The sequence below is a fragment of the Phoenix dactylifera genome, chromosome 16, assembly GCF_051530095.1.
Source record: "Phoenix dactylifera cultivar Ajwa chromosome 16, Ajwa_hap1_PhDact_Kaust_v1.1, whole genome shotgun sequence".
NCBI lineage: Eukaryota > Viridiplantae > Streptophyta > Magnoliopsida > Arecales > Arecaceae > Phoenix > Phoenix dactylifera.
The window spans coordinates 3,052,437-3,124,525 of NC_143205.1; the positions used below are offsets into that span (position 1 = coordinate 3,052,437).

Sequence of the window (72,089 nt, forward strand, 5' to 3'; positions counted from 1 at the left end):
ACTGAGTTTATGTGAACGGGTTAACCCGATTCATTTTGTCCAGGCTGGCTCACTAACCTTGACCCAATTCTCCTCAAATTAGCCCTCAGTTCCACATTTTCCATCCCAATTAATGATTTGTTAATCTAATTATACTTATCTGTGCTCAATTTGATCAAATTTCTATACATACAGGTCGATTGGATCCAATCTGATTTAATTTTGATAAAACCAACATAGATTAAGCTTAAGTTTGAATTGGGGTCTGTCCATATAGCACAGATACCCTAAATTTCATGTGGTAATTTCTAGACAACAGTACCCCTCCAAATGAAAATCACCGTAAAATAGCCAAAACTCCACCCAAAAACTCTCAAAAATAAAAAAGAGAGAGAATATCAAGTACACCTAATATTTTTGACCTCTAGCTAACCTTTCTCTGCAAAAGTAAATGAGAGGGAAGAGCTATTAACTATTAGATCTAAGAATAAGCATCGCATATTCATGCATGCAGTCGCACATAAGCATGCATGACCAGCAAAATAACCCATCATTTGTAATTTAACATCCACATTCTTCAATCATTAAATTAGGAACATAGAATCACGGATAGTTCAATAAATAAGAAAAGAAGCAATGAATCAAATATGCACTTTGTAGGTTAGTTGTTTGCACCATTTAAAATTGATATGCATTTTCCGCACTTTTAGTAAAAGGAGTATGCACTAGATATTGAAACATTAATATTATCATATCTAAAGATGGCAATTTATGATCCAACCTATTAACCTAACCCACAAACCATCCGCTTTAGGTATATTTAGGTTTGACATAAATAGATTTAGGCCATAAATGAGTCAACCTATCTCAACTTGTTTATTGAATGGGTCAAGTTTATGTCTACACTTGTAACCCATTTAACCAGTTTTGACATATTTAATAATTAAGTTGGATCATGATTTGATCCGTTTAACCCATTTAAGATCTATTTAACTGATTTAAAATTTGCTTAACCTGCTTCTATCCAATTTAACTCAACCCGCTTAACTTGTTTAACCCGTTTAAATCCATTTAATTTGTTAAAACTTACTTAATCTATTTAATTAACCCGTTTAACTTGACTTGACCTGTTTAATATACAAGTTACGCAGATCGGGTCAAGTTAACTATTTAATAAACAGATCGAATTTAAGTCATTGAATTTTTGATCAGACCTGTATCCAACCCAATCCCCATCTGGCTCAACCCAACCCGACTTAATTTCCACCCCTGATCCTATTGAATTATTTGACCAGTCATACACATATATCCATGCATAACCAACCACCCCATTTAGTCATAATTTAACATCCAGACTATTCAATCATTAAATTAAAACTACAGCTTCATGGAAAGTTCAAAAAATAAAAAATAAAAAACGTGAATGATATATGCACTTTGTAGATTTGTTCCAAAAAGCAGTGCTACCTAAAATTTTATGATAATCAAACTAAGAACAAAACATGATGCAATATACCCAACTAATTATCTACTGACTATGTAGCAAAATCTAATAAGAAAGTTGATGAAGTCAATATAAATCAGTGATACAGGAGGATTCTCAAACTCAATGTCGACTATTTTGCCTACTACGAGTGGGGCCGGACAGGATTCAAGAGCAAGATTTAATATATTAGGAAGTTGAATTGCAGCCAAATTTATAGAAGTCATAACTTAGATATACGATACCCGATTAAGATGATCTTTTTTTTGAAATTGGGTATCTTTTCGAAATCTATAACTAGGTTGTTTAATTGGGATGAAATTCTACCATTAGACCCCTAAAAATGGGTTGGTCAAACTAATTTTTTTTTCGGATATAACTTTGACCGGGCGTAGCCCTCTATCTGAAAAGAATCAGGCAGAGTGACAGAAAGTATAGTTGATATAGAAGTTGAGATGTACCTTTATAATATTTTTAATTTTTTTACTAGAAATGTCTATTTTAGAAAAAAAAGTCCAGATTAGAAAGAGGAATCTATCCAAATTGTGTTAGGACATACCTTACATTATAAATAGAGGCTATATATCTCATTTTTTTTAATCATTAATGAAAGAAAAGGAGTCTTAAAGTCCTACTTTTAATGTTCCTCTATCTTCTTCTAGTTATCTTTCGAGAGATTTGAGTTGAGCGAATTGAAGAAAATCTTTCTTTTCTCCAATCGAATCAAGTTGGTATCAAAGCTCCATTCCTCCATATCTGTGGGGGCCTCTACTCATGGTTCAGACACGTGAGTAATACAAGCAATTAGGAGAAGGAGCTCTGTGGGGGTCTCTTTCTTTAACCATTTAAAGTTGAGGCTCGAATCAAGATCCCTATATATGATGGGGTTGTTGATGCAAAAAGGCTAGATAACTAGCTAGATCAGTTAGAGACATATTTTATTATTTATGTATACTTCAATATCCAAAAGGTAGCTTTCGTCTATCTCAAGTTTTCTAGCCATACTTTTATCTGGTAAAATTCGTACATGAGGAACAACGATGTTTCGAATCTGACATAGAACAAATTCAAGAGCCTAATCAAGAAGCAGTTCTACCCAATCGGCCACAAGGAGGATCAGTGGATCAAGTGGCGGTACCTATGGTAGAAGTATGATCAGTTTGTCCAGGACTACACCACCGAGTTTCACAAGCAAGCAATCTTATTCGAAATCTCCATCGACGATTATGCATTTTTTCTGAAGTACATCAGAGGTCTCCACAAGAGCATCCAAAAGGAGATGAAACTCTTCAAAGTTGAAGACATTAGCAAAGCTAGCGTAAAGGCCATAGGGATTGAAGAGAAGAATCAGCCTAGGGAAGGTACAAAGGGCGAGAAGTTTAGAAAATACAGCAGAAATCTATATCAAGAGAGGGAGCAAGGAAAGAAATACGCCAACACTCAGAAAATTTATTATGATTATTGTAATCTTCTTAGACATATGCATAAGAAGTGTTGGAAACTTCACCTCAAGCTGCGGCCGAAGAGGAAGACGCAGAAAGCTACGGCCAAAGAGGAAGACACAGAAAGATGAGGATTTCAAAAAGAAGAAAAAGGCAGTTCTCAATATTGTAGAAGTTAAGGAGCTGCTCGAGCTTGTGCAAACATACTTCAAATTGAGCCTGATGGCGAGAAAATCTAAAACAGCTACTAAAGCAGATTTAGATGTGCGAGAGAAACTCTTCCGCTTGAAGATCCAAATAAAGCTAAGCATTATTGAGGCTATTGTAGATCCTGGAAGTCAAAAAAATTTCATCTCTAAACATCTAGTTTATATGCTGAGATTGCAGACTAAGCCTCATCCACGTCTCTACTCTCTTGGTTGAAATCAGAAGAACGTTGAATTGAAGATCACTAAGCGATGTACCATCAACTTTGCTATAACTAAGATGTATATAGATGAGGTAACTTGTGAAGTTGTTCTTTTGGATGTTTGCTAGGTTATCCTTGGGAGCCCATATCTTTTCGATCAAGATGCAGTCTTCTACCGGCGTCTGAAGAAGTATCGGTTCATTAAGGATAGGAAGGAGTTTCTGATCAACGCCTCCAAAATACTAGAAAACGTATATCTTGCAATTGTTGCCCAAGATAAGCAACTTGTTAATGCATGCAAAAAGTTTGTGATAATGGTAAAAATCTGATACAACTTATGAGAGGCCAAGCTCTCGTTTTTTGGTTTTATTGACTGATCTACCAAGATCAAGATCGAGGAGTCTTCGTAGTCATCATCGATGAGGAAGGACAACAAGGAGCGTCCCTACCATGATGTACAGATGCAGGAGTAGAGCATGTGGTTTGCTGAGATTCAAGAGCGAAGAAGAGCCAGGCCAAAAACCATCTCTAAGCAAAGCTAGGTAGTTCAATCGTGAGATAAGAAAGCAGGCATTTTTCCACCTTCAATTCTGATTTAGCATGAGCTAAATCTCCTAAACAGAGGGAGCCCTAATTTAGAGATGGTCAAACTTCCGAAAGCCATAACTTAATCTTGTGATGCTCGATTGAAATGATCTTTTTTTTTTAAATTGGGTATCTTTTCGAGATCTACAACTAGGAGATTGAATTGGAATAGAATTCCACTCTATTTAAAAAAAAAACTCGTACTAGGATTAGGAAGAGGAATCCGACCCAAATTATATTAGGGTAGACCTCATATTATAAATAGAGGATGTGCATATCATGTTTTAATTATTAATTGAAGAAAAGAAGACTTAAAGCACTACTTTCGAGATTTCTCCATCTTTTTTCAGTTATCTTTCAAGAGATTCGATTCAAGTTGAACGAGTTGAAGAAAATCTTCCTTTTCTCTAATTAGATCAATCAGAATTTCATATAGATGGAAATAATCTCATTGAGCAAAACTTTATTGCATGATCTCAAAATTATAACAATAAAATGTCAGTATTTATCAAAAAAAAAAAAATCAAACTTTCTTTTGTCAAAAACCAAGGAAAAAAAATTCAAAATCAACAAATATCCATTGTAGATAGAGCCATCTAAATATGAAGGAAATTGGTATCAAGCAAAGATTAAAAAAATATAAAAAATATAAAAAATTATCCCTTCTTTTTATATTTTTATCCCTATCCACTCTTTAATTTAACCAAAAAAATAGAAGCGTAATTTTATCTTTGCGAACAAATTCAAACATGTCATGATATCTAATATCCAATAAGCTCCAACCAAACACCAAAAAAAAACTATTTGTCCTAGAAATCCTATTCCTCCATATTATAAGAGAAATCCCTTCTGAAACTTATACCATACCCAAACGTCACCTACAAGTTTTATCCAAGAGAGGGGAGATTAATGGATGAGCCGGATACTAATGATCAATTTGTTTAATATAAATTTCATAAATAAATATGAAAGTCTAAAATATGAAAATAAAAATCAATAGATACTCTCGATGTCATGCCACACGATTTGCTTTATTGCTTCCTTTTGTCTTACATTTTTTTTTTAATATAAAGAAACGATTGGACAAGATCCAAACAAATTCATTAAAAAAATATAGACAATGTATATATGTCTGCTCCCTCATGTGGATTGTGGTGGAATCTAAGATGCATGGAACTTACTCTTAAGAGTTTGCACTATTACCTTAAGAAGAAACAATGATATAAATATTCAGAGCTCATTATTATCTACATTACATCATTATCTCATACAGCACATGATGCGAATTCCACCAAAATCTACCGAGTACTATTTTTGTAACCATTTTGAAACCAAGCAACTACTAAGGTTCATAAGTAGGTCAATAATTAACTTTAACACATGATTCGTATTATCAATATGTTTTCTTTGAACAAAATATACTTAGTTGTGATATGATTACATCAACTAAATAAGCTTTCATAGTTTAATAGCTATTAGTCATTTTTATGGCGGCATTTGGCCACCTAAATAGGATCACCAAGATGATCTTAAGTTACTGGTAGTTCTTATTTTGGGGATCCACGATCTAAGATCACCATATATATATATTTTTGGTACAAATCATCATATTTTGTATGCTATATTTCAGTAATTAAAGATTTTTAGATATTCACAAATAACATATTTGGTATTATATGAGAATTCAAGTTCTCTACCATATAATATCAAAATTATCCTTGATATATTTCATTAGTCCTATAAATTATTAATCCTATAAATATATATTAATTATTATTATAGAATTAATATTTTTATTTATACTTATAACATGCCATTTTTAATACTAATATTTATTTTGATTAGAAAAATCAGGTAAATAGATGTAATATATTTAATAATTTTATTGTATAAATTTAAAGTATAATAATATATTTCTACTAGAATTTAAAATTTTCATTGAATAATAATATGACAATAATATAATTAATAATATAACATAATATAATATATATCATAAATATGGTATATTATAATATATAATATTAATATAAATAATATAATATATAATGGTATATTGATATGTTAAATTTTAGCTCAAGATTAATGACGTGGGATGACCTGAGATACTTGATCTTAAAAATAGATATTCTATCACTAAGTTGAGCGGCGATTTGAGAAGTAGGGATATTTTGGGATCACTACCATGTGGTATTATCGTTGTGCAACCAAATATGGTAATCTCATCACTTCCATCTATATTATTTTTGGTCTTGTGATGATAAGTCAAATGTATAGGAACGTGTGGTCAACAAAGTTTAAATTCTAGTTGAATACAGTCCATGGCTCAAATTAAAAATCACGAGCAGGAGAGAGAAATAGCCATCACTGCATTTACTCAAGGCAAGTTTCTGACTCCCAAGCCTTTCCAATATTTATACCGCATACAATGCGAACCACCTAACATGACATAACGTTAATTTTCACAGTCATATTTTTAATTAGTCATGGTGTTGCACCTCTTCTACTTTCTTTCTTTCTTTTTTTTTGAAAAAAATATGAAATGCATTTATCATTTGAGGCCTTCATTAAAAAAAAAAAAAACCACTTCCCTCATGGAATACCCACGCGCTTGGCACATGCTAAAACTAGTGGGCAATTAACCAAAAATTAAAAGTGGGGGCAGGTACATGGCCACTTGCCACCCTTTCATCATGGCCTAAATCCCACTACTCTCTAGGCTGCAAATAAAGCTCCACTACCCTCTCTCTCTCTCTCTCTTATAGGCGCAGGGATTTGTCTTAACGAACCAGCTGTCATAAATATGGACGGGGAAGAGGAGAGTCAAAAAGTTTTGCCGGTCCCGTGATAATAGCAAGTGCCCGCCGAATGGACGGACACCTTTTCTACATGCACTCCCCCACTGAATTTTTGGATCTAGGCTTCTTCCCCACCTCCCTCGGAGATCTCACTCTCCCCTTGGAACCATTCCGTCTACCCCCTCCCCCACAACCCTCTTCTTCCCCTTTTCCTTTCCCTCTAAACGGTCGGTAGGAACCTTAACCTCCTGCTTCGGAGTTCCGTTTCTCCAAAGAATTGAAGAAGAATGCCGGGGTTAGGAAAGAATTCCCGGGTGGGGAAGCGCTCTTCGCCTTCGTCGGCGGGCTCGACCTCTTACTATGTCACCATAGTCATCTCTGTGGCGCTCTGCATTCTTGGAGTTTGGATGCTCACTTCATCCTCTGTCATTCCCTCCCACACGACCGCTGCCACCCGCCACCGTGCAGCCTTCGCCACCTCCACTGCTTCTAAATCTTCTCCTTCTCGTGTATCTCGGAGAGACCCCCCTCCAGTCTTGGAGGATGGCCCCGAGGATGGCAACAAGGATGATGACAAGCTGGAACCTAAGATCACCACTGTAACTTCGATGGAGGATGGGGAGGAGATGGATCGGGGAGGAGGAGATGGAGAGAAGGAGGTTGACGAAGATAGCCGATCCTCTGAAGGAGGACATGAAGCCAAAGGAAGCCACCTAGAGGAGCAGCAAAATGAGGAGCGTGAGGAGGCTAACCGAAGTCATCAGAGAGAATATCAACGGGAACAAATGGGCGGAAATGAGGAGAACCAGGAGCAGCAATCCCAAGTAAGCAATGAGGGTGATGGGAAAAAACGTGGAGACCAGCAGTTAGAGAACCACAATCCGGAGGCTGTAATAGAGGAGAGACAGCAGTCCGAATTGCAACAAAACAGGGACGAGATCCATGAACAGCAGCAGAGGGAGCATGATGAGCAGCTACCAGAAAGTGGTGATGAGGAGAACCAGCAAGAATTTCAGGAGCAACAACAGCAGACAGAGAGCGGAAGCAATGAGAACCAGCAAAAGGGCCAGCCGGAGATTGATGAGAACCATGATCAAATTCAGCAGAAGATAGACCAGGAAAATGATGAGAGCCAGGTACAATCTGACGAGAAGACAGGGGAGGGAACCGAGCAGAGCCAGCAACAATCAGAAGAAATTATGGACGGAACTGAAGAGAACAAACCACAATCAGGAGAAAATGAAGAGGAGGGGACCAATAAGAACCAGTCACAACCTGAGGAGAGGACAAAGGATGGAGCTAATGAAAGTCAGCTGCAGATTGAAGAGCAGTCCGAGATAGAAAGAAGCAGTGAAAGCCAGGAAGAGATCCCACAACAACAGATAAATGAAGAGAACCCAATTAGCTCAAGCGACTCGAATGCAAGCGAGTCACTAGATGGGGCACAATCAGAGGTGTCAAATGAGAAAAATGGTGAGACAAGGCCATGGGCAACGCAGGCTGACCATTCTGACACTGAGAAGGAAAGAAGGAAAGGGGAGGAGTTGCAATCCAATGGAGGAGGAGGTGACCAAGAGGGGCACATTGAATGGAAGCTTTGTGATATCACAGCTGGCACGGACTACATACCTTGCCTTGACAATAAGAAGGCCATCAAGAAGCTACACAGCTTCAGGCATTTCCAACATCGTGAGCGTCACTGTCCTGAGGAAGGCCCCACATGTCTGGTGCCGCTTCCAAAAGGATACCGACGGCCCATCAAGTGGCCTGAGAGTAGAGATAGGGTAAATGCCTAATTTTTGTACTTAATTGTTCATATGCTTTATTTCTAAAATTCGTTAATAGGTGCACTTTATCTTATCCAATGTCCTGTTAATATGTGGATGTCTGTTGTAGATATGGTACAATAATGTACCTCACACAAAGCTTGCAGAGGTTAAAGGCCACCAAAATTGGGTGAAAGTTACTGGAGAGCACCTTACATTTCCAGGAGGAGGAACACAGTTCATTCATGGGGCACTTCACTACATTGATTTCATTCAGCAGGTGAGGATTGATTTATAACTTGCAGGCTTTGGCAGTGAAGTGCATATGCTCTTTCTCTTTCTATAACTTGCAAAAATCTGTTCCAAAATTTGAACTTTAGTAATGGTTCACTTTTTGCTACTTGTTGAATAGATGCTCTTTGGAATCTTTTGAACTAGGATTTATATGTGCTTTTTCCGACATTGTTGGTCGATAAAACATTATGATAGGCTGTGAATAAGACATTCTATCATTGTGAATTTAAAATTCTTACTATGAGGTCTAGGCCAATGAGAAAGAAAGGGAATATTGCATAAGTATTTTGAGATCCTTCTTCCAGGCACTAGAGATATGCTGAATGTGCCGTCATATTATTAAACTAATAGTTTTGGTGCTAGAATGTCTTGCATATGTTGAGAATATTTATAAAGCATGCCTAATCATCTCTTTCCTTTGAAAAAATTTAAAATATTCAATATTTGGAATTAAGGTTCTCAGTCTCGGTACCAGACTCCGTATCAGTGCCAACTTGCACAGTATTGGTATGATATGGTACGGAGTTTTTATTGGCGTACCAAGTGTCGATACGCCATATATACTGGGTATCGGTACCGAATCAATATGGTATGGTATACCCTATACCATCTAGTTCGGACTGGTACAATGTACCATGTTTGGAATAATGCTCTAATTTTTTGTTATTGTCAATGTCAGTTTGTTGCTAGAGATTTGGTGCATGAAATTAATGACTTGAAATATGTTGACAAAGAAAGTTTTATCTTGAACATTTAGTGATGATAATATCTTTATTCATATGGTTCTCAACATATTAATTATTACCATATAAAAATATAATTATAATGTTGCTTTGTTTGATCCCAGAAAAACATCGAAAATGATGTTGAAAATATATTGGAGAGGATGGTTTTGAACAAACATTTCGAGTCTTAGAAAATAGTTAGAGACATAAAAGGCTATTCTAGTACACGAGACTCCCGCCATTGCAGGGTCCGGAAAGAATCATATATATATATATATATATATATATATCTTTTTTTTTTATATGTAAAGAGGCTATTTCTATATTTCAAACCCATAACACTCAAGTCAAAATGGAGCAACCTTACCCTTGCACCAAGGCTTGCCTATTAGAGATAAGGATGTGATGCAGGCTATGGGTCTAGCACAGGCTTCAAATTACCAAGTGGAAGACTAAAGCAAGCTATGCAATAAAAGTAAAATCTAAACTTAGGATATTAAAAGAAATTCTTAATTTGAAATCTAAAAGCTAGGGATCTAGATACTAAGAAAAAGAACTAGAAGAATTGATAACTAGTAGCTTCGTGCCTTGCTACCAGAAGTATCTTGTCGTCAAACACTACACCAATCCCCATAATTCATTAGGGTCATGCAACACCCACCATGCATGTGAGAAACACAATATGTGTACTCAGGAAAAGTGAAGCTTTATTAAATTTTCAATGATCAAAACTGAGAGCATAGGGCGTATTTATAGGCTCCAAGATCCCTTACAAAGCTAGGGATGTCTGGGTACTCTCAAAGAAAAGAATAATAAAAAAGGTCCTAAGATAACTAAATTAAGTAATCTTGCTCCTCTTAGCCTTGTAGAAGAATTTCTGTTCCGATAGTGACCTCTTTGCTATTGGAATCATTCTGATTATATGAGATGAACTGATGGAGACTAGATCTACCATTAGTTTCTATGTACTTGGAGTCCTTGGAGTAAGGACTAGAGCATTTGAATGGTATAAAGTTACTGTTGGATGCCTTTTGACAGACTAGTGTACCTTTGATTGGGTTTTGATGGTAGATAGTTTATGTTAGTAGGTTTTTGGGCCTGATTACCTTTTTTACGGGCCTGGCTCAGCCTCGAAATTATTCCAACATAGTTTCCTGTGTATCCATAACTCTCTGATCAATTTCAGTCACGCTTACACAATTTTTAAGACCTTCCATCATGGAACTTGCTGCAAGAAGGTCCCAAGTCGATTGACCATAAGGTCACGTGTCTTTGACCTACATCTGCTCCCCCTGGTTTAGATAATTCTGCTTCCAATGAATTAAAATATTGCTGGCTCTGGGGGATTCATAATAAAATTTTCCAAAGTATACTAACCTGAAGGTCAATATTGGAGTGCTTGCTTGCTGGAGTTTGGTGTAAGTAGGCCTTCATCTTTTTAACAAAAAATTTAAAGGAACTGTCTTTGTTGATAGTTGGTGCAGCGAGTTTGGGTGTTGTTGGTGTTGCACACAGGTTTGAACCCTTGGCTTACAGTCTTTGTTTTTGAGCTACTTGACTCAATTATCTGTTTGGTAGGCCTTGTCCAAGGTTTCAATCTGGGCTACCTCTATTTGGTCCTAAATTTCTGGACACACTATCACAGGATCAACCAACTAGCTGATTTTAGGTTTCGAGTCAAACTTCGAGTTGTAGTTCATAAAATTCTTCTCAATATTCCTGGATGGAGAATTCGAGTATAGTGACTTTGGATGTAATTTGAAGGTATGCAGCATTCATCCAGTTTTGCTCTGATGTCATCCCATGTTGCAAAGTGTCTTTCATGACAAAGGGCATGATTTTTTTCAATGGTTGACCACCATAAGCAATCTAGGCCTTTGAGCTTTGCCTTTACAAATTGGACATGTTTTTAGTCGGAGGAATGATGCCTACCAAAAAAGTCTTCAATTTAGGCCAGCCAATCCTAGAAAGTTGTTGGTCCAGCTTCTTAAAGATGTTGCCAATGGTCGAGAAGACAACTTGATCATATTGCTTGTCATATTCATCTTCATCAGGTTGCTGAGTTTTAATAGGATTAATATGATTCAGACATGGAGAGTTGCTGGTACTGCCGAAGGTAGCACAAAAAGTTGTCTCCACTACTGAGCTACAGTTGTAGTTGTTTTAAAACTTTTAAGACCTTGATCAAGTAGGTCTCAAGCTAACTTTGGAGTTGGCATTGCTGTTCACTAATTCCATGGCTGGTGATATTTATTGTTGAAGCTAAGCTCTTGGATTCGAAAGTGGGGTCACAAACAGTTGAGGAAGCTTTGCTTGGCAGCTAGGACCCACTGTCTATTGCTGGCTTTTGATGATGGAACTGGGGCAGTCAGATGATCCATTGGTGAGCTGATGGCATCGAAAGAGCATGCATGGTGAACTACAGCATCATTTGAATGCTACTGCAGAATAGGATGTGATGGTGTGCTTGCTACCATCAAGTAGGTACCAGTCATGGGTGGTATATCATCAGTATGCTTTGGAAGGAGGTCTTCCTGTTGTCAGTTGCTTTGGGTATAAAGTTTGGATACGAAACATGATACTTAATCGATTACAATACAAACCCTATCACAGTGATAAAATGACCTTAGCGCGAATATCTCTGAGCAATATTTTGAACTATAATGTGACTACATAGCAAAAGAATGATTTAGAAATTTATTTGCGATACAAACATGACACCATGTTTATGAAATTTTGACGGTTTATGCATGCATGTTGATCTTATGACTTGTTTTATCGTATTGTACTATAAAATACTTTATTTTTTGTAATATCTGTTAATTTTTTTAAATGATGCATTGTCATAAAAAAAACTTATGCTTGACTCGGCAAGGTAGTGTAAATTTTACTTACTGAGCTACGTAGCTCGTATCTCTTTTTGTTTTCTTTTTTCAAATGAATAGGGCCACTAAGAGCAAAGTATGATCCAAGTTTGGAGTTCGCGTTAGCAAGCTTGGTGATTTTGTAGCAGAATTTTAGTTCTTTAATTTATTAAAAAAATTGTAGTTAGTGACTTTTTGAATTTTGATAAATATGGGTTTTAATAATATATTTAGATTTAGATGCTCTGAACCAATATTTATTTAATTATTTAATGGATGATTGATGGAGACATCAGAGCTGATCATTCGCCCGTCTAGTCTACCATCTTATTTGCATTTTTATTTTATTTTATTTTTGAGCTTGTTTGCATTTTATTGTTGTAGGGTTTTATTGTGTTATTTTGGGCTTTATTGGGAATTATTTTTGTGTAAGGGATTTTGTGTTAATTGCCTTGTTAGGCCCTATAAATAGGGTACCCTCATTGTGATTAGGATTTAATGAAAGTGAATTAAGAATTTCTTCCCCCACGTCTCTTCTTCTTTCTTTTATTCCCCCTCTTCCTCCCTTCTTTCCTTCTCCTTCTTCTTTCCTCCTTCCTATCTTCTTCTCCTCCTTCCTTGCTTTCCTTCCCTCCTGTTTTCTCTTATCTGCCGCCACAGTAGCCCTTTCCGGTCTTGGTTCGTCATCAATTTGGTATCAAAGCCTGTGCTTTGCGTCTGTGCCAAAGCAACAGACCCTGGTGTATGGCAGGACAGCCTCCAATCCCACGTCCTTGGCTGCCGCACGAGTTCTTCTCCATACCCATCGCACCACGAATGCCGGAGTGTGTTGAAGGGCCACGAACAACTCGCGTTGCCAAAAGGAGAGAGAGCATCACCTCTCTTCGCGCGTCTCTATCCCTCAGTTCCACCGAAAACAAGAGTCTGCGGTCTCAGATTTGTTGCAGCAGCCACAGATCATCGGCGGCTACTACTACCAGTGAAGAGAGCCCACGACCACAGGCCGGAGCTGGTGACCGGTCGCTGGCCGCCGCCATAGGCCACGGAGATCCGCCCGCAGCCGCCGACGCGAAACTCGGCGTGGCCTCTCGAAACCGTCGGGAGATTTAAAGCCAGCTAATGGGTAAGATCCAGACTTGCTAGCCTTTTTTTTGGGGTTAACCCGGATCTGTTCCAGAAGGAAAAAAAGATATCCGCAGGATCACGTGTCCTTCACATGATTTCTGCATGCGTGAGGCCGCACGTGCGTCCCCACGTGAAATTTTTTTTCTGCTTACCTCTTTCTTTCCGACGAAGAGGAGCCCTAGTCCTTTTCCCGCCGCTGGCACCGTTGCCGTCGCCATCCCCGGCCGCTCTAGCCCCGCTGATGCCTTCTCCATCCCCGGTTGCTTCCACCTCCGCCGTCGCCATCCGCCGTCGTTCGCTTTCCTCTTCTCCAAGCTGCTACCTCCGTTGCCCCTCTTCTCCGAGCCGCCGCCGCCACCTGAGACACACCTCCTCGCCGCTGCCACTCCGCCAGCTCCCGCCATCACTGCCTTTGCCCCCTTTCGCTCGCCGCCCCTTCTCTGAGCCGCCACCGTCGCTCCTCTTGCCCCATTCCCCTCTCTCATCTCAGGGATCCTAAACCCACTTCTGAAGCCCCCTCATCGAGTGTCCGCTCCACTCCCCTTCACCCCTTTCTCTTTTCGGGTTCGGGTCTCAAAACCAAACCCGCAGCCCGCATCCCTGTACCTGCGCGCCATTTTCTTGAGTGCAGCCCAAGCCCAAGTAGCTGCAAGCCCCTCTCTCAAGGTTGATCCAGCACAGGGTTCAGCCCAATCTAGGAGTTCGAGAGCCTCGTTCTGCCACAAATTCGGACCATAGCTCCAGTTAGCTTTCTGCACAACGCCTGTCATCCTCTTCGTGTTCGAGACTCCACAGCAGATGCTTCTGGTTGATTGCATCCACAGCAGGTAACAAGTTCTTCCTTCTTTTGGGCTTGTTTATCTAATTGTGTTCTTACGACCCCCTGTAGTGAGGCGTATCGACCCTCGACCCATGGCTCTAGAAGCCCGACCTAATCAAAATTATCTCCTAACCAGACCGCTTTCCAATCCTTCTAACCAGCTCGGTGCTAGCCAAGCACCGATTAGGGCATCCCCGATGCCTGTCTAGAACTCTTCAAAAGATAAGAAAAAAGGCATACTAGGTTCCAACCCTCCTTCTAGAAGCCAAACCCAATGTTTCAGGTGCCAAAAATTTGGCCATATAGCATCCCAATGTAATGCGAAGACCTATCTAATGACTGAACTAGAAGTTGAGACCCAAGAGAATAAATGTATCGAAGAAGTCTACAAACCAAACATTGAGAATTTTGTAGAAGACTTTGGAGACGAACATACCGCATTAGAGTTTATCCAGGCTGAACCTTGAAAGGAGCCCACTGATCCAAATAACCAAAACCCTAGGCTTCTTGTGGTTAGGTGTACTATAGCTCAGACTAAGATCGAACAAGATTGGCGAAGGACCTCCCTATTCTACACTCTCTTTAAGATCAATGGTAGAACGTGGAAAATCCTATTTGATGGCGAAAGTTGCATCAGTGCCATTGCTTCCGGAGTTGTCTCCCGCCTCAGCCTGAAATCTACCCCTCATCCTAACCCATATAAGGTATCTTGGGTAGATAAGACATCCATTTCGGTGTTGGAAAGATGCCTCGTCCCGATTCAATTCCTGTCTTATAAAGACGAAATCTGGTGTGACTGCATTCCGATGGATGTAGGTTAAGTTATTCTAGGAAGACCTTGGCTTTACGATATGGATGTCACACTTCATGGACGTTCGAATTCATGTAGCTTTATGTTTTAGGGTCGGAAAATTATACTGAACTCATTGCCTCCTAGGGAGCTCGCCCCTGAAAAGAAGAGTGCCACTCTACGAAAACATGAATCACTTCACATCATTACTTTAAAAGAGAATGAAGGATATCGAAAGCCAATCACCTGTGTTTGCTCTTATGGCTAGAGTCATCAATGTGGAGTCGAACTCTAAGCACCCACCAGCAGTAGTTCTACTGCTGGAGGAGTTTCACTCTGTTTTTCCTATGGATCTTCTAGATACACTTTTTCCGATGCGTGATATCCAGTATGCAATTGATCTCGTTTCCGGAGCATCCTTACCCAATCTTCCCCATCATAGGCTCAACCCAAACGAGCACACTGAACTGAAACGTTAAGTTGATGAACTCCTCACCCGAGGATATGTTCGTGAGAGCCTGAGCCTCTGTGCTGTAACGAACTCCTCACCCGAGGATATGTTCGTGAGAGCCTGAGCCTCTGTGCTGTACCCGCACTCCTCACTCCCAAAAAAGATGGTTCTTGGAGGATGTGCGTTGATAGCCATGCCCTCAATAAAATCGGAATTAGAGAAGTCACCTCTTGCTTGTAACTACGGTTAAGTATCGTTTTTTCATCCCTAGGTTGGACAACCTTTTAGATTTTATGTCTGGTGCTACAGTCTTTTCCAAAATCAACCTGAAGAGTTGATACCACCAGATTCGGATTCGTCTTGGGGATGAATGGAAAGACCAAAGATGGACTCTACGAATGGTTAGTTATGCCGTTCGGGTTAACAAATGCTCCCAGTACTTTTATGAGGGTGATGATGCAGATCTTTCAACCTTTCTTAAATAAATTTGTCGTATATTTTGATGACATCCTCATATATAGTCAAACTCCAGAGCTCCATCTCTCACACTTAAGGTAGGTCTGTGATGTCCTTAGGAGAGAGCTTTTTTGCAAATCCCAAGAAGTGTGCCTTCCTGATCAATCACGTCGCTTTCTTAGGGTTCATAGTGTCTTTTAAGGGTGTTTCCGCTGATCCAGAGAAATAAACGCGATAGTCGATTGGCCTGAGCCTAAGACCCTAGCGGAAGTACGTAGTTTTCATGGCTTGGTTACTTTCTATCACCGCTTCATTAGGAATTTTAGTTTAATAATGTCTTCCCTTATGGATTGCATGAAGAAAGGAGACTTTATCTGGACTAAATCAGCATCCCAAGCATTTAATGAAATAAAGAAAAGGATGACTGAAGCTCTTGTTTTGTGCCTCCTTGATTTCACGAAGGTATTCGAGGTCGCATGTGATGCCTCTGGCATTGGCAAAGGTGGCGTGGTAAGCCAAGAAGGTCACCCTATCACATATTTTAGCAAAAAATTAAGCGATGACAGGTTGCATTATTCCACCTATGATAAGGAATTTTATGCAGTGCAAGCTTTACGACATTGGCGACACTACTTGCTACCACAAGAATTCGTATTGTATTCAGATTATGTGGCTTTAAAATATCTCAACTTCCAAAAGAAATTGAACCATCGACATGGCCGATGGATCGAGTTTCTTCAAGCCTATACTTTTGTCTTGAAACATAAAGCCGGAGTTGAGAATAAAGCTGCTGATGCGCTCAGTCGAAGGATCTTCCTCCTATCCATCATGAGCACTGAAGTAATTGGTTTTGAGAGGATCAGGAAACAATATACCACTTGTCCTGACTTTAGTGAAGTATACCTGACCTTACGAGATGGAGTAGAGAGAGAACAAAATGATTTCTTCCTACAAAATGATTACCTCTTTTGCTCCAACCGATTGTGTATCCCTCAAACCTCATTGAGAGATATTCTAGTATGGAAAATACACGCTGGAGGACTGTCTGGGCATTTCGGGAGAGACAAGACTATTGAAATGGTGGAGAGATGTTTCTTCTAGCTGAGTCTCAAGAGAGATGTGGCCAAAATTGTCGGTTAGTGTCGCACATGTCATCTAGCCAAACAACGTAAGTAGAATACTGGTCTTTACACTCCACTATCCGTTTTCGAGTGTCCCTAGCAAGATGTTAGTATGGATTTCGTGTTAGGGCTTCCACATACCTCCACCAAACACGATTTCATTTTTGTAGTTGTGGATTGATTTTTCAAGATGGCTCATTTTATCTTCTGTTCTAAGATTTTTGATGCTCTAAGATTGTGAAACTTTTTTTTGATAAAGTCGTTAGACTCCATGGCCTCCCAAAATCTATTGTCCTATAGGGATGTTAAATTCATGAGTTACTTTTGGAAAATCATTTGGCAGATGATGGGTACCAAATTGAAATTTTCGTCTGCCTATCATCCTCAAATTGATGGCCAGACAGAAGTTGTTAATCATAGTCTAGAAAATCTTTTAAGATGTTTAGTAGGTGAGTATGCTAGAACTTGGGATTTAGTGTTACCGACTGCTGCATACATAGTTCGGTCAATAGGTCCTTAGACATGAGTCACTTCGAAGTGGTGAACGGTTATAAACCTAGACAGCCCATAGACTTGATTATTATGTCTCACCAACATAGAGTCTCTGAGTCTGCACAATTATTTGCATCGCACCTGCATTCCTTGCATAAGAAAATCAGCAAACGAATTCATTCTAATAATTTAAAATATAAATTTTTTGCTGATTTGCACAGACGTTATAAAGAGTTGAATTTAGGAGATTATGTCATGGTAAGAATTAGACTTGAATGACTTCCTTCAGGAACGTTCAAAAAGTTGCAAGCTCGTAGTGCGGACCATTCAAAGTTCTAAAGAAAATCAGTTTGAATGCTTCTGTTGTAGATCTTCCTGAAGATTAGGTGTTGTCCAGAGGTGCAGCCCAAGAGGGGGGGTGAATTGGATCTTTTAAAATTAAAAGTGTAAAGAATGTGAGTTACTGTTATCTTTCAATAACTTGTAGATTTAGCAGCGGAAATAAGGTTGCACAAATAAAGCAGTGAATAAGATGAGAAAAACAATCAGAAATATGCAGTGGAAGAAGAGAGATAAACCACACACACAAACATCAAAGTTTATAGTGGTTCGGTGCACTCCCAGCACCTACATCCACTCCCCAAGCCTAGCTTGAGATTTCATTATAACCCAGCAGATTACAGCCTGATTATTTTTCGGGCTCAGTCAAAAATCCAGTTGGTTTTTCTAGGCAACCAACTGAAAATTTATCACCGTTTGTTTTTCGGGCTCACAAACAACCCAGTTGGTTTTCAGCCAAACCAACCAAAAATTTTACACCGTTTGCTTTTCTGGGCTCACAAACAACCCAGTTGGTTTTCAGATAAACCAACCAAAAACTATTTTCCTTGCTGAATACTCCTGATTCAGAAACTTCCAATCAAGACTTGAAAGAGCCTTTACAAGTTACAAATGAATGAAACTGTTACAGCAACAGTTAATCCAAATAAATGAATGCTGTAACCAGAAAACTTAAAGCTTCAGAGTATATAGAATGAATCAATAAAAATAAAAGCTGAAGCCAATGAAGAAGTTGGCTGTGGAAGAATGTCCCAATGCTTGAGCAGCAGCTCTTCTCGATTCAATGAGAAGCTTCGACTGATTTTCTCACATGAGTAAGTTTCAGATGAGTGCCGGTGAGGATGATAAACTGTTTAGCTTTTTCTTCTCTTTTCGTTAGTGAAAACTTTTCTTTCTTAATAAAATCTTTTTTCTTTTCTTGTTGTTTCCTTTCTAAGGTTCCCTTGAATTTATAGACGAGTTCTTCAGAGGGATTTGAATTCCTTTCTTTTTGTTCTGATGGAAATTTTTTCTGTTACATAAGAAGACAAAAGTTGTTCCAAGCTTTCCGTTGTGGTCCCAGCAGTACAAGGGTCGACTCATATTTATCCTGGGTCGGCACTTCAAGATATTGAGTTGACTCTTGCTGTGATAACTTCAAATGGTCGACTCTTTAACCTTAAGGGTCGACTCATCTTCTTCAGGAGTCGCCTCTTTAAACACAAGGGTTGACTCATGCACTAATTTTTCTGGCTGATGCTGAGACTGAACTGGGGTCGACTCTTCAAACGCAAGGATCGACTTTTCAATTTCGGAGGTCGACTCATTTGGAACAAGGGTCGACTCTTCTAACTTTATCTCAGGCGGTAAAGGCTCTCTGTTAAGTTTGAACTACATAAGGGTCGACTCATTGACTGTGCCACTTGAAGAAAACATGCCAGAGTCAACTCAAACTTGTCTTTTTTGCTTAGGAGTTGACTCAAGTTTTTCAAACAGAAAACTTTAGACTTCATATTTGATCTCCATGGATTGGATTAAGATCATTTTTCTTTTAGAACACATCTAATGAAGTGTTTGTGAAAAACTTATGATTTTGCAGTGCTTCATTACTTCTGATTTTTCTTGACTTATAAAACTTCACAATTAAACCAACATAATTAGTACACAACATCATCTCAAGTGTTTTGTAATCATCAAAATTCATCCTTTAGGGTTGACAATCTTTCCTTTTTTGATGATGACAAAACCATTGAGTTTAAAAGAATTTTGCAATAAATTTCACAGCAATTATAAGAATTTTGTAATGAAGTTCCGAGCAAATATGACATTCAGAGATATATGCATAATTTCAACAAGTTAAGGAGAAAAATCTTCCCCTATCAGTTTCAAACATATAAATTATGCAGAGTTCTTTTTCTTCTTTTCTTAAGCTTGTTAATAGTGCAGTACCACAGTACCATTCCCATTCCATATCTGTATATTTAAATCTCCCTCTATATATATTATCTTTAGTGTAGAGATTGGAATTCTGAATTCTTTTCATATTTCTCATTTCTCAGATTGGAATTTTTTTCACATTTCTCGCCCTTTTTGTTATCAATAAAAGGAAGGAAAAGAAAAATGATTTAATTTCCCTCTTTTTGTGAGCTTAATCATTAAGGATTAATTAACAGTTGTGTTAAGGAGAGAGGGTACAGACTCAATATATGTATCAGAGCAGCATACAATCCAAGAAAATATATTTTTCAAGAAAGGTAAGTATTCATTGCAATTGATAAATAAAGTATACTTGATAAATAAAAAAGATACATTTGGTATCAATTGGTATCAGTCAGTATACAAGTGTGCTAAATAGACATGAAACATAGCTCAGTACAAAGTTATGTTTTGAAAACATGGGATTCATTCTAAGTTCAGGTTAGGTTCAGTCTAGATTTAAGATTTTGATGATGAAGGTCCAGACTGATATTCCTTTGGCTCTTCCATCAGCTTCTCAATCTTACTGTTTAGTGCAGAGATAGAGCCAGTAAGCTGAGTGTGTTCTTCCTTTAGTTCTTGGATAGAGCCTTGAACAGAATTTTCTTGTTCTTTCAAGTGTTTTTCAATTTCAGTAATTCTCCTCTGCTGATTAGCTAGTTGCCTCAATCCTTGCAGTTCAGATTTTACTTCTTTTACCAAGTCAGATCAATAACTGAATTCCAGCAGACTTCAGAATTGAACAGTGCTTTTATGATGTTATCTCTAATAAATTTTAACTGCCACTTCTCAAGTCGTAGTGGAGGATCTGATGGTCTTTGGATTGGAGGAGGTTGACTGACTGGAGGCTTTTTTGGAGGTGCTTGAGTAGGGATTCTTTTGCCTTTAAGTAGTGTTGGAGTGTCTTGACCACTTTCATCTTGAATTTCTTTTTCTTTATGAGTCCATTTGCCCTCAGTTTTGACAAATCTCATTCTTTTCAGTGATTTATCATTGTAGATATCTGAAGATAAAAGCTCTTTCTTTGTCTCCCCTACTAAACTTACATTGAAGTAAATGAAGACTAATGTTAGAACCATACCATAGGGAAGTGAAGCTCCCTTTCTCTGTCCTTGAGCTTCCGTGTATCTGAGCATTAAACTGGGTAGATTCAGTAGGAGTCCTTGTATAACATGATACATTACTAGTATATCCCTTTCTGAGACATGATCAAATTTTTCTGTCTTTGGGAAGAACATTTTGTTGATCATGTGATGCAGTAGACGCATCTCAGCATTTAGTTGATTGGCACTGATTTCAGTCCAATTTTCTGTGAATTTTCTATTGAGAATGGTGCTTATCCCTTCATTCCTATTCTCTAGGTGATCTCCATTCTCTTCATCATTTGGAATCCGAAGAGCATCTCTGAGAATCTCTTTAGTAATCAAGATAGGGATATCTTTAACCTTGGACGAGATCTGTCCTTGTCCAAATTTGGCATTGTTGTAGAACTCTTGTACCAAGTTTGGGTAGGTCGGCACATTTAGTGAGCATAGATATTTCCAACCCATCTCCTTTAAATTCTGCCCTAATGGGAAGTTTTCCTTTTCTAAAACCTCAAAATCCACTCTTCTTCCGGTGGAGACTGTAGGCTCAAGTGTGGCACATCCAAAGAAAAACAACAAGTTTCTGGATTGTGAACAGTATTGGAGTCGACTCCTGGAGACTTGGAGTCGACTCCGGCACGCTGTGAAGACTTGGCACAGTGCAGGGGTCGACCCCAGAACTTCAGGGGTTGACTCTTTAAGAGCGACAGGAAAAAGTTCGAGAGCTGTTTTCTGGAACAGCTTCAGGGGTCGACCCCAGGAATGTAGGGGTCGACCCAAGCACTGTTTTCACATTTTTTTTAGGCGTGAAGCGGGCCAAGTCAAGGTTTTTCAAGTCTCAAAGGGTCTAAGTCATTCTTGGGCTAGGTTTAGGCTCAAAGGGGGAGAGCATGTAAGTCATGGACTTGGATTGAGTGCTTTCTAATAGGCTTAGGGGGAGATTGAGTTGGTGTATGATTAGACTAAAATTGGGTGCCTATATAAAGGCTTGATGTAATCAGTTTTAGGATTATCACTTGGATTATTGCTTGAGCAATAAAGGAGCCATCAGAAAACTTTCTCCCACGTTCTCTCTTCTCTTCCTCTTCTTCTCCACGAAAACCTTAGTTTGTGATTTTGATTCTTCATCTCTTTTTTCTTCTTTCCCACGCGGCTTGACGCCCTAGGGGACGCCCTAGGTTAGTGGATATTAAGGATCCACACGCTTCCGCACAACGCCAACATTTGGTATCAGAGCGAGGTTTTGGCGTAGGAAAGAAGAAACGAAGGAAAGACATCAAAGAGGAAATCAGTCCGGTTATCTCCCTTCAAGATGATTTCTCAAATTAGATTTATGTTTATTTGTGATTGTGGTCTGGCCAACCATGAACAATAACATGAAAGTGGAGTTTGAGAAGTTTAATGGAAAGGGAAGCTTCTCTATGTGGAAGGTCCGAGTGGAGGATCTCTTAGTGCAGAACTATCTGCATTCGGCCTTGGAGGACAAGCCGGAGGGTATGACAGATAAGGTATGGTTTTCTTTAGAGAAAAGGGCTTGCGGTGCCATTAGAGGATGCTTGTCGGATTCAACCTTGTACAGCATCCTAGAGGAGAAGACACCCAAGGGATTATGGACAAAGTTGCATACCATGTATATGGGGAAGAATATGTGCAACAAGTTGATATTGAAGAAACAATTGTACGGCCTTCGGATGCATGAAAGTGGAGATATTGTTCTTCATATTCAGAGGTTTGACCAGGTGCAATGACTTGCAGACCCTTGGGGTGAAGATGGAAGAGGAGGATAGATCTCTACTCTTGCTTTGCTCGCTGCCAGGTTCTTATGATCCTTTGGTTACTACTTTGTTGTATGGGAAGGAGACACTGAATTATGAAGACATAATTTCTGTACTAAGGTCCAATGAGCAAAGAGAAAGATTGACAAAGGATGGAGTTCCTCAGGAAGGTCTTACTGTCGGAGAGGCCTGGGAGAGGGAAGGAACGGAGTAAGCAAAGAGGACGATCAAAGTCCAAGAAAGGCAAGAAAGAGTTCAGATGCTACAAGTGCAATGAAGCAGGAGACTTGAAGCGGAATTGTTCGCTTTGGAAGAAGCTTCAGGGAGAGAAGAATAGCAAGGATGCAGTCAGTGCCGTGGCTGATCTCAAGGTGGAGGATGACCTTTTGGTAGTTTCGGATGATCAAAGGAACAACACGGATATCTGGATAATGGATTCAGCTTGCTCTCATCACTACATACCAAATCGGTCTTGGTTTGCTACATACACCAAAATCGATGAGGGGAGTGTGACATTAGGAGATGATCATCCTTGCAAGATGGCCGGCATTAGGACCATCAAGGTGAGGATGTTTGATGGGATGGTGCGGACTCTTACCAATGTAAAGCACGTCCCGGATCGGAAAAAGAATCTAGTGTCACTTGGATACTCGGAGAAGAACGGTTACAGCTTTAGTTACCATTCCAGGAGTGGTATTTTGAATATATCCACAGGAGCTATAGTTGTGATGAAGGGGAGGAGGTTGGAGAATAATTTGTACAGGATGGAAGGGTCCATGGTGTGTGGGGGATCCGAAATAGCAGCAGTGGCACAGGGCCAGCGGGAAGCATATCGTTTGTGGTATTACCGCTTGGGCCACATGGGAGATCGTGGCATGAAGATGCTGAGCAAAGATGGACTGATATCAGATTTGGATGGAGTTCCAGAGGTGCGGGAGCCTTGCCAGTTAGGGAAGCATCACAGGGTGAAGTTTTCAACCAGTACTACACATAGCGGTGGTCCCCTGGAGCTAGTGCACATGGATGTTTGGGGACCGGCCCCAGTCACAGCCACGAATGGGGCAAGATATTTTCTAACACTTATTGATGACTTTTCAAGGAGAGTTTAGGTGTATTTCTTGAGGAAAAAGTCAGAGGTCTTCTCTAAGTTCAAAGCCTGGAGGGCAGAGGTAGAGAAAAAGAAGGAATGCTGCGTGAAGTGTGTGCGGTCCGACAATGGTGGCGAAGTCACTAGTAAGGAGTTTCTGAAATTTTGCGAAGATTGTGGGATCAAGAGGCAATTTTCAGTGAGGAAGACTCCTCAACAGAGTAGGGTGGCTGAAAGGATGAACAAGACCCTCATGGAGAAAACTAGATGTATGAGAATGCAGGCAGGGCTTCCTAAGGTGTTTTGGGTGGACACAGTAGACACATCCTGCTACTTGGTGAATCGATCTCATACAAAGCTAGATGGGAGGATTCTAGAGGAGCTATGGTCTGGAAAGAAGGTGGAGGTTGGCCATCTTAGAGTATTTAGGTGCATGGCATTTGTGCACATTGATCCCAGTGAGCGGAGCAAGTTGGATGCCAAGTCACGAAAGATGGTGTTCATAGAATATCCGCATGGAGTCAATGGTTATCGGCTGTGGGATCCCTTGGAGAAGAAGACTACTATAAGTAGGGATATGGTCTTTGATGAGAATTCAGTCCTAAAGATGCAAAGGGTGAAAGAAGAGCGGGGGGAGAACCAACCGGACAGGGTTGGACAGCTAACTTCTTATTCAGTTTTACCTTTTGCAGGTGCACCAGAAGGACATGAAATTCAGATGGAGCACCAGTCAGAGGTGCCTCCACATGTGGAGAGGAGCGAGATGCTAACTCGGAGATGAGATGTGCAAAGGGAGGAACAAGATCCCAGCAGAAGCATTGAAGTCGCACTGCACAAGCCTAAGCGGATTGTGAGGCAGCTGGAAAGGTATGGTTTTGGCAAAACCATGTCTTATGCATTGGTTGCTGTGAATGGAGACTCGGAGACCTATGAGGAGCCATTGGCATGCCAGGATAGTGATAGGTGGGTCCAAGCTATGGTAGAGGAGATGCAGTCTCTCCAGAAAAAATCAGACTTGGCGGTTGGTGCAGTTGCCAAGTGGAAAGAAGCCCATTGGATGCAAGTGGGTGTTCCAATGCAAGGAAGGACTTTCAGATAGAGAAGGCATCAGATACAAGGCCAGGTTAGTGGCTAAGGGATACTCCCAGAAGGAGGGCATTGATTATAATGAAGTATTCTCCCCAGTTGTTCGACATACTTCTATTCGGATGCTGTTGAGCATTGTTGCCATCCAGGATTTGGAGTTGGAGCAAATGGATGTTAAAACAGCCTTCCTCCATGGAAATTTGGAGGAGAAGATTTATGTGGAGCAGCCAAAGGGGTTTGGTGAGCCAGGGTCAGAAGGAAAGGTTTGTTTGCTGCAGAGATCACTCCATGGGTTGAAGCAATCATCAAGGCAATGGTACTTGCAGTTCGACACATATGTGAGGAGCATTGGCATGACCAGATGTAAGTATGATCCTTGTGTCTATGTGAAGACTCTTGAGGATGAGTCTAGATTATATCTACTCTTGTATATAGATGATATGCTGATTGCTTGCAAGAGTAGAGGAATTGTGGAAGACTTAAAGGTAGCCTTATCTTGAAAATTTGAGATGAAGGATTTGGGTCCAGCCACGAAGATTCTAGGCAAAATGGAGATTCTCAGGGATAGAACCAAGAAGGTGCTGCATTTATCTCAGGGAGGTTATAGTGGATGGTACCCACAATAGCATGGTCGTGTTATGTCCCAGATTTGGGGTGTGACATTTCATGGTATCAAAGCCTAGGTTTGATCATGGATAATATTTAAAGTTTAGCAATGGGTAGTTAGGTCTCGTTTAGATAGATTTTATTTAATTGAATTAGAGAATATAGATTTGTTTAACTTTACTGTTGCTCAAATATGGAAATTGATTAATGTTAATATTTTGATAGATGACAATGAGCAACAAAGGAGGAAGTCTTAGCAAATTTTGTTGCTAGGAGAAGAGGAGCAAGAGTGACCGCGAGGGGAAATACCAACTAGTCGGTTGAGCAAGCTCCAAATACACTAGCCACTCGAGCAAACATTGCCGGAGTATGCTAGGTGGTGGCCCAACTTCTTCACACTAGGAGCAGATGTAGGCCGCTCCTCGACTTGCACAATATTTGGAATCATACTACGAATGATTTAGGAAAATCAACCTATCGACGTTCGAGGGTGGAGTTGATCCTCTGGCCACAGAGACATGGATTCGGAAGATGGAGATGTTCGATGCACTAGTATCCCAAGGATGTGAAGGTCAGGCTGGCTATACCGATGCTAAAAGAAAATGTTGAGTTTTCATGGACTACAATAAAAGTTGCATATGGAAAAACTGATGACCAGTTGATGTGGAAGGAGTTCAAGAAAATACTTTATGATCTATATTTCTCTGAGTTAGTGAAATTAGAAAAAGATAATGAGTTCTTGGCTTTGAGGTAGAAGGATGATATGGTACTAGAGTACGTCAATAAATTTTACGAGTTAGCTCGTTTCTGTCTCCATCTCATGGAGTCCGAAAGAAGCAAAAGCTAATATATTTGAACAGGGTCTAAGATGTGGGATTCTGTCTCGTTTATCTTCTTATATTTTTAAAAATTACAAAGATGTGCTGGAACGAGCTTTGAAAGTAAAATCAGATATGAAAAGATCAGAACAAGAGAGAGGAGATAGAAACAGACCGAGACCAGCAAAAACTCCAAATGACCGATAGAAAAATTCAACAAATAATTCAGATTAGAGTAAGGAAGCTGTGACCTTTGGATATTATGGCAAAAATCATCATGAACCTTGTCTCAAGAACCTAGGAGCATGCTTTTCATGCGGCGAAGTGGGTCATATGGCCCGATATTGCCCTATCAAGAAAAGGATAATTCAAAGTCTGCTAAACTAGCTGATCAGAAACAAAAAGGGAATCCATTGGTGTTTGCTTTCACCCAGCAAGATGCCAGTGCAAGTGATCAAATAGTGAAAGATATCATTCCAGTAAGCTCCATAGGTTCTTACCTACTATTTAATTATGATTCTTTTTATTCCTTTGCATCTCTCAAGTTTCCTACCTCTTCGAACTACATATCTAAAGAATTGAATGAGCCACTATATGTTGCCACCTCTCTTAAGAAAGTTATTCTTATGGATGTTTTGTTTAAGAATGGCATCACTCAAATGAGAAAGCTAGAGTTAATACAAACCGGTCTAGAGTTTTGAGCCATTGGAAAAGTGGGTTTAAATCAGAGTTGCACAGTGAATGTATAGTGGAGTAGAAGATGAAGATTAAGTATCTTTGTTTGGTTAAGAACGAAGGTACATTAAGTTTTGAGGACGAAACTCTTTTGGGGGGGAGAGTGTGAAGGCTTGCCTAGGGAAGAAAAAGATACAAATATTTCAAAGGCTTTCAAATAGCTATGTATGACCTCTAGAATTGTAGAATATCGACATCTGGAGCTAGCATCCATACGAATGCAAGCCCTATCATGGGTATAAAATTATCTTAGCACGAGTATCTGTGAGTAATGTTTTGAACTATGATGTGATTAAATGATAGAAAAATGATTTATAAATTTATTTGCAATATGAACTTGCCACTATGTTTATGATATTGATGATTTATACATGCATGATTGATCTTATGACTTGTTTTATCATACCGTACTATGGAATATTTTACTTTTGTAACATTTGTTATTTTCTTTAAATGATGCATTGTCATAAAATAACTTATGCTTAATCCTATAAGGTAGTATAAGTTTTACTTACTGAGCTGTGCAGCTCATATTTCTTTTTATTTTATTTTTTCACACGAAGAGGGTCGCTAAGAGCGAAGGATGATTCAAGCTTGGAGTTCGTGTTTGCAAGCTTGGTAATTGTAGTTAGTGACTTTTCAAATTTTGAGAAATATGGGTTTTGATAATTATATTTGGATTTAGATGCTCTAAATTGGTATTTATTTAATTATTTAATGGATAATGGATTTAGACCTTTTATTTTATGTGCGATTATGATTGTTGGCTTCGTATTATCATGGGTAGTACCCATAGTGGCATGGCTGTGTCATGTCCCGGATTTAGAGTGTGATAGGTCGGGTCAAAAATTATCAACTTGAACCTGACCTATTTATTAAACAGGTCAAAATTTCAGATCTGAATCTGACCTATTTATTAAATAGGTAACTCAACTCGACCCACATAATCCATTTATTAAACAGGTCAAGTCATGTTACATGGGTTAAATTAGTTTTTAACCAATTAAATGGATTTAAACGGGTTAATGGGTTAAGCGGGTCGGGTTAAACAGGTCAAAAATAGGTTGAGCCGATTTTAAATAGGTTAAGCAGGTTTTGAAATAGGTTAAATTGGTTGGATTATGATTTGACTTAATTATTAAATGGGTCAAAAGTCTAAACCTGAACCCAACCATTTAATAATCAGGTCTAGATGGGTTGACCCATTTATGACCCAAATCCATTTATGTCAAACACAAATCTGCTTATGGGTCTCGTTCATGGGTGGGGTTGATGGGTCGGATCATAAATTGCCACCCCTAGCCACATACACCTCCATTCGAGAGTCCAAGAAATATGGTTATGCTTCAAGAAAAAGAAAGGGATCATCATATATGCAGGTTTACCTCATATTCTCTATCCAATGTGAATCTATTCAAGTTCAGTGTAATTTTTAAATTAAAATAGTAACAAACCAAAATAATGTAATAGGAACGATTGGACATCACCAGTGCGTATGCAAAGTGCAAGAGCTGCTCTCCTCCATTTATTGTTTGATCTGTAACTGCCCTTTTATCAAGTTACACCTCTAATTCAATTAAATAAGATCTCACTAAACGAGACCTAACTACCCATTGCTAAACTTTAAATATTATCCATGATCAAACCTAGGCTTTGATACCATGAAATGTCACACCCCAAATCTGGGACATAACACGACCATGCTATTGTGGGTACTATCCACTATAACACGAAACCAACAATTATAATCTCACAAGAGAATATAGATTTTTTTAACTTTACTGTTGCTCAAATATGGAAATTGATTAATGTTAATATTTTGATAGATGACAATGAGCAACAAAGGAGGAAGTCTTAGCAAATTTTGTTGCTAGGAGAAGAGGAGCAAGAGTGACCGCGAGGGGAAATACCAACCAGTCGGTTGAGCAAGCTCCAAATACACTAGCCACTCGAGCAAACATTGCCGGAGTATGCTAGGTGGTGGCCCAACTTCTTCACACTAGGAGCAGATGTAGGCCGCTCCTCGACTTGCACAATATTTGGAATCATACTACGAATGATTTAGGAAAATCAACCTATCGACGTTCGAGGGTGGAGTTGATCCTCTGGCCACAGAGACATGGATTCAGGAGATGGAGATGTCCGATGCACTAGTATCCCAAGGACGTGAAGGTCGGGCTGGCTATACCGATGCTAAAAGAAAATGTTGAGTTTTCATGGACTACAATAAAAGTTGCATATGGAAATACTGATGACCAGTTGATGTGGAAGGAGTTCAAGAAAATACTTTATGATCAATATTTCTCTGAGTTAGTGAAATTAGAAAAAGATAATGAGTTCTTGGCTTTGAGGTAGAAGGATGATATGGTACTAGAGTACGTCAATAAATTTTACGAGTTAGCTCGTTTCTGTCTCCATCTCATGGAGTCCGAAAGAAGCAAAGCTAATATACTTGAACAGGGTCTAAGATGTGGGATTCTGTCTCGTTTATCTTCTTATATTTTTAAAAATTACAAAGATGTGCTGGAACGAGCTTTGAAAGTAAAATCAGATATGAAAAGATCAGAACAAGAGAGAGGAGATAGAAACAGACCGAGACCAGCAAAAACTCCAAATGACCGATAGAAAAATTCAACAAATAATTCAGATTAGAGTAAGGAAGCTGTGACCTGTGGATATTATGGCAAAAATCATCATGAACCTTGTCTCAAGAACCTAGGAGCATGCTTTTCATGCGGCGAAGTGGGTCATATGGCCCGATATTGCCCTATCAAGAAAAGGATAATTCAAAGTCTGCTAAACTAGCTGATCAGAAACAAAAAGGGAATCCATTGGTGTTTGCTTTCACCCAGCAGGATGCCAGTGCAAGTGATCAAATAGTGAAAGATATCATTCCAGTAAGCTCCATAGGTTCTTATGTACTATTTAATTATGATTCTTTTTATTCCTTTGCATCTCTCAAGTTTCCTACCTCTTCGAACTACATATCTAAAGAATTGAATGAGCCACTATATGTTGCCACCTCTCTTAAGAAAGTTATTCTTATGGATGTTTTGTTTAAGAATGGCATCACTCAAATGAGAAAGCTAGAGTTAATACAAACTGGTCTAGAGTTTTGAGCCATTGGAAAAGTGGGTTTAAATCAGAGTTGCACAGTGAATGTATAGTGGAGTAGAAGATGAAGATTAAGTATCTTTGTTTGGTTAAGAACGAAAGTACATTAAGTTTTGAGTACGAAACTCTTTTAGGGGGGAGAATGTGAAGGCTTGCCTAGGGAAGAAAAAGATACAAATATTTCAAAGGCTTTCAAATAGCTATGTATGACCTCTAGAATTGTAGAATATCGACATCTGGAGCTAGCATCCATACGAATGCAAGCCCTATCATGGGTATAAAATTATCTTAGCACGAGTATCTGTGAGTAATGTTTTGAACTATGACGTGATTAAATGATAGAAAAATGATTTATAAATTTATTTGCAATATGAACTTGCCACTATGTTTATGATATTGATGATTTATACATGCATGATTGATCTTATGACTTGTTTTATCATACCGTACTATGGAATATTTTACTTTTGTAACATTTGTTATTTTCTTTAAATGATGCATTGTCATAAAATAACTTATGCTTAATCCTATAAGGTAGTATAAGTTTTATTTACTGAGTTGTGCAGCTCATATTTCTTTTTATTTTATTTTTTCACACGAAGAGGGTCGCTAAGAGCGAAGGATGATTCAAGCTTGGAGTTCGTGTTTGCAAGCTTGGTAATTGTAGTTAGTGACTTTTCAAATTTTGAGAAATATGGGTTTTGATAATTATATTTGGATTTAGATGCTCTAAATTGGTATTTAGTTAATTATTTAATGGATAATGGATTTAGACCTTTTATTTTATGTGCGATTATGATTGTTGGCTTCGTATTATCATGGGTAGTACCCATAGTGGCATGGCTGTGTCATGTCCCGGATTTAGAGCGTGATAGGTTGGGTCAAAAATTATCAACTTGAACCTGACCTATTTATTAAACAGGTCAAAATTTCAGATCTGAATCTGACCTATTTATTAAATAGGTAACCCAACTCGACCCACATAATCCATTTATTAAACAGGTCAAGTCATGTTACATGGGTTAAATTAGTTTTTAACAAATTAAATGGATTTAAACGGGTTAATGGGTTAAGCGGGTCGGGTTAAACAGGTTAAAAATAGGTTGAGCCGATTTTAAATAGGTTAAGCAGGTTTTGAAATAGGTTAAATTGGTTGGATTATGATTTGACTTAATTATTAAATGGGTCAAAAGTCTAAACCTGAACCCAACCATTTAATAATCAGGTCTAGATGGGTTGACCCATTTATGACCCAAATCCATTTATGTCAAACACAAATCTGCTTACGGGTCTCGTTCACGGGTGGGGTTGATGGGTCGGATCATAAATTGCCACCCCTAGCCACATACACCTCCATTCGAGAGTCCAAGAAATATGGTTATGCTTCAAGAAAAAGAAAGGGATCATCATATATGCAGGTTTACCTCATATTCTCTATCCAATGTGAATCTATTCAAGTTCAGTGTAATTTTTAAATTAAAATAGTAACAAACCAAAATAATGTAATAGGAACGATTGGACATCACCAGTGCGTATGCAAAGAGCAAGAGCTGCTCTCCTCCATATATTGTTTGATCTGTAACTGCCCTTTTATCAAGTTACACCTCTTATCATTGAAAGTGCACTAATGATTAAAGCCAGAGAGAGAAATGAGGGAAAAGAATATGGATAAATTAACAAAAAGAAAGATAAATTCATGTGGTGGTGGTGATTCTTTTTCAATTTGTCACACTGTTTAGTTCAATTATTTAATTTAATTAGTTGTCGTCTATCTGGAAAACCCTCTTTGGTAGGCACTTGGCACACACTCTTTGGGTGACTCCTAGCCACATGCGTCAGTTTTTAGATTATTTCTTACAACAATAGGATGATCTAATGTGTTTATGATTACAGTCCATGTGTCGTAGAAGTCACTTTGGCTTGAAATTCTTAAAATTCAAATGCTGGATTTCATACATTTCAAGTGAAACTACCTCAAATAAGACATTAAATAGGTATTTTCATAAATTATATATTCATATGCAACTTCAATGCAGTGAATAGTCCCCATTGTGCTTTCAGATCAGCTGACTGTCTAACAACAATAATCCATGTATAGTTGTACTTTTGCTACGAAAACACACTTTAGTTTGAAAAATATGAGCTTATTCTTATCATAAATTTTTACTGATGATGTTCCAATGAATTTATCGAGACACGTTATTTCATGACAATTGGTAGCCTAGTTATCTAAATCATGGAATGAGTACCCTCTCTGCTGGTTTAGTTATATAGCATCCTTGGCTTCATTGCAGTCTGTGCCTCATATTGCTTGGGGAAAGCATACTCATGTTGTACTAGATGTTGGATGTGGGGTTGCCAGCTTTGGTGGCTATCTCTTTGAGAGAGATGTTCTTACGATGTCTTTTGCGCCAAAAGATGAACATGAAGCTCAAGTTCAAATGGCGCTCGAGCGAGGAATTCCGGCAATATCTGCAGTAATGGGCTCTCAACGTCTTCCATTCCCCAGCAAGGTTTTTGATCTTGTTCATTGTGCGCGTTGCCGTGTCCCATGGCATGCAGATGGTATTTTTCTTGAAGTTCAATTGCATCCAGTGTTCAGTTTCTACAACTATGCTTCATGATTTAATTTCCTTATTAATAAGACCAAGCATGCAACTTTATTGTAGGTGGTACTCTTCTTTTGGAGCTGAATCGTGTCTTACGCCCTGGAGGATATTTTGTGTGGTCAGCAACACCTGTGTATCAAAAACTGAAGGAAGATGTTGAGATCTGGAAAGGTGGGCTTTGTGGATCCTATCCTGTCTATGTAGTTTTGCTTTCTCATATGACTAAGGCAAAATCTTTCTGTTTTTTTAACTACAGCCATGTCATCTCTGACGATATCCATGTGTTGGGATCTTTTCACGATCAAGAAGGACCGGCTGAATTCCGTTGCTGCTGCAATTTATCGTAAACCAATTTCAAATGAATGTTATGACAACAGAAAGCATCACAGTCCTCCCATGTGTAAAGAAGATGATGATCCAAATGCAGCATGGTAAGTTTAGACTTACTGCAGTCTTACTTAGTAGCAGGCTCCTTGGTCACAAACATTACCGTGGCCAAGAATTTGGAACCAATTCATATAGGGTTGACTTGAGGTTGCATTTTTTTTTTTCAACTTATTTGTGTTAAGATAAACCATTATTGGTTTATAAAGCTGACACCATTTATATGAGCGACACTCATTTGATAAGGTTACAATTAATAGAGGAATATTTATCTCTATTGATTTGTGGATTATGACCCATTAATAAACCAACATGTTTTATTTTTGGTGAACAAAGCACCTATAGGTTTCACCAATTCATTGGTCGAAGTAGCAGCTCAGCCTTGTAAGTAGGCCAGCCAGCATAGATTCCTGGCAAAATCCTTCTTTCAAACAACTACTACTTTATTTGTGTCATTATGCCTTTCAGCCATTACATGTTTCAGGTACATCCCTCTGAAGGCTTGCATGCACCGGGTGCCGGTTGACGCATCTGAGCGGGGCTCGCAGTGGCCTGAGCAATGGCCACAAAGATTGCAGGCGCCTCCTTACTGGTTAAACAGCTCTCAGACTGGAGTCTATGGGAAGCCAGCCCATAATGATTTCACATCAGATTATGAACACTGGAAAAGAGTTGTGGAAAAGTCGTATATCAATGGTTTTGGCATTGATTGGTCCCAAGTGAGAAATGTTATGGACATGAGAGCTGTTTATGGAGGGTAATATCAGCTAGATTGATTACTTTGCGGTGCAATCACACTTTTTTTCAAGCCTCTTCCATCTTACTCAGATTCCTGAACCGATTTCAGATTTGCTGCTGCACTCAAGGATCTGAATGTGTGGGTGATGAATGTGGTGAACATCGATTCTCCAGACACACTACCAATTATCTACGAGCGCGGGCTTTTTGGTATTTACCATGACTGGTGTGAATCATTCAGTACCTATCCCAGATCCTATGACCTCCTGCATGCTGATCACCTGTTTTCTCAGATCAACAAGAGGTGGATTGGATAAACTTCATTTTTAAAACCATTGAAGCTGGATTTTTCTTCATGTAATTAATTAACAAAATTACCTGTGATTTCCAGATGCGAAATCATGCCTGTGATAGCTGAAGTTGATAGGATATTGAGGCCTGGTGGCAAACTAATTGTTCGTGATGAGTCTGCAGTTGTAAGCAAGGTAGAGAACTTATTGAAGTCGCTGCACTGGGAGGTCCGCTTGACATTTTCCAAGAACAAAGAAGGGATACTTTGGGCAGAGAAATTGGATTGGCGGCCATAGAATTTAGCAGATTTGTTGTGAATAAAGTTCATCTTAATTTCTATGATGTCTGAAAATTTTGCGCTTAATTTACACTGCATCTGTTCTGTAGCTTTTCAGATTATTATTTTTTTTCAAAATAATCATTCCAAGTGTTTGATTTGTTTTCTTTCTTCATTCTGAACAGTGTAAATTATCATTTAAATTAGATTGGCATTTACCATTCGATTGCACCCAATCATAAGGTTGGTGGCTCATTTTGGGGGATATAGTTTCTATTTCGCCCCTGCCATGCTTGCACCAAATCAGACAGGAATTGAGTTGGGGTGTCATGCTAGACTCTATTTTGGTAGTTGCACCTCCAACATGTTGGCTTTTCAGGGGCAGTTCAAGGGTGTCCAAAACAATGCTTGTTCCATCAAATATTCCCTTTTTTGTGTTCTGAAAAGCCACCTTTGTGAGGAATGGGAGTTTCAATATTTCATGCAAACGAGTGTAGCTGATCGGTCAACCAAAAAGCAAAAAGAAAAAAAAATTGTAACAGACAAAAGCAGTGAAATGGCAGAATTTGTCACAATATTTCTTAAACATAATCGATATATAGTATTAAACTTTGTTCTTTTAATTGCAAGTTTTACGACTCTTTCTCACAGCTTCTAACTTTAAATTCAGACGACTGTGAAACGCATTTGACATGGCTTCTTAATTGGTTTTTCCCACAAATATAAACATCCTCGTGAACTCGGACCACCGTATCCTCAATGGATGGAACTCCATCATTATATTCTCCCTAATTAATTGCACATTTATTTTAACCTTGCTACTTTGAGAGCTTCATCTTATTATTTTATATCAAAGTATTCAGCCACCTGACTGATGAAACATGCATGGGAAAGCCACACGCTTCTCTCCAAGTCTCCTAACCTTATTTAATGAAGGCTTTCTTCTTAACTACTCCATTGTGACATTAATAAATCGCCATATAATTTCATGGCAGTCCGCAGTCATACCGAAAACCTGGATTTAAACCCTGCCTTTATCAAGTTTGCGAGGCTCAAGCATCTTGGTTTCAGGGGAGGCTCTGGGCCATTCCATCCCTCTACCCACAGTACCTAGCAAATTCGAAACCAAGCCGCTTGCTTATACAGCTAGATTTTCTACCATGTTAAGCAATGTTTGGTGGTAACATCTTCCATATAAAAAAAACGCAATGTTCTTTTTTTGTAGACTCTTAAAAAGATCTTAGTAACCACATGGACATCTAGCAAGGTTTCTTATCTTGTGTGGAGCAAAAAAAAGGCCACCCATCATCCTTTGAAGACAACACCATCCAAGCTATTAATAGAAGGAAAACAAGAGAAGGAAGAAAGGATGAAATCTCCGTACATTGAATTGATTATGAATTTCTTGTTCACAATAGTATGTATAGGGTCTATATACAAACCTAGCTATAACAAACTTTGACACTGAGGCGAAAGAATCGCCAGTCCTATCAGCATTAGTGTAAACACTGAGGTGAAAGGAGGAATTGGTAGTAAAATACAAGTTATCAAATAGAGTATCCTTGACATAGCACAGAATGTGCAAAATAGCAGTATAATGAGTGGATCGAGGAGCTACCATAAATTGACTGATATGAATGGCATAAGCTATATCATGATGAATTATCACAAGATATACAAGATCACCAACTAAGTAACTATTTATAACGAGTAGCATCAGAAAGAGGAGCTCCATCAATGGATGTTAATTTAGTATGAGTCTCAAGACGTGAAGTCATCTTCCTAACTGTTAATCAAAGTAGTTGTACCTGAAGTGGCCGACAAGGAAGAAGAGGAATGTTTACGCTTGAGTTAAATGGCTTGTAGGTCACTTAAAGAAAAACAGTGCTCGGTAGGAAAAGAATCCTCTGACAGTAGCAGCAATATTAGCAGTAGTGCGTGAAGAATAAGGAGATTTTCTGGACGGATGAGACCTGACTTGAGTATCTCTAGGACCTCGAGCATTCTTATGATCCAATTTACGATACTCTGAAATATGATGCCTAGATAATTTGCAATAGTGACATTTCTACAGTGTAGAAGAGGTAGAACAGGCTAAAGAACCAGAAACTAAAGTAGCAATAATGGTGGGACTAGGAGCATGAGTCGTAGAGGTGGATGCCAAAGAAATAGCCATAACAATGTCTGTATGTTAAGACCTGAGAGAGCTAAGATGAGTTTCCTCAGAAACCAACTAAGCAACAAAAGTGTAGATAACGGAACCATGTGGACTAACGCACGAACATGCTCAAAATCATCTCCTAGAGCTATCAAAAATTGAATCAATCAATCCTCATTCCGATCAGTATGAAACTTTTGTGCATCAATGGCAGTTTCTTATTCTAGTTTAGAAAAAGCTAACTGATCCCAAAGAGAGCGCATATGAATATAAATATCTCTTGACACATATCATGAAGATCACCTTGAAGCTAATATCTATGAACATTCTCAAATCTTTGTAAAATATCCCAAATCTTTGTAACATTCTCACAATAGATAAATTCCTCATTAGATGGAAAAAAGGTATTACATTGATTTGGTTGATGCCCTTACACGGGCCAAAAACTCTTCCATCAGGGACCTGCCTTGTCAAGCGGCAAGAGAGATCCCAGCACACTGCCAAATCTGGGCCACACGCAAACAATAGAAGAAGACATGGCAAATGGTCTCCTCCGCTGCTGGGTAGGTTCTACAGGCAGGGAGGACCCTCACCCCTCTGCTCGCCAGTACATCCCTAGTAGGTTAACATCTCCAAACCACCTTTTAGATGAACATGACGACCCTGAGGTGGATTTTCAGCCTCTAGATCTAGATCCCCTCCAACTGTCAAAATGGGGCCCTAGTCACCAAATCTTGGAGATCTCGGGCGCACACCCTCGGCCTACCTGGGCTGCTCCATGCTCTCCTATCCACCCTTTCCCCTATGAGGACCGAAATAGCGATAACCATGTCGGCCAGGGCCTCCCCAAAAACGCTTGGATAAAGTCCTCATCCCACCTCTGCTCGCTCAGAACAAGGTCGCAGACTTTGCGCCCAGCTAGCCAATCTGGATCGAAGAATGTGGGCCATCCACTCAGCAGCAGCGTTATCAGCCATCCATCCTCAATGACATCAATCGCCCATCCATCACCAACCTCCACCTGATTGCTCTCGGAATCGTCATGCCCCAAGAGCAAATCTCTCGCCAGATAAAGGAGTTACACCGACCAAAGCATGAGGACACCTCGATCGGAGCCTCATACTTGGCCCTCATTAAAGAACTCTACAGACTACCTGGCTCAAAAAGAAACCTAGTAGCATGTCTAGTCACAAGGACCTCTTGTTGCTCGAGCAAGGAGTAAATCCCATAGCCACCCCTACCCGCTGGATGACAGATCACGTCCCAAGCAAGCAAATGCACACCCCTCGCTCCAATGCGATGGCTTCAAATAAAACCCCTAAGTAGCCGTTCCATGGCCTTCAGCGGTGCAAACGGTATAATAGCATCGGAGAGCAAATATATTGGAGGTTAAAAGAAGGGACACTAATGTAAAGAGCAAGATGCTGAGGTTAAAAGAAGGGACACTAAACAAATATGGCAAAACAGTGCAGAATCGTCAATTAGCACATTTCAAATGTTAGAACAGGCACAATTTCCTCCAGCTACAGGCATGACTTCAACATTCGGTGGATTGCAGTATCATTCCATAAACTTGTCTCTCTACCGCAGTTTTGCACACATTCCAAGGATCAAGTTAAATAGCTTGATAGTGCAACTCCGTATATGTTGGTTGGACAAATAATACATATAACCTCCTGCCAAAAAGCCACTCTCAACCAATACAATAGCTAACTGATCATTTAAAATTAATGAAAAAGAAAAAGACATTACAGATGAATGATAGAAAATTAGACATTTTTGTCTTGCTGAAGAAAAAATTGGTCACTGCATATGGTCAAAAGCACCGCTGCATTTTCTATGGGTCCCATCTGCCGCATGTGTTCCGGCGATCCACAACCAATCTATTGTCATACTGTCATACATATTCTTGATGCACACAAAACTGTATACCAAGTCATGTTTGATTTCCAAAAAATTAGAGTAATCAAGAATTGCTTGCAGCAACTCCATTAACCATAGTTCTCCCAGCAACATTACCCTTTCCATACAGTGGAATTCTTCCACCTAGTTCTCTAAGTCTCTTCACCATATCATGAAGCCACTCAAAGGTGAGTTTTGATTGAGCATTGAGTTCCTCTCTCACTTCTGGATGGATAGCAAACCAATCCCCTAACATCTTGTGCACGTGAGAGCGAATCATTCTCCACGGTACAGGATATTGCTCACATAGCTTCAAATACTCTACCACTAGTTCTGCCTGGTCTAATCCCACATCATTCATGCTTTCATCATCATCTTCTCTCCATTCCAATGTTTGGAGTCCAGAAAAAAGTGCTGGATTTTCAAGAAGAGACTCAGCTGAGAGCACACCATCAGCACCTGTGTTGTCCAAACAGCTACGAACATCTCCCATGTGACGTATGTTTCCATTTGCAAGGACAGGTATCTTAAGAGCATCTTTTACAGCCTTGATGGCATTCCAATCAGCTCGGAATTTCTTCCCATCCTTTTCATCTCTACTACGGCCATGAACAGCCAGGAGAGAGCAACCAGCATCTTCAAGCATCCTTGCATATGCTATGGTGTCTTGCAGGCGTGGGAATATTCGGATCTTACATGAAACTGGAACACAAAGGTTCAGCGACAACTTCTCCACTAGGGATTTTACTAAAGGGAGGTTATCCATGAGGAAAGCCCCATAGTTCCCTCGCCTAGCAATCCGCTGTGGGCACCTGCAAGTTATAAAGGTGATAAATGTCACTAGTAGGTCAAAATCAAATAAAGTAAACACCAAGGAACATGCCATTTGACGTTCACGTAGTTTCTTTAGAATTGATGAATTATGACTCCCTGACAGAGACCAAAAAATAAAACAGCTTCCACCATCAATATAAGCTAATTTTGAAACGATAGATCTAGTTCACTCTGATCAGATTCTATTTCGTGTGCTCAATCAGATCTGCAAATATAAATGGTTTCAATGAAGTCCACACTGGTAAAGAATAAATACAGAACTAGGGCTCGCCAAACTATCCCAAACTAGACGGTTTGGGCTATACCGAACCAAACCGGCCAAGGACCAGGATTATGTAGCCGGTCATGACCCCCCACCCCCAAAGGCCTACCCAATACCTTGGTGGCTTCATTTTCTCTATCCTTTCCCCATAAACCGGAGCTTCGAAGCCCTACTATGTTGTCACTGGAGGTTCCATCAATACCCAATGCTCATGCCATCACCATCAATTGTCACTGAAGCCAATGCCGATGCACTTGATCGACACCAATGCCTTGTACGCCTCTCTCTTTCTTCCTCCTCCTTCCCCCACTCTCCCTCTCCCTCTTTCTCCCCTTCATCTTCTCTCCCCACTCCTGTTCTCCTCCTCCTAAGGTTAGCGTTAGGGTTTTCTTCCCCCCCCCCCCTCCTCTTCTCCCAATCCTTCATCTCTGGTGCATCCCGGCTTAGTACAGTACAAATCTATACTATATCAAACCGACAGCCGGCCAGTACAATCCCCGATACCGGTATGGCAAATCATGTAGAGAACATAGAATAACCTCAACTCTAAAATGAAAAGTAACAAACAAAGGAAAAGAAGGTTATGCCACTATTCAATGAAGACAGGAAGCTATTCCCTTATATTGCATGTGCATCTGTAAACTACATGCCATGCTGATTAAAGAGGTCCACGGTGCCAGTATTGTAGAAAATAGATCACTACCATCTTATGAAAAAGAACAGGATATAGGAGGAGGAGGCTCATAAGGCTAGATGATTCAAGAAATGCAAAGAACCCTGCAGCATTTTGTTAATAGCTTCGAAAGAGTTGAAATGAGATTTATTTAAATGTTAGATATGCTATGGAACCAGTCAAACAAAAGGTGAAGGAGGGCAAATTATTGGTCAGAATTAGAGGAAGATAACTATCTTAAGGTGAAGGATGGAGAGAATCTAAAATGAAATCAGGTGAGGAGGGCAACAAGCTCTTTCCTAGATTGTAGGAGTTCTACGTTGCAACCTTGCAGTCGATTAGATGTTTCAGAAATAAACAGAAAACTGTACAGTAATTTAAAAACTATGAACAGTATGATGTAGTGCCATCAAGCTTTCAAACGAAGGTTAGAGTTTGGACATCTTTTGTGCAGGTAAAGCCAAGGAACTGCATTAGAGATGAAAAAGGCTCACTTGTAGTTTTTTCATTATATCTTATTTTCCTGGTATTCTGAACTTATTAGATGTGAAAATTAAGTTTATTTGAGATCTGTCAATCCACACTTTGTATACAAAACTTATCCTATTGAAGTTATGCTCATTTTCCTTTCTCTTTGAACTTTATTACAAAACTTATCCAATAGAACATGGCCATATCCTAGACTTGAGTCCCAGCTCAAGTGTTCACTACTCACGATCTGTCGATCTGCCCCTCTTTCCCAAATCAACATATAAGACTCCTGTTTCAATTCAAAATCTTCTCTATCTCTACTAATCTCATGTCTAGGAATCCCAGTTCAACTCTAGTTCTCTCTGCAATTCTTTAGGCCTTCAGCCCAAGCCCAAGGCAGGCCTTTGGCCCAAGTCTAGCTGGACTCATCTACTGCAACCATATTGGCAGCCCGTTGCCCTCTATCCTATAAACACCAACAAAAAGACTGATAAGAAAACTTCAATTTCTTTAGCTATTGGTTTTTGGGCAATGGATCTAACATAGTATGTGACGGATTTTTTTCCTTTCCATTTCTTTTATTTTTGTGCTGTTGTTTGGGGTTATTCACATTGTAAAGCTCGCACTAGATGAATGGTTAGAATTTGAATAGATATTTTATTTTAATATACCACCAGAGTGAACCTTAAGCAAAACAATATTGCCCCAGCATATATCTTCAACTTTGGCCAACAATTTACAAGCCTATCATGAGAATCACATAATTTTTACAAAAGTAGCACCAACCTTTGAGCCATTATAAACCTGCACATCTTTCTCTAAAAAATATTATAAACTCGAACATGTTTCTTAACCAAATTCCTAGAGTGACAAAGAGTGCCTTACAAATAAGGCAACCAAATGATTAAATCTTTCTTTCTTTATAACATGAAGAAGGTGTGATAGTTTTTATTACCAAAATCTTCCATTCTTCCCCATACTTTTAGATTACATTAGGACTTGAATCAGAATTTGAATTTTTTTTCCTTTCCTTTAGATGTCATTACTTATCGTTGCTGTACAATAATTGCATATCACTACTAATCACGGAAAGTTATATTTCATGAACTTTCAGTTTTATCAAGTAATGAAACAAAAGGTTATAACTTTAGTAAACCAAATTCAATGAAAGTCCATACCACTTTTTTTCTAGTGCAAATTTTCAAATTTCACTTAGTAGTAGACCTAAAATGCATTCTAATCATGAATATGATAGGCAAGGAACTTTCAAGAATGAAAGAATGAAAAAAATGTGAAAAATGACCTTATTTTCATGGAACTAATATCTGATTGAAATGTGAAATAGACATATTAATCCTGCCAGTTGACCCTACTCAAAATAGCTCATAAATTTGCCTAACTTAAATACCATATTTCTTTCATATCCAATTAAAAATGTCCAATAGATTCACCAAAAACTATTAAGGCAACTCAATAGTTGTTCTAGAGCTTCTATAGTTTAAAAAAACTAAAAACAATTTTAATATAAATTGGTGTTTCATCTCAACATGCATTTGCACATGCAATTTTAGTAGTGAAACAAAATAAAGAAATAATGAGTGCCAAATAAACATGACAAGAACACCCAACGACCTTTTAACTTCCACCAACCTCATTTTCCAGGTCATTTCTTAATCAAAAAATTTCAAAATCCACATAGTAGGGGAATGACATATTGCATTTGGAACATTTGGAGTTGGCCTATGTTTAATGTTTTCAATCGAAAAAGGTAAATATGGGGCAATACTAGATAAGTTATGGGTACCACTAACCTAAATAGATCACCAGCAACAAATAAATTTATTTAGGGATCCCAACTCTATAGTTCCTACGCATAAGCAAGTAATAAAAGTTGAAAGCATTGTCAATACTCTACCAACAATTTTTCATATGCTGAAGGTGAGTTACAACCTAATCTAATTGTCAAAGCTGATGATGACCCGATAGCAAACATTAGTATAGAAGTGTCGTTCAAAATTTTCCATTGTTAGTATTGCCACTATAATAACCCAATCAAAATCCTTTCTAGACAATTGGTCCAATATAACCGTTTGAGATAAGACCACCACTGAAACAAAAGTCATGTCCAATTGATCCACCTAATTGACAAGAAATACTTAAAAATTAAAATTTATAATGAAACATGACTAAAAATGAAACGAATATTGAGAAGGAAACAGAGGGGGTTCAAAGCACCAGAACATCATTTCAATGCTAGAACACATTTATCCTGATCAATGCCAAAATACCCACGACAGAAATTCTAAAGGTCATAGTGGAGCACATTGAACCCACTTCTCTGCTCCCTTTTTGTCCATGAGGCATCAAAGAAAAAAGCTTTCACTTTTAGCTTGACACCCTCCTCCCCCACCACAATTGATTCCCCACTCCTTCAACCCTCACACCTAATTGAGCCCATTAAGAACCGCTACCACTCGGTTGTCCTCAAGCTCAATTCTAGGAGTTAGGGTTTAAAAAAGAAAACCTAACCCTCACCACTCTATTTCGTTGACCACAACCACCTTTAGCAAGTTTTACCTTCCATCAATTGCTAACCATGCCAGATAAAGCAAGCCCCAACCACTATACAAGGCTACCAGCATTTTCTTAACACTAAGTGACCACGCCAATCTATCCTAGCATCTCTCAATTGCTCTAATAGGCTACATGGCATTGTTGTAATGATTCTCAAGTAATCCAATATCTGGTTAATGCTTGCCCTTCGTTACTTGCTTCCACTATCCAAAGGCCACTTCACCAGCATTAATTTGAATACACCTTCATTTTAGCTTAATGTAATTCCACTTCTTTCATCAATCTCGATACCCATATGATCAACTTGTATGTGTTAGAGACCCTAATTTTATTACCTCCTCTACCTTTTTATTACAGATAATCTCGATAAAAATACTAAAATGTCCATTCTATTTTGTGTATTATTATTATTATTTTTGTTTATGTTGGTGACGTGCATCTTTTCATGCCTAATCTATGAGCGTGATGTCGTCCAATTTGGATGGCCCCAATGTTCGAAGTATGTCATAGTTCAGCTACACTTGGACTGGTTGTATGCTATGGTTAGATTGGTGGGAAGCTGTGGTTTTTATTGTGTTTAGCTATGTGCATCTTTGGTATGTTGTTTAGGTATGTGTTTAGCCTCGCTGTATGCTTCTCTGTGCTTCTATTAGATATAGGAAAAATGGGACCTCTCTGGTCCTTGTTATTTGGATGATTCAAGATGACTAGGATTGACGTACCCAATGGATATTTGTTCCCGACATAAGAGTGGACAACAAACTAGGTGAAGAATAATGATTGGCTCGCTATTGATGTATGTTAGCTAGGAGGTGTATTGAAATTGGACCAAGCAAGAAGAAGTGCTTAAACAAGGCTATTGTCCTAAAGAGTCACAAAATGACTTACAATTTAGGGTTTGGATGGTCTTTGAATGGATGGAAGGGGCCAGTTTTGGTTGCAGCGAAGGAAAAGGGTAAAGAAATAGATAAGGGTTCAAGGTATAAAGGCCAGATGCTGGGATTTGAGGTTGGTGGCTATAGTAGGCTAAAGGAGAGAGATTTAAACATAGAAGAAGAGTTATAGGGAACATAGAAGAAGACTATCAAAAGAAGATATGTGGTAACCCAAACTTACTCAGGAGAGCCCCACAGTTGGCCTAGCATCACGAGTAAAATGAAAAAAAGAGAAAGATAATTATATTTATTCTGATGGCTCAAGCCTGACCTCACATTACACAAAAGAAAACTCCAAAAGGAAAAAGCTTCTTTTATTCTTCAACAATGAATAATCATTATTATAGTACATTCCTATGGAGGCAGATATTGTTTATAGATAATCTCAAAGTTGCTCATGTCCAAAATGCTTTTCTGCTTATAACCTAATTACAGGTCAACTAGTACTACTCCCCTATGTAACTTATTAACCATGGTGATTTATTGACCAAGTAAACATAAAATAATATAGCTATTGTTTAATGCCCAAGCAAGTGAGTTAATAGCTAAAAAACAAAATTAATTGAAAATCACATAGATCCAACCAATTGTTGAAATAATAAAGTCAAGATTCATAGGACTCACTCATTTGACTATTTAACACTCAATTAAGTCAACTAAAGCAATCAATTAACAAACTCACAAGTCATTCGAAAGCTTTTGACTTGGACAACTGCATCATCTGCTTTCGTTGCACTAGAACTCAAGTTCACAATCTTTCTATTGTTTTTTCATTGTTAAATGCCTTCATAGTCCCTCGTTTTTGGTTAGTGGTTAGTTGCATACCTTTGGCTCCTTTTTTCCTCCTTTCATGAACTCATCCTAAACAAAATCAGAATACTTGGTTACCCACTATAAGTATCCTAGATTACTTTTGGTATCAGAGAGAATTTGAGTTGTAGGCTGACAACTTTCATACCAATGCCATTCACCTCCAGGGTTAAAAACTATTCAGACTTGAATGAATTTTCCTGATCAACTTGTTCTTGAAATGCAATATGGTTGTTTGGATGAAAGAAAAGGAGTACAGTTCTTCCTCTCTCTCTCTCTCATATCCTTTCTTTCTTTTTTTTCTTATTGCCTTCTTTCTAAATTCCTACTTTACTTGCTGCCTGAATGGTATAGGTATAGATCTGAACCCAGATACGAGCATTGATCAATGCCTCTGCATAAACCAGAACAAGAGACCTTATTGCATCTTGTTGCATTTCCATATAGTTATATTTTTAATACCATTAAATTCTTAACCCAAGATTGCCATCATTACCACCAGTTATCTTCTATATTCCAATTGTTTCAGACCAGCAGGACCTTGCTTTTAATTCTTGCCCTACTGTATATTGTCTACTAACATGATTACATCCTATAAAACTCCAGAGCCTCCAGGAATAACTGGATCGCCCACTCTTCTTTCGCTTGATCTTTAATCTGACCAGGAAAGGTATGTCTTTTAACCAATTCCTTTCTATACACAGCTCCCTAGCCCTATGATCATCAAATCAATAACAAGTACCCTATCCTATGGTCAAATCATACCAGGGCATCCAAATATGGCCATAATGTGTTAAAAATGCTTCAGCAACAATATATTAAAGAGAGTTAAGTCTATGACCTGCAGCTTGCCGGTTATGTGAAAATGGAAACTATGAACAGCATCCTCATTGCCAAATGAAATGTTTTGTTTACTAGGTTTGCTTGAGGAAATGACCATGCTTCAGTTGTAAAGTAGTTTCTTGCCAATAAAGGGAGAATTAAGGTCTGCCCGTACTAAGCCATACCATCCCATTCCGAACATACTGTACCGTACCTGTAAGATACCAGCACATTACTGGGGTTCGGTTCAGTATATGAGCCAAACCAGTCCATAATAGTCTGAACAGAGCAAAGCCATAATGCCTAGTACGAACCTGTATCACCATGTTTCGGGCGATAACATTGATGGGAGTGAGAAAAATGCATTAGTAGCCTATGTTGGCTCAAGATACATATCTTACAATACGGACCGTACCATGCCAAACAGGTAACATATTGATACGATTATTGGTACCGGTTTTTCGAACCTTTAGAGAATCAATAAAATTGCAATCTACCACATCAACTATTAGTATTGAACAAAGCATTTTGAGTGAAGAAAAAGTAAATTCCTAATAATTAGTTGTCTTCTATTTAAGTCCACTAGGAGTGAGAAAAAAGTGCCAGTAGCCTATGTTGGTTCAGGATACATATCATACAGCACAGACCGTACCATGCCAAACTGGTTACATATTGACACAATTATTGGTACCGGTTTTTCGAACCTTTGGAGAATCAATTAAATTGCAATCTGCCACATCAACTATTAGTATTGAACAAAGCATTTTGAGTGAAGAAAAGGTAAAGTTCCTGATAATTAGTTGTCTTCTATTTAAGTCCAGTGACCTTCAGCAAAAGAAAATTTGTTGGATTAACAAACACTCTTACAATCGCATCCATCTATAAATAAATAAATAAATAAAGTCTGTTCAGAGCACTTGAAACCTTCAGTTTCTTCAAATTAAATGGCAGTGTTGCAGAAGAGCAGTTGAGCATTCTTACAGCAACTAGTTTCTTTCTAAAGTCAAAGCCATTAAAAGTTAAAAGTTAAAAGTTACAGCATCATGTCCATCTTATTGTCACCATAAACATCTGCAGGAATTCCTAAATTTGAGTCAAATTTCACTAAGATTACTTAGTGCATTATGGGTAGTAAGAAATATCATCTTTTTGGTAGCAGATAAAGTCATTAAGACCTTATTTAGGTTGGCCAATCAGCTAGGATTGGAGCTCAATCACATTATATATATCCTAAACTAGGAAAAGATGTTTAACCAATTTTATTGCACCATGCAGAAATGTTACAGTATTTTATAGCTGATATTTTTTATTAATAATGTCATACTCTTTTTTATTTTTTAATCATATGTTACAGATGCTACCTTGGTTTCTAAATGCTTGAGAGTAGAATAAAGAACTTAAGAATTACCCTAGATTTATGTCCACATAATCACAGTAGGGCTCCACTGTTTTTGCTGCTTCCAACAAAATGTCAGGATCATTTGCACAAAACTGGACAAATAGCGGACGATCCTCCTGTCGTCAGATCAAACATTGTCCTCAGTCTTCAGGTTACCGTCTTATATTATTCACAATTCCCTAATAAATATTGGTCTAATTTTATGTGTGGAATAATGCAAAACTGAAACAGAGAATGTGAAGAAATAGCCGTGTACATCGATATAAATGATATCCAATGTTCATGAAATTATTTTTTGAACTTTAAGCTTCCTAGTTAGGGCTGAAAGATGAAATATGAAATCATATAGAGCAGAAATGTGTTTAGGCTTCCAATCACTGACTTCACTGTGCTTCCTTTAGAATTGTAAAATACAGATATGGCATACATACATCTTCAGGTATAAAATCTCATGCATATTTTTCCAGTGGTAGTCTTTAAAACAAGATCTCGTACATAAATCTTCAGGTAAAAAATATCTTGTATAATTGTCCAGTTGCAACCTTTTAGACAAGATGAACTCCATCAATCAACCATTTCAAGCTTAGCTCTGGCATAGATATTTTGAGTATTCTAGGTAGAAGGAACTAACTAATGGAGGAAGAAAAATGATGCTGAAGAAAGTAATGAATGATTTAACCAGCTGTTTCACTAGATAATGATTTAACAAGGAGAACAAATGGTGATTTTTCTTAATTTAGGTCTGGTAATGGATATATGAAAGGGACACTTAAAAGCATCATATCCCTATTCCTGAAAAGGATAATAGTTGCACCTTATTCTTCAGCAGGGTTCATGGCCTTGTTATTTATAAAATGAAATCAACCATAAACAAGCTTAAAATCACATAAAGCGAACAAAATAAAGATAAAATAACGTGTCATTTATCAATTGAAATCCATTACAAATCAACATATCTGTCTTTACAAAGGACTCGACCCTCAAAACAAATTGACCTATTGATGAAAATAGAACAAATGTTAACCATCTAAATGACTAAATAATTGAAAGAAAAAACTAAAATCACCTTAATTTCACAAAATACATGAAAGAGTAGATGCCCTATAAGCCAATCATTTGATGGGTTTCTCTTTGTAATCCTCCAAATCATGTACTTTGACGCTCGATATATATCAATAAAGGCATTGTGTTTCATCATTTACTGCTTATCTGTTTTATTATTGGATGATGAACCCCATAAATTAGAACATTGGTTTTAGGGTTATGATGACATCATGCCAGTGAGACCTAAAATTCTAAAATCCTAATTTAGAATATTCCCAGTCAAATTGGTATATTGAGTCAGGGATCAATATTACTTGAAAGACTGGCACATCTTATGTATGCTCAATGTAGAGGGTGATTGATCTCACAATCACTTGTGTGAGACACTAATACAAAGATGTGGGTGCTCATTAAGGGAATGAGTTCACTGAAATGACCAGCCATGAGAACATCTTATAGATTCTTACTTAATTGTCAAAAGATGGTTCTCATAGTGGGAGTTGTGCAAGTGATCCTTAGACCTGAGATCACCATGGTACCTTGTGCACTTGAACCTATATTTTGGTTTACCCTCATTCACGACATTGCGTTATGTACGGGGTATTCTGGATATAGTGGATTTTGTACGAAGGTTGTGAGTAGGTCAATAAGGAATCAGTCACTTCTAGTAAGAGAAGGTAACATCCTACTTACTCTAATCTTATGATGATTCAAGAAGCCTTTGATCAAAGCAAAATGAATATTAGAAAGAGTTTCTAATGTTTCATTATTTGAATTATCATATAAAAGATTGAGAGAGACATGAATAAGTGATTGAGTTTGATATTGATCCATACTCATGCACTTATTCAGGATGTAGTATGACTGAGGGATTGAATTGCACGGTAACTTGCCACTGAAGGGTATGTTTGGATTTGTCCAATACATTCCTCATCTTCCGGGTAGACATGATACGTTGCTAGACGTCAATCTTGTCTTGTGGGTTGATCGGATCAAAGAGTTTGATTAGATCAAAGCATCAGAAAGGTTCTGATTGCTAAGTCAGGTTTAGCACTAAATTGAACCTAAATTGGATTAGAGGTATTCTAATCAGGTTAGGTCAACTTGCACCTGCACCTACTGCTGGCTAAGATAAGGAACCCAATGGGTCACACACAAGGGAATTGATCAAGGGTCTAATTGGATTAGATCATGTTTGCAAGATGAACATGCTAGCACGTGTTGCAAACCCTAGCTCCTGATTTAAATTAAATTCGAATCTGATTCTTAGATTAGGTTGATCTAATATGATTAAATCATGACCTAATATGGGTTAGCCAAGAGTTGAAACCCATTTGGCTTTAATTAGACCTGATTTGATTAGGTTTAATGTTTTCTTTAAGTTGGTTAAACCCAATTGGATTGGGTTTGATAGGGCCTTCACTTCTGGACCATTGGATCGCTCCCTGGATGAAGGATCTGGTCCACTGGTTGGCGCCTTCATCTGGACCATTGGATGGCTTCCTGGATGAAGGATCTGGTCCACTAGTTGGCGCTTTATTCTGGACCACTGGATGGCTCTCTGGATGAAAGATCTGGACCGTTGCTCAGCGCCTGAATCTGGACCATCAGTGATGGCATCTTTCTTTTGGACCATTGGATGGCACCCTGGATGATGATGCCTTGATTTGGACCATTAGATGGCATCTAGATCTGGACCATTGGCTTTGGTTCACTGCATTTGGGCTCTTGGATCATCAGGATTTAAGAGGAAGATATGAGAAAGAAGTTGATACACCCTTCTCTTTAGCACCTCATCATGATGGGATGCCTCTCTTGGCACATGCCTCATTATGATGAGGTGTGTGGATGGGATGCATCCCTTTATGATGCATCCCTCCATCTCTTATAAATAAGGAGGTGCCTTGGGGTTCTAAAGATCATCCAAGAAAAAGCCTCTTCTTCTCTCTCTCTTATCCCTTCTTTCTTACAAGCCTCTCTCTTTTGTCCTAACCCAAGACAAGAGGGTCTTTTTTAGGACAAGAGGGCTAGTGAATGTTTTAGAGGTAGAAAGGAAGAAGGAAATGAAGAAAAATCAGCCAATTAAATCCTTTGGAAGGATTGAACAATTAGAATCAAGTTTTGGTGGAGCTAGAGTCTTGAACCCATTCCTGCGTGGATCAACATTGGAGGGTGAACATTTGGGCACCTTAGGACATCTTCAGACATATTGGATATAGCGTGATAGGTATTCTTCTATGCCAAGATTATATTTTCTACATTATTTGGTCATACTATTAAGGTGATCTTGGCTTATTAGGGTTTCATATAATAGGTTTTATAAAAAAATTTTATAATCTCGTATCTTCCGCTGCGCCCTAGGGCACTGGGAAACCCAACAGTGGTATCAGAGCCACCCTTAATCCTTTTAACCAAATGATAATACATGCTATTATCCTGATGCTATGAGATAGCTAGATTGTTTGTATGCATGATTAGTTTATGCCATGAGATAATGTTATATACATGTTGTAGTACAGTATAATTGTTAGTGCTAAATTATAGAATGTGCAATGAGACCAATATAGTAGTATGAAAACTTTGGGCTGACCCATTCTGGAACAATCGACTCAGTTGGTGTCTAGGAAGGAAGCCACACGTGGTTACTTAATTAGGACCTCACTCTCTGAGTGAGGGGTGCCTCCCACCTGCTTTCCTGGCCAATTATTTGATTGTCCTTTATGGTTGAGCTTAATGTTAGTAAGATACTACTATTTGAAAGCCCTCACTAAATTCATAATTAAGTCGTAGTGTTAATTGCTTTAAGCTGAGCCATTCTGAATCAATTGACTAAGTTGGTGTCTAGAAAAGAGGCTACAGGTGGTTATTTAATTAGGACCTTACTAAGTAAGGAGAGCCTCCCATCTGCTTACCTGGCCAACTATTTGATTGACCTCCATGAAAAAGCTAATTGCTGATATAACACTATAAAGGTCCTTCCTTCATGCTTAGATATTATTATGTCAATATCTACGCTAGCTTGTTGTGATTCCCACAAGGCTAGTATTAGGGATTGATATTGTAATATCTTGGTGCATATGATGCATATGGCATATTTTAATATGTTGCCTTGTTGTGATTCCCATAAGGGCAGCATTATTCAAATATGACTGTATAAAAATGAAGGGTTTGACTTAACTAGACACAATAGTTTGTTGTGATTCCCACAAGACTATATGTGTGCTAGAGGACAGAATAAAGTTGGAAATTGCATGTGATGCAATTGGAAAGAGTTTCCTACCTTTGAACTTATAAGGGCTTGTTGTGATTCCCACAAGATCTTTTATAAGGAATTTGGATCTCAATCCCACTAAGAAAATTAGTATTTTCTCGTTCATCATACTTGAAGGTTATGATATTCGATAAAAATAGTGGGAGTAACAATTAGATAAAAGTCCTTGTCTGATTGAATACATGTCATCATGATTGGTCTGCTTATATTAGTGTTCTTTGTAATTATAGATTAATTCTGCATAAATGGCATCTTCACTCTCACTTAGAGGTATCTTAGATACAAACAAATTGACTGGTCCCAACTATGTTAACTGGTTGAGGAATTTAAAGATTGTTCTCACACAAGAAAAACTTTCCTACATTCTTGAAACCCCTGACCTAGGGTCACCAGGGGAAGATGCAACTGAGGAAGAATTGGCCACATATCGTATGTGGAAAAATGACAGTTTGACTGTCAAATGTATCATGCTTGCTTCTATGAATAATGAATTGCAGAGGCAGCATGATAGCATGGATACTCACTCCATACTCCTTAACTTGAAGGAGTTATATGGTGAGCAGAGCAGAACTGCTAGATATGAGATATCTAAGCAGTTGTTCCATGCTAGAATGATCGAGGGATCGTCTGTGCAAGACCATTGTTTAAAGGTTATAGACTTGATCACTCGATTGAGTCAACTTGGCTTTGCTATGGACAGTGAGCTCAGTCAGGATTTGATCCTGCAATCACTACCCGACTTATTCTCGCAGTTTGTTGTGAATTATCACATGAACAAACTGAATTCCTCCCTGCCTGAGCTTCTAAATATGTTGAAAACAGCAGAGTCTCACATCAAGAAGGACAAGGGTCCGATCCTTCTTGTTGGTGAGAGCTCAAAGAAGAAGTCGGGCAACAAGGGTTCAAAGAAAAAACTAAACCCTAAGAGTCGCATCAAAAAGAAGAAGGGAAAGAAAATCTCTGGACCCGGTACCTGTTTCCACTGCGGCAAGACAGGGCATTGGAAAAGGAACTGCAAGAGCTTTCTTGCAAGTGTGAAGCCTGATGCAAGTGTTGCATCAAAAGGTATGTTTTTATTACATGCCAATATGACATTAAGTTCTTCTGATTCTAATTCATGGGTATTGGATACCGGTTGTGGTTCTCACATATGCAAATCTTTGCATGAACTGCAGAAAATTAGAAGTCTGAAGAAAGGTGACTTCGAGCTATATGGCGCTGGAGAAGAATCCATCCAGGCTGAAGCTGTTGGCACCTACATACTGGAGCTACCCTTCGGAAAGTTCTTGAAGCTAGAAGAATGTTATTTTATGCTAAAAATCATTAGAAATGTAATTTCAATTCCTTTGTTGCTTAAGAAAGGATTCGAAATAAATGGAAAGAGCAATGGTTGCTCTATTTCTTTATCTAATGAGTATTATTGTCATGGCACTATGGAAAATGGTCTTTTAGTATTATGTCTTAATAATGTTATGTTTCATATTGGCAAAGATAATAAACGAAAAAGAGAGAATATTAATAATACCCTCCTCTGGCATTACCGATTAGGTCATATTAGTGAGACAAGGTTACACAAGTTGTATAAAGATAAATTTTTTGACCCTTATGATTTTGAATCATTAGGAACTTGTGAATCCTGTCTTATGGGTAAAATGACCAAGTCTCCATTCTCGGGACATGAAGAAAGGGCAAGTGAGTTGTTAGAACTCGTACACACTGATGTGTGCGGTCCTATGTCAACTCCAGCTAGAGGTGGATACTCTTACTTCATCACATTTACTGATGACTTATCAAGGTTCAGTTTTGTGTATCTAATGAAACATAAATCCGAAGCCTTTGATAAATTTAAAGAGTATCAAAGTATGGTCGAAAAACAAACTGGAAAGTGTATTAAAATCCTTCGATCTGATCGAGGAGGAGAATACCTTTCTAGTGAATTTTTAGACTATCTTAAATTAAAGGGTATACTCTCTGAATGGACACCTCCATATACGCCACAATTAAATGGTGTAGCTGAAAGGAGGAATCGTACCTTATTTGATATGGTACGGTCCATGATGTGCTTCACAAATCTTCCAATTTCCTTCTGGGGACATGCCCTAGAAACTGCTGCATTAGTATTAAATAGAGTACCATCTAAGTCTGTATCTAGCACTCCATATGAGATATAGAAAGGAAAGAAACCTAATCTTAAGTATCTTAAGATATGGGGTTGTCATGCTTATGTCAAAAGAAATTTTGGACATAAGCTAAGTGCTAGATCGGACAAATGTATATTTGTAGGTTATCCTAAAGACAGTTTAGGATATATCTTCTATGATCCTACCGAACAAAAGGTATTTGTTGCTAGGCATGCCACTTTCTTGGAAAAAGAGTTTTTCTTAGAAAAGAGCAAGGATGGAAGAATTGAACTTGATGAAGTTCAAGACTTACAAGGTGAGACACATAATAATCCTCAACCAAATGTACTCATGGAAGAGGTACAGCCACTACACACTACTCTCCGAAGGTCAGAAAGAGTGCGAAATGCACCTGAGAAGTATGGATTTATTATTGAGAATTATGAAGCCCACATCGTTGATAACGATGACCCTCTGACCTATTCAGAAGCTGTCAAGAGTAGGGACTCTGACAGATGGCTGGACGCCATGAAATCCGAGATAGATTCTATGTATACAAATCAAGTGTGGACTTTGGTTGATGCACCTGAGGGAGTGATTCCAATAGGGTGCAAATGGGTATACAAGAAGAAGATAGGAGCTGATGGCCAAGTAGAAACCTACAAGGCTAGGCTAGTGGCAAAAGGTTTCAGGCAAAAACAAGGTATTGATTATGATGAAACTTTTTCGCCAATAGCTATGCTCAAATCTATTCGGATTATGCTTGCTATAGCTGCATACTATGATTATGAGATCAAGCAGATGGATGTCAAAACTGCCTCCCTTAATGGTCACCTTGAGAAAGAGGTTTATATGACACAGCCAGAGGGATTTGTCTCAAGAGGGAGAGCAAATCAAGTATGTAGGCTAAAGAAATCCATTTATAGATTAAAGCAGGCATCTAGGAGTTGGAACATCCATTTTGACATGATAGTCAAAGAGTTTGGCTTCATTAAAAATATAGATGAACTTTGTGCGTACAAGAAGACTAGTGGGAGTGCTATTATCTTCTTGATATTATATGTGGACGATATATTGGTCATTGGAAATGATATTCCAATGATGCAATCGGTCAAGACTTGGCTATCAAAGAAATTTTTCATGAAAGACTTGGGTGAAGCATCCTACATACTTGGTATAAGGATCTATAAAGATAGATCTAAAAGGATGCTAGGTTTGTCCCAGTCTAGGTACATAGATAATGTGCTGAAAAGGTTCAGCATGGATGGAAGTAAGAAAGGTTTCTTACCCATAGGACATGGCATACAACTCTCTAGGAAGATGTCTCCTAAGACATCTGAAGAGAGGAATAGAATGAGTTCTATTCCCTATGCTTCGGCAGTAGGGTCGATCATGTATGCTATGTTATGTACCAGGCCTGATGTAGCTTATGCCTTGGGTATGATAAGTAGATTTCAGGCAGATTCCGGGGAGGATCATTGGAAAATTGTGAAAAGCATTCTCAAATACTTGAGAAGGACTAGAGATGTTTTTCTGATTTATGGAGGATCAGAATTGAAACTAGAAGGCTATTCAGATTCTAGCTTTCAATCTAATCCAGATGATAGCAAGTCAATCTCTGGATATATCTTCACTTTGAATGGTGGAGCTGTGAGTTGGAAAAGTTCCAAACAGCAAACTGTAGCTGACTCAACTACTGAGGCAGAATACATAGCTGTTAGTGAAGCTGCTAAGGAAGCAGTCTAGATGAAGAAGTTCATCACAGAGCTGGGTGTAGTTCCTGAGATTGCCGGACCAGTCCTAGTTTATTACGATAACACTGGAGCTGTTGCACAGGCTAAGGAACCAAGGTCTCATCATAGATCCAAGCACATTTTGAGACGCTTCCACCTTGTTCGAGAGATAATCGAAAGACAAGACGTCAAGATTGAACGAGTAGACACAAAGAACAATATAGCAGACCCATTTACTAAAGCTCTACCACAACAGCAATTCAATCGTCACCTCGATTGTATGGGATTAAAATATAAGGGCGATTGGTTTTAGTGCAAGTGGGAGATTGAAAGAGTATATGCCCTATAAGCCAATCATTTGATGGGTTTTTCTTTGTAATCCTCCAAATCATGTACTTTGACACTCGATATATATCAATAAAGGCATTATGTTTCATCATTTGCTGCTTATCTGTTTTATTATTGGATGATGAACCCCATAAATTAGGACATTGGTTTTAGGGTTATGATGACATCATACCAGTGAGACCTAAAATTCTAAAATCCTAATTTAGAATATTTTCAGTCAAATTGGTATATTGAGTCGGGGATCAATATTACTTGAAAGACTGGCACATCTTATGTATGCTCAATATAGAGGGTGATTGATCTCACAATCACTTGTATGAGACACTAATACAAAGATGTGGGTGCTCATTAGAGGAATGAGTTCACTGAAATGACCAGCCATGAGAACATCTTATGGATTCTTACTTAATTGTCAAAAGATGGTTCTCATAGTGGCAGTTGTGCAAGTGATCCTTAAACCTGAGATCACCATGATATCTTGTGCACTTGAACCTATATTTTGGTTTACCCTCATTCACGACATTGCGTTGTGTACAGTATTCTGGATATGGTGGATTTTGTACGAAGGTTGTGAGTAGGTCAATAAGGAATCAGTCACTTCTAGTAAGAGAAGGTAACATCCTACTTACTCTAATCTTATGATGATTCAAGAAGCCTTTGATCAAAGCAAAATGAATATTAGAAAGAGTTTCTAATGTTTCATTGTTTGAATTATCATATAAAAGATTGAGAGAGACATGAATAAGTGATTAAGTTTGATATTGATCCATACTCATGCACTTATTCAGGATGTAGTATGACTGAGGGATTGAATTGCATGGTAACTTGCCACTGAAGGGTATGTTTGGATTTGTCCAATACATTCCTCATCTTCCGGGTAGACATGATACGTTGCTAGACGTCAATCTTGTCTTGTGGGTTGATCGGATCAAAGAGTTTGATTAGATCAAAGCATCAGAAAGGTTCTGATTGCTAAGTCAGGTTTAGCACTAAATTGAACCTAAATTGGATTAGAGGTATTCTAATCAGGTAAGGTCAACTTGCACCTGCACCTACTGCTGGCCAAGATAAGAAACCCAATGGGTCACACACAAGGGAATTGATTAAAGGTCTAATTGGATTAAATCATGTTTGTAAGATGAACATGCTAGCACGTGTTGCAAACCCTAGCTCCTGATTCAAATTAAATTCGAATCTTATTCTTAGATTAGGTTGATCTAATATGATTAAATCATGACCTAATATGGGTTAGCCAAGAGTTGAAACCCATTTGGCTTTAATTAGACTTGATTTGATTAGGTTTAATGTTTTCTTTAAGTTGGTTAAACCCAATTGAATTGGGTTTGATAGGGCCTTCACTTCTGGACCATTGGATCGCTCCCTGGATGAAGGATCTGGTCCACTGGTTGTCGCCTTCATCTGGACCATTGGATGGCTTCCTGGATGAATGATCTGGTCCACTGGTTGGCGCTTTATTCTGGACCACTGGATGGCTCTCTGGATGAAAGATCTGGACCGTTGCTCAGCGCCTGAATCTGGACCATCGATGATGGCATCTTGCTTTTGAACCATTGGATGGCACCCTGGATGATGATGCCTTGATCTGGACCATTAGATGGCACCTAGATCTGGACCATTGGCTTTGGTTCACTGCATTTGGGCCCTTGAATCATCAGGATTTAAGAGGGAGATATGAGAAAGAAGTTGATACACCATTCTCCTTAGCACCCCATCATGATGGGATGCCTCTCTTGGCACATGCCTCAGCATGATGAGGTGTGTGGATGGGATGCATCCCTTTATGATGCATCCCTCCATCTCTTATAAATAAGGAGGTGCCTTGGGGTTCTAAAGATCATCCAAGAAAAAGCCTCTTCTTCTCTCTCCCTTATCCCTTCTTTCTTACAAGCCTCTCTCTTTTGTCCTAACCCAAGACAAGAGGGTCTTCTTTAGGACAAGAGGGCTAGTGAATGTTTTAGAGGTAGAAAGGAAGAAGGAAGTGAAGGAAAATCAGCCAATTAAATTCTTTGGAAGGATTGAACAATTAGAATCAAGTTTTGGTGGAGCTAGAGTCTTGAACCCATTCCTGTGTGGATCAACATTGGAGGGTGAACATTTGGGCACCTTAGGACATCTTCAGACATATTGGATATAGCGTGATAGGTATTCTTCTATACCAAGATTATATTTTCTACATTATTTGGTTATACTATTAAGGTGATCTTGACTTATTAGGGTTTCATATAATAGGTTTTATAAAAAAATTTTATAATCCCGTATCTTCCGCTTCGCCCTAGGGCACTGGGAAACCCAACAATACAATTCAAGGATTGACAACTTAGTGAAATGAACTCCGTGGCTAGGTACAACCATCTTATTTAGATACCAAAATGTCAAGGGGAAAGAAAAGGGAACAAGAATGCTTAGATAGACATGCCAATCCACAAATTCCAGAGTTTATGACATAATTGATATCAGAAAATGAACTTTATAATTTAAATATCGATATCTGTTCCTGGCTTTCAGAAAAAAACCCTCTAGAAATGCTAAATAAAAGTATGAAACCTTAAAATGTGAACCTAGTTATATTTACAGAATCCATAAAAATAAAAATTGAAAATACAGCCGATGATAAACTCCAATATCATTTTCTACCACTAGGAAAAATTTCGTACCAGGTTTAAGGCTCTTATGAGGAAATATTCTGTCGTCACCTCTCTTGCTCTTTCTTGACATTTTATAGTGCATCCCCACCATAGAGTTTAGTTACACCAAAACATACAAGATAGAAGTGCATTTGGCCAAGAAGGATACAAAAAAATATAAATAAAGGTCACAACTCACAACATTGCATTACAAAGAACAAGGCCTACGTCCATAGTTAGAAGGTTCAGTTGTTCCAGGAGAAGTTGAGAGCAAGAAGAGGCAAAATGATGCAACAGGAGAGAAAAATGAACAGAGAGAAGAAATAAATGAGAGAGAAAATGAGAATAAAAATAATAAGGAGAAGGAAAAGAAAAATATAGTTTAGAAAGGCAACATCCCTTCCACATGTGCAGCACTTTATATCTTCTTCCACGTGTGCACCACTTTATACAGTAGAACTTCAACTCGTTTCATTCTTTCTTGTTCTTCATCTAAATGAGCCTAATACCCAATTCCTTAATTCTTTTTTCCCTCTTTCTTTGGAAAAATCAGGGGGGAAGCGTACTCCAATTTAGTAAGGAGAGGAAAAGTTCCAGGGGGTCAACAAGGTTCTAATTTATAGCAGTTAATGTTCCTAACTCTACTAATATGCCTTCAAAATTGGGCCAGGAAGTCATCTATTATTGTTTGAGGCAGACAATGATAGAAATCTAAGGAACCTAAATAATTTTACTGAGTAGAGGCCTTTCTATCGAGAAAAGTAATCAACTAAGATATCCCGCATGATGTCCACATGAATCTATTTGTATCTACATTACTCATAGAATCCACATGACAAAAGTTTAATTGTTCTTGTTTGTGAAAGTCACTAATCTTTTAGATGTACTTTTGCTTCATATTTAGTCTTTAAGGACTAAGTTCCAGTGCCAAAATGAATCATTAATTCACAAATCAAGATCCCTAAAAGCTGTAGCTGCATCTTGATATGAAATCTATCATTAACAAGAATAATAATAATAATAAGAAGAAGAAGAAGAAATCGACTAATTCTGATTGTTCAATTAGTGTTTAGTATGTCTATGAAAACCTAATCACTCGAATCACTAAAACAAAATTAATCAAAAGACCAAACTTGGAAGGAAGAAAAAAAAAATCAATACATATGAAGAGTCGCTTCTAGCGAAAGCTTTGACATAGATTAAAGAAGCCATCTTGAACTCGAATTCAAAGAGGATATGCGCTCACCTTGCAGGTGGTGAACTCCATCTTCCGATACTTCTCGTTCTCCGTGAAGATCCGCGAGTGCAGCATCGGCGTGTAGGCGGCCTCGGCGCCGTACTTCCTGCAGAGCATCCGGAACGGCAGCTCGGAGTTGTCCACCATGGGGGCCACGACGAGCTTGGGCTCGCCGAGCCTCCGCCAGTGGGCCCAGGCTCGCTCGACGTGCGAGTGCCCGGTCAGCGGGCGCCCGGGAGGCTCCGGCAGGGGGAGCAGGGGGTCGGCAGCGAGGGAGAGGTTGCGGTCGAGGGCGGCGCTGAGGCGCTCGTCGGGGTCCTCTTCGTGCCCGGGAGGGCCGGCAGCCATGGGAGAGCTAGGGTTTAGGAGCGGGGTAGGGGGCCCGAGGTGGGGTTTCGGCTGGGTGAGAAGAGAGGACGCCACGCGCCGAAACTTCATCCGATGGTTTTGCGGGGCGGACGCCAGCGATTTGATAGCTTACCGTTGCTCTGCGGCAGCTGGAGTCCTTCTTGCGAATTTGGTGGAACCGGAGGGACCAATCGATAACTAGAACGGATATGGATTGGACCCGATACCAGGTGACAAGGCCAATGTGGGTCGGATTTAGGACAGGTACAAAAATATCTTTAGTTTATCCCTGTTTATCCCACTATGTTTGCCATGACTTGTCTACCTTTTAATTCCATTTATGGGAAAAAAAAAAAAAAATCCTGCCACGAGGAAGTGTATCTCTATAAATTTCTTTTTATAATAAAAAAAATAGTCAACATTTCCTATCTTTTGTATAATACTAGCAAGTAAGCTGCGTTGCGTAGTTGTTTTGAATTAATTTTGTCGAAATTTAATGGAGGGCAACACTTGTCAAATAGATATAGCAGATTTTATTACATTTCTAACTCTCTCTCTTTTTTTTTTTTGCACGCTGAAACTTACCGCTGCCTTAATTGTTGGTTCCTGCAACTTCTTCTTGGCCTTACCAAATTTTATCTTGATTTATTGTGCCAAAATTAGTCGATCTTACCAAACTTCGTCAGCCTTCTAGTACTATATAAAAGCTGTTCTTATACATTGTAAAAATGGGTAGAAATACAATTCTCTTCTTTCATTCTTCTTTTTCAACACTTTGGATGAACTGAAAAAGAGAGAGGACATTTAGAGGAGAGAGGTGAAAAAAGATCGATAGTGTTGGTTGAAGCTTATTTATCTTGTTCGTGGTTTTTCTACCGAGGGCATTGAAGGATGATTTTTCTAAAAACCAAGATTCTTTCCCCGTAGCAGAAGAAAATCAAAAGAAAAATCCTGCAAAACAATAAACAGGGTGAAAGAAACATAGATCTTACCACTAGCAACCCAAAGCGTGTTGCCTCCCAAAAGATCCACATTCACTACCTCTTCCTGAATTTTTGGTTATGATGGCTAACTCTGGCTATTTATAGCCACCACATAAAAACCTAGACAATGATATATGTGGGATCCTCTGGGATCTCTATTCTCGGCCATAGGATCACGGTACCGCAAGAAGATTAGTCAGTGATATGATCCTGCCATAGGAAATATGTGGTCATAGTTTCTAGTTGTCGTGTTGAATCTGATAAATTGAAAGAAATTAAGATATAAACGATATTTGATTTTGACACTGCATGTTTTCATAACTAAAATATGAAATAGGGAATTAATTGAACTTTGACCTGGCTATGTTAAGGACCCCGCCAATGGGGGCAGATACATTGGCAGTTGACTGTCCTAAAGGACTCACCACAAGAAGATTAGTCGGTATTGATGACCCTGCCACAGGGAACATGTGGTCATAGTCCAGGATCGATAAGATGAATTGAATATGTGAAAAAAATCTCAAAACCATGAAAAGAATCTTAAGAATTTAAGAAATATTTGACTTGTACCTTGGAACTGCATATATATTTATTTTCTACATATTATTGCTTGATTTATCTAGCTAGAGTGTTCATTACTTACTGGGCTATTTAGCTTATTATACAATTTCTTGTTGTTTTACATATTTCGAGAACTAGTCTATTGGAGTTCCAAAATGGAAGAGCGACTAGCAGGATTGTGGTGCAAGCTATCTTAGATTAGGGTTATTTAAGTTGAACTATTATCTTAAACATTTATCGTGATTGCTGGACATTGTAAGGTTTTGTTATTTTAAGAACTAAGTTTGCATGTTGCTAATTAGTGTTTCCCTGCGTATTTAGAACTGTGAGACTTTATGATTTGAGTTAGTCAATGGAATAAGATTGCATTTATTTAGTTGAATTATTTTAGATTTATAAAATTGAAATGTTTGGTTAAGTGCCTTGCATGCTCGTGGGGAGAATTTTCTACGAGTGTGCGGCGGTTGGCGCGACCCTCGGCTCGCAATCTCGGGCTGGGGGCGTGACAGTATGATTCACTATTCTTATCTTTTCTCCAAAATAAAGTAGGAAAAAAAATGCTACAATGGAAGAAGGCCGATGATCTAAGTACCCTACTCTGCTGCATCAGACGCTGCTTTGTTACAGAGACATTTTTCCGAGGTTGAGACAATTAACTTCTTTAGTGGCTTGTGATGAGAAAGGTCAGTACCAAAACTTTGATGCAAATCGGCTACCTGTGATTCACCTTCATAGAAAATTTTTGTCGCCTTGAAATTAACAACATCTATACTACAATTTTGCATGCCAAATATGACTTGATAGATATAGGTGAGCTTGAGAATTTTCTCAATAACGGAAGGAATAGTGAATCTATCGAATCTTGCATCTGTTGCAAGATTGATCGCTAGAACACCAATTAGTTGTTATGCCAATTTATTGAATATCACAAAAATTGCATCACTAGTTTCATTCTCAACTGTTGCTAATTTGTACCTTTATTAAGATTGATAAACAATTATTAGCTCATTTTAACACATCGAAAGATATATTCTTCTGGCACAAAAGAAAAAAATAAAAAGATACTGTAATTTTACTATAGCACCGGAGGCTGGTTATTTTATCACATTGGTTACACCAGAAATTTTTTGCAAACCTACAATTATAGCAGACTTTGCACCACCAACCTTAGGAGGTGTTAATTCCTTTTAAAATTGCTTTGCCAGCGTATTTTACACCCTATGAAAAAATGATTACAAATTCATAATGGTTATATCAGAGTATTGTAACACCACAATATCAAAATCAAACTATTGATATATTTTAAATATTAGTTTATATTTGAGTAGAGAGAAAATTTCATGTTTGTAATTGGGTAGAAAGAGAAAAAAATTCATTGAATTTTCAGATAATACTTGAAAGTCACAGGGATCCAATTTTAGTAATTCTTCAATCGTTCTTTTATTGGTGGTTGCTTTTTGTTGGGGATCAAGAGTAATTTGTTCTTCTTGTGTTGTAAACACAACTGGAGCACCTGATGTTTCTAATATGCATGTTAATTATGAATATATTCAGTGGACAATACAGAATTTAATATCTATTAAATATAACAGACAAAAGTTTGGATTTGAAACTTGTTTTTGTCCTCCTCAATTTTTGGTACTTGCATATTTATATAATACTTTGACATAGAGGAGGTGGATAAGCATTTTTTCTAAATGCAAAGAAAAATAGAGGCTAAAAATTATCGCACCGAATTTTTATAAATCGAAAGTTTTTTAAACAGAACAGAAAAATTACCTCTATATGTTCTTAAAATCATACTGATCAATAGAATTATGATCGGACCTTCCCTCCCTCTTTCTCAAACGTCGACTTCGCTAAATGCTTCAGCAAATTTATGCCAAAATGTGATGGACAACCTTGGCATTGGGTAGTTAATTGAAATGATGACGTGTGTTTCACAATATTATGATACCGCAGGTTAGAAGAAAGGTGTGTTAAAAAACTTGGAATAAAGCATCAAAAAAAGGAAAATGAAGTTAATGTACTTTACTTTAAGTTTGCTATTTCCAAACTTCTTTCGAGAACTAACTTTTCTCTAACACATATCCGCTCAAGAGGACCTACAACTACAAAATATCCAATAACATCTGCATAAGAAAAAGACAAAGATTATATAATCATATCTTATTCATGTTTGCTAAAAAAAATGATACATATTATTTTGTGAATACCTATCAACAAAATCAACAAAATTTAATTTATGGAATGGTATAGAGCTAGGGTCACTATCCATTTGTTGTACGACTATCCATCTATTGTTTTAGATCATTTATTAATAGACGGTGGCTCTAAATTTTTTTTTGGTTCGTAGCAATATTGAACTTTTCAAAATAATATGCATTTCCTTTATTTAGAATATTCTTAAATTGATAAGCATCTTCTTTCCATATTGATGCTTAAATCATAATTCCTTGTAGATAGGAGAGATGTATCGTCAGTATACTCGTATGATTACAACAAATGGAATGCTGGTAAGCAAATAAGAGGAACTTGTGATAACCTCTTCATTAAGAAAGATGCATTTGATAATGATCAACTGATTCACCATATTCGGATTTGTCAAATCCCATATTCTTATAAATCTTACTTTAATTCTCCAATTGTATTTTTCTATTGTTAAAGTCGACAACAAACTGTACACAATTTCTATTGCTAACCTATTTATATAAACTACATGTTGCCCAAGATGACAACCTAAGAGTGAGGGATGAAATGGGTTTTTCAAAACTTTTTACAAACTTTAAGTAATAATTAAGTAAAACTAATCTAACTTAAGTGTGCATCGTGAAATGAATGATAAATAAGTACAGAAAATAAGAACAAGCACAAACGAACCAAACACCAAGATTTTATAGTGGTTCAGAGCAAAACTCAACTCCTACAACCACTCCCCAAGGCTTCCTCCTTGAAAATTTTACTATAATCTATAAACAAGATTACAACTCAGTTTTTTTTCGAGATCACAACTAAAGTCAGTTGATTTTTCTTGGTAATCAACCAAAACCAAGTTGTTTTGCTAGTATCGCTAAATTAATCTCGAGTTTCAATACTTAGAAACTACTTACTGATTTTCAAGATAATCGACCACAATCTAGCTATTTTACAAGTACAGCTAAATCTTATAAGCTAGCTGATATTTTACTATGTCAGTTACACCAAAAAACCACACAAGATTTTCTAATCTTGTGCACTAAACAAAGATAGAAAATAAATACATAATGACCTTTACAAATGTTGGATTTTTCTCATTGTAACTCGTGCTTGATTTGCTTTGCATATTAAGATCTTGAAGAATCAAAGTTAGCACTTTTCCTCTCTCTTTCTTTCTGGCTCTATATATTGTGATGGAACTTGAAGTTCTGAGAGTGGTGGTTAATTTGCATTCTTTTTCTTTTACCTCCTCTACTCACTCTTTATAACCCCCTTTTCTTCTCTTTTCATTTATCCTCTACCCAGTTAGAAGATGTTTCTAGCCTTTGACAAGTTGAAAGAATCATTGGAAGTAAAAATAGACGCTCTGATTTTGTAGAAAAACTAGTTGTTGTAGTGGTCAGGTACAAACGAGTCCACTCGACTTCTTTAGGAGTCGACTTGAGAAAGCTCTTATTTTTGCTGCACTCTGTCTTTTGTCTATGGTCACAATAGGGTCAACTCAACTAGTCTTTGGGTCGACTTGAGTTGGCTTGGGGTTGACTTGTGATCCATTAGGGCCGACTCGTGAAAGAGTTATTTTTGATTGCCTTCTATATTATGCCTGTGGCCATTCTGGAGTTTACTTAACTTGTGTTGGGGTCGACTCGTCCTTGGTAGGTGTCAACATCATGCTCGGTAGGAGTCGACTCATGATTCTCCAGAATTGACTTATCCACTTCAAAAACTCTCAAAATTCTTCAAAAAACTTCTCCAACTTTGAAAATTGTTCTTCTAGGTTTTTCTAACCTTTCAACCTTATTTAGCTTCTTGTACAACAAATTTAACTTTTCCAAGAACACACTAATATTAGTATTTTTTTCAAATATTTTGTGTGGAGTGATTGATTATAACCCTATTTGATTTTGATGAGCTCAAAGCATTTGAGTATATCTTATGTTATACTAATGAATTCAATCTAGTGTTTCAGCCAAATATTTGTGAATTTATGTTTAATTGTCTCTAGCTTTGGTTCAATACATTTTGGCTAAGTATGGAACTCAGTTTGAACCAAAGTCTGATCTCGAGTCGACTCCGGAAGATTTCGAGTCGACTCCAAGTGTTTCAGACGTTCTGGCACAGACTCGAGTCGACTCTGGCACATTGCGAGTCGACTCCGACTGAGAACAGACAGCAGGACAGAAAGATGAATCTCAGACCCTGTTACCGAGTCGACTCCTGAAGAATTCGAGTCGACTCCGATGCTTGCCGAGTCGACCCCCGATAGTTTCGAGTCGACTCCAAGGAGTAACAGACAGAAAGACAGAGAAGTTGTTTTGGACTCTGAGAGCCGAGTCGACTCCAGAAGAACTCGAGTCGACTCCGATGGTTGGCGAGTCGACTCCTAAAGAAGCAAGAGTCGACTCTCAGAGGAATGCAAGACTAAAAGTCAGAGAGCCAACTTCGGTGTCTAAGAGCCGAGTCGACTCCAGCAAAGTCCGAGTCGACTCCGAGGCAGTTCAACTCCAAAGACAGAAGACCAGTTTTTCGGTGTCTGAGAGCCGAGTCGACTCCAGCAAAGTGCGAGTCGACTCCGAGGCATTTCAACTCCAAAGACATAAGACCAGTTTTTCTGGCTCTGAGAGCCGAGTCGACTCCAAGAGAATCCGAGTCGACTCGAGGAAGTAAACCCGAAAGAAAGATCTTTGGATTTTTGAAAAACGAGTCGTCTCCAGAAGGGAGAGTCATCTCCGGACATTGGCGAGTCGACTCCAGGTTTGGCCGAGTCGACTCCAGAACGGGACAGCACTTTATTTCAAATTTTGAACAGTGGACGAGTCGTCTCCAGTAAAGCATGAATCGACTCCAGCAACAGCCGAGTCGACTCCAGATCGAGCGAGTCGACTCCGATCCCAACGGACACTATGTCAGGAGTTGCAGATTGTGCAGAACGGCTCTAAAAGTGTATCTAACGGCTAGTTTTCGATGGAAATTGCTAAATAGCTAGAGTGAACAGTAATAGAGGAAGGGGAGAGACACTCCATTCAAAGCAAAAGAGATTTCTACCTACCAAAGCTTCTAAAGAGTAAATACAAGTGAAAAAAGGACAAGTGCATTAAAAAGTCTATCCTCCAAACGTCTTCCTCGCATTCAAGGCTCTCCTTCTGACAGCAAATCTTCAGCACACTCAAGAGGAGTTGCAGAGTTTGACAAGTCCCCTTCTTCACATTCAAAAATCTGTTTGAGGGCTTCTAACTCTTCTTTATTCATATCGTTTATATTTGCTTTTCAAGAAGCTATCCTTGTACTCTTTTCAAACTGTTTTTCTTACTTGATTCAATCAGGGGATTGAAACAAGGGTGTTAAGGTTGGTTGGTGAGCCGAGGGTAAAACCAACGTGTAAGGGTTCGATTGTGATCCCGGAAAAACAATCGGATGGTTCTAGTCGGTGAGCCTGTGAAAACCGACCGAGTTCGTTGTGATCTCGTAAAACAACAAGTTGGGTTGTGAGCTTGTAAAACAACCGGCTGTAATCCGAGAAATTATAGTAAACTCCGAAGTGAAGCTCGGGGAGTGGACGTAGGAGCAAGGGTTAGCTCCGAACCACTATAAAATCTCTTGTGTTTGTGATTGTTTAATTGTCTCTCCCATTTCCTTCATCCACTGCATATAGTAAACTAATTAATCCACTTGCAATAAAGTTTAATTAGTTACTCATTAAGTTTTAATTTGCAATTATTACTTAAAACCCAATTCACCCTCCCCTCTTGGGTTGTCTTCTTGGGCAACAAGTGGTATCAGAGCCGGAACTCTTCTACCAAAAGAGTAAAAGATCAAAATGACAACCCCATTTGGATCTTCTCATATTGAGGGGCAGTCCACCCATAGACCTCCATTCTTCAATGGAACCGACTACTCCTATTGGAAGGCTAGGATGAGGATATTTATCTAAGCTCAAGACTATGAGATTTGGACCACCATACTTAATGGACCATATATCCCATCAATTTTTGTAGAGGGTGTTACTATACCCAAACTTGAAAAAGATTGGGATGACAATGATATTAGGAAGGCACAACTAAATGCCAAAGCAATGAATGTGCTTTATTGTGCCTTAGACCGTAATGAATTCAATAGAATCTCTACTTGCAATTCTGCAAAAGAGATATGGGATAGACTTGAAGTGACCCACAAGGGCACGAATCAAATAAAAGAATCTAAAATAAACATACTAGTTCATAAATATGAACTATTTAAGATGGAATCCAATGAAACTATCACTTGCATGTTTACTAGATTTACTGATATTGTCAATGGCCTAAAAAGCCTTGACAAAAATTATACTAACAGTGACCTTGTCAGGAAAATTCTTCGATGTTTGCCAAGGTCATGGGAGGCCAAGGTAACGGCAACCCAAGAAGCTAAGGACTTGAACAAGCTTCCACTTGAGGAGCTTCTTGGATCCCTGATGATGCACGAGCTCACAATGAAACAACACAGCGAAGAAGAATCCTCTCATAAGAAAAAGGTAATAGCCCTCAAATCTACTTCTTCTAACAAAGATTTATCTTGCAGTAGCTGCAGCGAAGAAGAAGAGAATGAGGGAGATGATGATGAGGCTCTTCTCGTGCGAAAGTTCATCAACTGGAAGAAGTCCTTTCATCAGAGAAGAGGTCCCTCAAGTTCCTGCAACAAGGATAAAAGTAAGGAACAGAAAAATAAAGGAATCAGATGCTATGAATGCAAGAAGACGGGACATTTCAGAGTTGACTGTCCCTTGCTTAAGAAGGGTAGCAAATATAAGAAAAAGAAAGTCCTCGTCTCCACTCTGTCGGACTCCGATTCATCATCATCATCATCGGATGAGGAACAAGAGGAAAAGGCCAACTTCTGCTTCATGGCGAATGAAAATGAGGTAACATCTGAAACGCATTTAGATTTTACCTTTGATGAATTGTATGATGCGTTTAATGAATTAATGGATGAATATAAGACAATAAATCTTAAGAATAAAGAGCTAAAACTAACCAATCAATCTCACCTCCATAAATACAATAAATTAATTAAGAATAAGGATTTTATCATTAAAGAAAATTTAGAACTTAAAACAAGCAACCAAATGTTAATTAAAAAACTAATACTTTAATTAAAGATAATGAAAAACTAGTCAAGGAAATTTCAGAACTTAAAAACGATAAACAAACTATAAGAGATAATCTCATAAAAGACTTAAACATACTAAAAACAGAAAAACAAAAGCTAACAAAAGAACTTGAAAAATACAAACCTTTCGTTGAAAAGTTTACATATAGTTCTGAAAAATTGGAAATCATACTTAATAATCAACGAGCTGTGTTTAATAGAGCTGGTTTAGGATATAAACCTAAGAATAAGCAAAAGCTCCTTAGTAACTTTTTTGTGAAAGCAGGGAAAAGTAAAATTAAGAATATAACATGTTTTTGCTGTGGAAAAGTAGGACATAAAGCTAATGTATGTGACCATAGGAAAATGGGAGCTGGAAGAAAAATTAAAAAGGGGTGGGTTCCAAAAGGAACCAACTTTACTAACCTTGAAGGACCCAAGAAAACTTGGGTACCTAAAATTGTATGATCTCTTTGTGTAGGAGTGTCTTGCAGCCAAAGTCGACAAAAACTGTTGGTACTTGGATAGTGGCTGCTCAAGACACATGACGGGTGACAAGGAGCAATTCTTCACCCTAGAGCCAAAAAAGGGAGGTGCTGTGACATCTGGAGACAATAACTAAGGTCACATCGTTGGTATAGGTAAAGTACAAATCACCTCCTCAACCTTTGTTGATAATGTACGATTTGTAGATGGTCTTAAGCATAACTTACTTAGCATAAGTCAATTATGTGATAGAGGTTTTGATGTTCTGTTTAAGCCAACCCTATGCATCATAACCAACTCAATTGACAATAGCTTAGTATTCAAAGGAATAAGACGTGGAAATGTGTACGTAGTAGATCTTAAAGATCTTGCCAAAAATAACCCTTGCTTAGTAGCTAGTGATACTAAGGTTAATGATGCAAGTTGGTTATGGCACCGTAAGTTAGGTTATGCAAGTATGGATACAATATCAAAACTGGTTAAAAGAGATTCTGTATAGGTTTGCCAAAACTAAAATTTGAGAAAAATAAAATTTGTGAAGTATGTCAATATGGCAAACAATCTAGGAGCCCTTTTAAATTCATAAACTGTGTCACTACTACTAGACCCCTTGAACTACTACACATGGATCTATTTGGACCAACTAGAACCTCAAGTCTTGGTGGAAACAAGTATGTTCTTGTCATTGTAGATGATTTTTTTAGATATACATGGGTCATATTCTTAGCTCATAAAGATGAAGCATTTTCAGTATTTAAGAAATTTCATAAGGAAAATACTAATTCAAGAAATGCTTCAGTTATAGCTATTAGGAGTGATCATGGAACGGAATTTGAAAATCATCTATTTGACGAATTTTGTAGTAAAAAGGGGATAACTCATAATTTCTCTGCACTTAGGACACCACAACAAAATGGAGTTGTAGAAAGAAAGAATAGAACGCTAGAGGAAATGGCTAGAACCATATTGTGTGAAAGTAACCTCCTTAAGTACTTTTGGGGAGAAGCCATTAATACATCATGTCATATACTAAATAGAGTTTTATTGAGACCCATTATAAAGAAAACACTTTATGAACTTTGGAGAAATAGAAAGCCCAAAGTAAACTATTTTCATGTTTTTGGATGTAGGTGTTTCATTCATAATAATGGCAAGGATAACTTAGGTAAATTTGATTCTAAATCTGATGAAGATATCTTTTTGGGATATTCTACATCAAGTAAAGCTTATAGAGTATTTAACAAAAGAACCCTTGTTATTGAAGAGTCTATACATGTTGTTTTTGATGATACTAATGATATCTCTTCTAGCAAGAAAGTAGCTCTTGATGATGATGCAGAAATTCTTGAAGAAAAGATTGATGAGATGACATTACAAGAAGATGAACCAAAGCTAATTGAAGAAGCATCAACAAGTCAAGAGGTAATTGTTGATCATGGGCTGACTAAATTTGGAGGTATGCTCATGGTCATCCTAAGGAATTAATTTTAGATGATCCTTCTCAACCTGTTAGAACTAGAGCATCTCTTAGGAACTTAAATAATCATCTAGCATTTGTCTCACACTTTGAACCTAAAAACATAGAAGAAGCTGAAAATGATGCAAATTGGATAAATACAGTGCAAGAAGAGCTAAACCAATTCACTAGAAACAAGGTATGGAACCTAGTTGAACGACCCACTAAATACTCAATAATAGGAACTAAATGGATATATAAAAATAAACTTGATGAAAATGGAATCGTGATTAGGAATAATGCTAGACTAGTAGCAAAGGGCTATAATCAAGAGGAAGGTATAGACTTTGATGAAACTTTTGCTCCTGTAGCTAGACTTAAAGCAATTAGATTGTTACTAGCATTTGCATGCTCTAAAGATTTCAAATTATTTCAAATGGATGTAAAAAGTGCCTTTTTGAATGGGTATATTAATGAGGAGGTGTATGTAGAACAACCTCCTGGTTTTGAAAATCATCAATACCCCAATCATGTTTATAAACTAAACAAAGCACTTTATGGTTTGAAACAAGCTCCTAGAGCATAGTATGAAAGACTTAACAAATTTCTGTTAGACCATGAATTCTCTAGAGGGAACGTTGATACTACACTGTTTTTAAAGAAGAAAAACAAAGATATGTAAGTAGTTCAGATTTATGTAGATGATATTATTTTCGGTGCTACTAACAATCGCCTCTGCGAAGAATTTGCTGACCTAATGCAGAGTGAATTTGAAATGAGTATGATGGGAGAGCTGAACTATTTTCTTAGGCTCCAAATCAAACAATCTAAAGAAGGCATCTTCATCTGTCAAGCAAAATACATCAAGGAGATGCTTAAGAAGTTTAATATGGAAGGAAACAAGTCAATCAGCACACCCATGAGTTCATCATGCAAACTAGACAAAGATGAATCAGGTAAATCAGTAGATCAAAAGATGTATAGAGGAATGATAGGATCTTTATTATATCTTACTGCAAGTAGACCTGATATCATGTTTAGTGTATGCACGTGTGCTAGATATCAATCTAATCCTAAGGAATCACACTTAATTACTGTTAAGAGAATCTTTAAATACCTAATAGGAACAAAAACCATAGGTTTATGGTACTCTAAAGATTCGAGCATAAACTTAATAGGATATACTGATTCAGACTTCGT

The 72,089-nt window shown here is 38.3% G+C and overlaps 2 protein-coding genes across 2 annotated transcripts; one reads left to right on the forward strand and one right to left on the reverse strand.

Annotated features, from left to right (window-relative positions):
- The first annotated feature begins 6,667 nt into the window (after positions 1-6,667).
- On the forward strand, positions 6,668-34,721 carry LOC103722955 (putative methyltransferase PMT24). Its single transcript, XM_008813708.4, has 8 exons — positions 6,668-8,480; positions 8,593-8,742; positions 32,496-32,766; positions 32,871-32,981; positions 33,067-33,241; positions 33,679-33,951; positions 34,042-34,236; positions 34,324-34,721. Exons 1-8 carry the CDS (start codon positions 6,984-6,986, stop codon positions 34,517-34,519), a joined length of 2,868 nt encoding a protein of 955 aa, XP_008811930.3. The 5' UTR covers positions 6,668-6,983; the 3' UTR covers positions 34,520-34,721.
- A 3,391-nt stretch (positions 34,722-38,112) lies between these two features.
- On the reverse strand, positions 38,113-60,223 carry LOC103722958 (FMN-linked oxidoreductases superfamily protein). Its single transcript, XM_039116392.3, has 3 exons — positions 59,748-60,223; positions 47,350-47,456; positions 38,113-39,372 (listed from the first exon to the last, which is right to left on the reverse strand). The coding sequence occupies exons 1-3, from the start codon at positions 60,174-60,176 to the stop codon at positions 38,625-38,627; spliced, it is 1,284 nt and encodes a 427-aa protein (XP_038972320.3). The 5' UTR covers positions 60,177-60,223; the 3' UTR covers positions 38,113-38,624.
- Positions 60,224-72,089: the final 11,866 nt, after the last annotated feature.

What these genes read in the sequence shown, in the direction of transcription:
- LOC103722955 (XM_008813708.4), top strand. Translation starts at nt 6,984, where the DNA reads ATGCCGGGGTTAGGAAAGAATTCCCGGGTGGGGAAGCGCTCTTCGCCT. An exon ending in TGTCCCATGGCATGCAGATG is followed by an intron (nt 32,767 to 32,870) that starts GTATTTTTCTTG and finishes ACTTTATTGTAG; the next exon opens with GTGGTACTCTTCTTTTGGAG. An exon ending in ATGAGAGCTGTTTATGGAGG is followed by an intron (nt 33,952 to 34,041) that starts GTAATATCAGCT and finishes AACCGATTTCAG; the next exon opens with ATTTGCTGCTGCACTCAAGG.
- LOC103722958 (XM_039116392.3), bottom strand. Translation starts at nt 60,176, where the DNA reads ATGAAGTTTCGGCGCGTGGCGTCCTCTCTTCTCACCCAGCCGAAACCC. An exon ending in TGGAGTTCACCACCTGCAAG is followed by an intron (nt 47,457 to 59,747) that starts GTGAGCGCATAT and finishes ATCTGACGACAG; the next exon opens with GAGGATCGTCCGCTATTTGT. An exon ending in TATGTGGACATAAATCTAGG is followed by an intron (nt 39,373 to 47,349) that starts GTAATTCTTAAG and finishes TATAACTTGCAG; the next exon opens with GTGCCCACAGCGGATTGCTA.